At 36.1% G+C, this 72,089-nt stretch overlaps 1 protein-coding gene and 1 pseudogene across 1 annotated transcript; both read left to right on the forward strand.

Moving 5' to 3' along the window:
• Positions 1-19,869: 19,869 nt before the first annotated feature.
• On the forward strand, positions 19,870-51,889 carry C1H1orf185 (chromosome 1 C1orf185 homolog). Its single transcript, XM_032612542.1, has 5 exons — positions 19,870-19,885; positions 28,935-29,040; positions 39,703-39,838; positions 50,167-50,203; positions 51,414-51,889. Exons 1-5 carry the CDS (start codon positions 19,870-19,872, stop codon positions 51,806-51,808), a joined length of 690 nt encoding a protein of 229 aa, XP_032468433.1. The 3' UTR covers positions 51,809-51,889.
• Positions 51,890-67,962: 16,073 nt separating this feature from the next.
• Positions 67,963-68,530, forward strand: LOC116756810 (annotated as a pseudogene).
• Positions 68,531-72,089: the final 3,559 nt, after the last annotated feature.

The following is a 72,089-nucleotide window of genomic DNA, read 5'->3' on the forward strand; positions in this document are numbered from 1 at the left end:
CCTCCGAAAGCCATGAGGTAGTTTGGGTCTTTACAAAAAACAAACAAAAACTCTTACCAAAGTGGGTATAAGGGAACATATCTCAACACATTAAAAGCCATTTATGACAAACCCACAGGCAACATAATACTCAACAGCAAAAAGCTGAAAGCCTTTACTTTAAAATCAGGAACAAGACAAGGATGCCCACTCTTATGAATTCTATTCAACATAGTATTGGAAGTCCTAGCCACAGCAATCAGACAAGAAAAAGAAATAAAAGGTATCCAAATTCGAAGGGAAGAGGTAAAACTGTCACTCTTTGCAGATGACATGATACTCTATAGAGAGAACCCTAAATTCTCCCCACAAAAACTATTACAACTAATAAATTAATTGACCAAGGTAGCAGGCTACAATAATAATATACAGAAATCTGTGGCATTTCTTTACACTAACAATGAAATATCAGAAGGAGAAAGCAAAAAAACCAACCCCACTTGAAATTGCATCAAAGGGCTTCCCTGGTAGTGCAGTGGTTAACAGTCTGCCTGCTAATGCAGGGGACACAGGTTCGAGCCCTGGTCTGGGACGATCCCACATGCCGCGGAGCAACTAAGCCCGTGAGCCACAACTGCTGAGCCTGCCCTCTAGAGCCCGCAAGCCATAACTACTGAAACCTGTGTGCCACAACTACTGAAGCCTGCGCGCCTAGAGCCTATGCTCTGCAACAAGAGAAGCCACTGCAATAAGAAGCCCTCGCACCGCAACAAAGAGTAGTCCCTGCTCACTGCAACTAGAGAGATCCTGTGCACAGCAATGGAAGACCCAATGCAGCCAAAATAAAAAGCATCAATAAAATAAAATACCTAGGAAGAAAGTTAATCAAGGAGGTGAAAGATCTATATGCTGAAAACTATAAAAACATGATAAGGAAATTGAAGGTGATTGGAAAGATATCCCATGCTTATGGATTAGAAAATCAACGTTGTTAAAATGGCAAGACTTCCCAAAGCAATCTACAGATTTAACATGATCTCTATCAAAATACCTATGACATTTTTTCACAGAACTAGAACAAATAATCCTAAAATTAATATGGAACCACAAAAGACCCAGAATTGCCAAAGCAATCCTGGGGGAAAAAGAACAAAGCTGGAGGCATAACTCTTCCACACTTAATACTACAAAGTTGCATAATCAAAACAGCTTGTTATTGGCACAAAAACAGACGTACAGCTCAATGGAACAGAATAGAAAGCCCCAAAATAAACCCACACACCTAAGGTCAATCAGTCTATTACAAAGGAGGCAAAAATATACAATGGAGAAAAGACAGTCTCTTCAGCACTTGGGAAAAGTGGACAGCCACATGTAAATCAATGAAGTTAGAACACTCCCTCACACCATACACAAAAATAAGCTCAAAGTGGTTTAAAGACTTAAATATAAGACATGACACCATTAAACTTCTAGAAGAGAACATGGGCAAAACATTCTCTGACATAAACCATAGCAATATTTTCTTATATCAGCGTCCCAAGACAAAAGAAATAAAAACAAAAATAAACAAATGGGATCTAATGAAACTTAAAAGCCTTTGCACAGCAAAGGAAACTATCAACAGAACAGAGACAACCTATAGAATGGGAAAAAATCAATTGCAAATGATGTGACAGACAGGGGGTTAATATCCAAAATATACAAACAGCTCATTCAACTCAATAAACAAACTATCCAAGTAAAAAACAGGTAGAAGACCTAAATAGATATCTCTCCAAAGAAGACATACAGATGGCCAATGGCACATGAAAAAATGCTCAACATCACTAATTATTAGAGAGATGAAAATCAAAACCACAATGAGGTATCACCTCCCATCTGTCAGAATGGCTATCATCAAAAAGTCTACAAATGATGTAAGCTGGAGAGGGTATGGATAAAAGGGAACCCTCCTATACTGTTGATGGGAATGTAGATTGGTGCAACCACTGTGGAAAACAGTATGGAGTTTCCTTAAAAAACTAAAGTAGATCCAGCAATCTCACTCCTGGGCAGAGTGAAAAGATGAAAACTCTAGTTCGAAAAGCTACATGCATCCGAATGCTCATAGCAGCACTATATACGATAGCCAAGACATGGAAACAACCCAAGTGCCCATCAGCAGATGACTGGTTTAAGTAGAAATGGTATATATATATATATATATATATATATACACACACACACATAATGGAGTATTACTCAGATATAAAAAAGAATATTGCCACTTGCAACAACATGGATGGACCTAGAGAATATCATACTGAAGTGAAGTAAGTCTGAAAATATGTTTTTAATTTTATTAGCTGATTTAATCTTTCCAACCATTCCCCCAGCCCCACCCAAAGGAGACATCAAGAAGCAGAAGCAGAATTTAGCTCAGAATTTCTGCTTTGAAATCTGATACTTTTCCCCCTAGGGCTAGCCCATCTTCAAAAACAGATGAGTCCCAAGAGTATCTACAATTATGACTACACTTCCTTTATTTAAGTATCAAGAGGTTTTTATTTGTATTTTTTGTTTGCTTGTTGCTGTTGTTTTGTTATTGAACATGGAATAGATTGTTCTGGGCTGAACTCTTTTCTGAAAGAATTGTTGTTATAATTGGCATCAGTCATTAAAGACTTGCTTATAATTTCTGCCCATCTGATTTTTAATATTATGTCCAGATAAACCTTCAGGATGAGCTAGCTGTAAAACTTACCCACCCAATGCAAAAGTTACAGATCTAATGAATAAAGTTAGTTAGTATTATCCATTGGAAAGTGGAAAGCATTTTCCCTAAGTAGAAATATTGATTTTGGCATATTTGATATTAAACTGTTCTTCCTGGTTTGTGATGGTAAGGCATTAGCTTTAGCTTTAAGGCATTAGCATTAGCTTGAAGTCATGTACTGGCCTTTTTATTTCTCTTAATTTTTAAAATTTATTTATTTATTTTTGGCTGCACTGGGTCTTTGTTGCTGCTCGTGGGCCTTCTCTAGTTGTGGTGAGTGGGGGGCTACTCTTCATTGCTGTGTCAGGCTTCTCATTGCGGTGGCTTCTCTTGTTGCAGATCACAGGCCCTAGGCGCTCGGACTTCAGTTGTTGTAGCTCACGGGCTCTAGAACGCAGGCTCAGTAGTTGTGGCACACGGGTTTAGTTGTTCCACGGCATGTGAGATCTTCCTGGACCAGGGCTCGAACCAGTGTCCCCTGTGGTGACAGGTGGATTCTTAACCACTGTGCCACCAGGGAAGCCCAAAGTCATGTACTGGTCTTTTATGTCAAGAATGCAACACAACTTACCACAAGGTCTTATAGCAAGAACACATTCAATAACATAATAGAAATAAGGAGTAAAGATTCAGAATTGGCAAAATATTTTTTTGAAATAGAAAGTCTTCATATTAACTATATTTAATGTAAAATTTAACTCTGAGCTTCCTAGAAGGCAAACTGTAAAAGGAAATATGGTCAACTACATTATTCTCCTTGACAAAAAGAAAAATAATTTTTTTTAGGCACAGATTTTTTTCTTATGATGAGAACTTTTTAAGATTTACTCTCTTAGTAACTTTCAAATATACAAGACAGTATAATTAACTATAGTTACCATGCTATATATTACATCCCCAGGACTTATTTATTTTATAACTGGAAGTTTGTACCTTATGACCACCTTCATCCATTTCACCCACCCTCCACCCCACCCCACCCCCCCCCGGCAATCACCAATCTGTTCTCTGTGTCTATGAGTTCTGGTTTTTGCTTTTGTTTGTTTTGTTTAGATTTTACATGTAAGTGATATTATATGGTATTTGTCTTTGACTTATCTCACTTCACATAATACCCTCAACCCTCAAGTCCTGTCCATGTTGTCACAAATGGAAAGATTTCCTTCTTTTTATGGCTGAATAATATTCCACTGTGTGTGTGTGTGTGTGTGTGTGTGTGTATATATGCAGTATTTTCTTTATGCATTTATTCATTAATGGATACTTAGGTTACTTCCATGTCTTGGCTATTGTAAATAATGCTGCAATGAGCAGAGAGGTGCATATATGTTTTTGAGTTATTGTTTTTGTTTCCTTTGGATAATACCCAGAAGTGGAATAGCTGGATCATATGACAGTTCTATTTTTAATTTTTTGAGGAAACTCCATACTGCTTTTCATACTGGCTGCACCAATTTACACTCCCCAAAACTGTGCACAAGTGTTCCCTTTTCTCCACATCCTCACCAACACTTGTTATTTCCTGTCTTTTTGATAATAGCCATTCTGTCAGGTGTGAGGTGATATCCCCATTGTGGTTTTGATTTGCATTTCCTTGATGATTAGTGATGTTGAACACTTTTCCACGTGGCCATCATTCAGATCATCTGCCCATTATTTGATCAAATTGTGGTTTTTTGCTGTTGAATTGTATGAGTTCTTTATATATTTTGGATATTAACCCCTTATCGTATTTGCAAATATTTTCTCCCAATTTTTACAAGCCTTTTCATTCTGTTGATGGTTTCCTTTGCTGTGCAGAAGCTTTTTGGTTTGATGTAGTCCCACTTGTTTATTTTTGCTTTTGTTGCCTTTGAAAACCCTATTTCTCACATAGGGTTTTTATTAAGAGTCTATTTGGTGATATGGCAAAATGCATCTCCAATAAAAATTTTATAACAAATACAATAATGTTTCTTGTCAATTCATGTAAAAACTGAATCAAGTTATTTAAAAGTAAATTTAAGAAGGAAAGTTGGAATATCATATTGTTTTATATAAGGAAGGAGTTTTATGCAATTCCTGTAACTATAAGGTTTATAACTTTTTATGTTTAAAAAAAGATTTTCTCTTTTTTTTTTACATCTTTATTGGAGTATAATTGCTTTACAATGGTGTGTTAGTTTCTGCTTTATAACAAAGTGAATCAGTTATATATATACATATGTTCCCATACCTCTTCCCTCTTGCGTCTCCCTCCCTCCCACCCTCCCTATCCCACCACTCTAGGTGGTCACAAACCACCGAGCTGATCTCCCTGTGCTATGCGGCTGCTTCCCACTAGCTATATATTTTACGTTTGGTAGTGTATATATGTCCATGCCACTCTCTCACTTTGTCACAGCTTACCCTTCCCCCTCCCCATATCCTCAAGTCCATTCTCTAGTAGGTCTGTGTCTTTATTCCCATCTTACCCCTAGGTTCTTCATGACCTTTTTTTTCCCTTAAATTCCATGTATATGTGTAAGCATATAGTATTTGTCTTTCTCTTTCTGACTTACTTCACTCTGTATGACAGACTCTAGGTCCATCCACCTCATTACAAATAGCTCAATTTCATTTCTTTTTATGGCTGAGTAATACTCCATTGTATATGTGTGCCACATCTTCTTTATCCATTCATCTGATGATGGACATTTAGGTTGTTTCCATCTCCTGGCTATTGTAAATAGAGCTGCAATGAACATTTTGGTATATGACTCTTTTTGAATTTTGGTTTTCTCAGGGTATATGCCCAGTAGTGGGATTGCTGGGTCATATGGTAGTTCTATTTGTACTTTTTAAAGGAACCTCCATACTGTTCTCCATAGTGCCTGTACTAATTCACATTCCCACTAGCAGTGCAAGAGTGTTCCCTTTTCTCCACACCCTCTCCAGCATTTATTATTTGTAGATTTTTTGATGATGGCCATTCTGACTGGTGTGAGATGATATCTCATTGTAGTTTTGATTTGCATTTCTCTAATGATTAATGATGTTGAGCATTCTTTCATGTGTTTGTTGGCAGTCTGTATATCTTCTTTGGAGAAATGTCTATTTAGGTCTTCTGCCCATTTTTGGATTGGGTTGTTTGTTTTTTTGTTATTGAGCTGCATGAGCTGCTTGTAAATGTTGGAGATTAATCCTTTGTCAGTTGCTTCATTTGCAAATATTTTCTCCCATTCTGAGGGTTGTCTTTTGGTCTTGTTTATGGTTTCCTTTGCTGTGCAAAAGCTTTGCAGTTTCATTAGGTCCCATTTGTTTATTTTTGTTTTTATTTCCATTTCTCTAGGAGGTGGGTCAGAAAGGATCTTGCTGTGATTTATGTCATGACTCTACTACCCAAAGCAATCTACAGATTCAATGCAATCCCTATCAAACTACCACTGGCATTTTTCACAGAACTAGAACAAAAAATTTCACAATTTGTATGGAAACACAAAAGACCCCGAATAGCCAAAGCAATCTTGAGAACGAAAAACTGAGCTGGAGGAATCAGGCTCCCTGAATTCAGACTATACTACAAAGCTACAGTAATCAAGACAGTATGGTACTGGCACAAAAACAGAAATATAGATCAATGGAACAGGATAGAAAGCCCAGAGATAAACCCACACACATATGGTCACCTTATCTTTGATAAAGGAGGCAGGAATGTACAGTGGAGAAAGGACAGCCTCTTCAATAAGTGGTGCTGGGAAAACTGGACAAGTACATGTAAAAGTATGAGATTAGATCACTCCCTAACATCATACACAAAAATAAGCTCAAAATGTATTAAAGACCTAAATGTAACACCAGAAACTATCAAACTCTTAGAGGAAAACATAGGCAGGTTTATAATATTTTAAAATACTTTTAAGTAAGAAGAAATTCATGTTTTGAAGCATAAAATGGACAGAGGTCATCTGAAATTAAGGATAGTAGATAGGATTGAAAACTTGAGTGTAAAGGAGGAAAATTAGAGTATCTACAGTGGAGAATAAATGGAAAAAGCTATATAATTTATTGTATTTAATTTACTTAAATAAAAAATAGGCAAAGCAGAAGTTATCAGAGAAATAATTATTTCTAAAGCTTCTGACTACCCATATAAGCCTAGATTATAGAATCTAGATCTATAGTTCATTGAAAACAAAATTCTCCTTATTCATGGTAGTTAAGTTCTATAAAGTTGCTGTGAAAACTGAATTAGCAAATACTTAAACATTACTCCTAGGGGAAAATACAGGGTTAGGTTCATGCAAGCCTCTGATTACAACATTTTCATCAAACAATGAATGTATTATATTATTCTGTGTGTGCTTTTGTTTAAAGACACTTCATAAGGTATAGTGCTGATTCATTAACATTGAACTCACAGCCGACAGCCCCAATATAACTCATAGCTGAGCAAAATTTATATAGCAACACATTTTCTCTTTAAGGCATATCACAGCCATCTTGCACTTAGGAACACTAGACAGTGTTCTGCATTATGCTTGGGGACCATTTTAAACAGCGAACTCACCAACAAAAATTGCAAAAATGCAAAAACCATGACACTAAATAAATCACAAAAAGAACTATTGTTTATAGTATGAGAGCTGCAGCAAAAAGGCAGAATGTTGCCTTGTTTGAGCTCAGTTAAAAACATGCACTTCAACTCAAAATTTTCACCACTGCCCATACGCACATCTGTAAACAACCACAAAAGCACTGTGAGTGTTGATTTTTGTATTACAAATAAATGTTAGTGTGTAATGAATTCACAAATACAGAATCCACAAATAATGAATATCCACTATAATTACTTTAGCAAGGTTTCAGATCCGTCTTTCATTGTAGAATTTAAATGGCTCTAAAAACAAGCAAAAAGAAAGTTCCCAGAGACTCTTCTATTTATTTATTTTTTAACATGTAGCATTTAATTTCATTTTCATTGTGTTCAAATTTTCTTTCATCTCTCCTTTTAAAATATTATAATTTAATTTTTACTTTAAAAAACTGCTTCTTGAGGAATAATTGAAACACATTTTTGACACTTTTGACAAAGTTTTGACATATGTATAAATATACATCATCACAATCAAGATAATGAGCCTATTCATTACCCCAAAAGTATCTGTGTGCCCTTTTGTAATACCCCCTTCCCACCCTTCTCTGTCCCCCATCTCCAAGCAATCTCTCATCTGCTTTCTGTCACTGTACATTTGTTTGCATTTTTTAAAATTTTATGAAAATGGTATCATATAATATGTAGACTTTTTTTGGCTTTTTTCTCTCAGCAGAATTTTAAAATTTATTCCTGTTGCTTGTATCAATAGTTTATTTCTCTTTATTGATGAGAGTTTTACCTTGTATGAATATATTACAACTTGTTTATTCATTTATCTGTTGATTATCACTTGAGTTGTTTCTAGTTTGTAGTAGTTTTCTATTGCTGCACAACAAGTTACTACAATCTTAGCTGCTTAAAACAACACCCATTTATTGGTTTTTAGTTATGTAGGGCAAAAGTCCAGGCACACTGTAGCCAAATTTCTCTGCTTACAGTATTATAAGGCTGAAATCAAGGTGTCTGCCAGGCTGCATTTCTTTTTTGTGGCTCTGGGGGAAAAGCCACTTCCGAGCTCATTTATGTTGTTCACTAAATTTAGTTTCTTCTAGCTGTAGAACTGTGGTCCCCATTTTCTTGCTGGCTGTCAGTTAGGGGTCCCTCTCAGCTGCTAGATGCTGTCTTCATTCTTTGCCACATGGCTCCCTCCATCTTCAAACCAGCAGAGAGCTCAGGTGATTAGGTCAGGCCCCTCAGGTCATCTCCCTATCTTAAACTCAACTGATTTGGGACCTTAATAACATCTGCACAATCTTTTCAAAGTAGTACCTAGATTAGTACTTTTTTAATAACTGGGAGAAGGAAGGTGCATGTATACCAGGGGAATACATGCAGGAATCTTGGTACCAACTTAGAATTCTGCCTAACACACAGTTTTTGACTGTTACAAGTAAAGCTGCTATGAAAATTGTATGGATGTATATTTCTTTTTCTCTTGGATAAATATATAGGAATAGAATGGCTGAGTCACATGGTAGGCATATGTTTAACTTTTCATGAAACTGTCAAACTATTTTCCAAAGTGATTGTACCATTGTACATTCCCACCAGCAAGATATGAGAGTTCCAATTCCATGCCGATCTTTGGTATGGTCAATCCTTAATTTTAGCTGTCCCAATTATGTGGGGAATCTTCTCATACACTTATTTGTTGTATATTTATATCTTGTTTGGTAAAGGGTATGTTCATAGAATTTGCTTATTTTTATTGGGTTGTTCATTTTGTCACTGTTGAGTTTTTCTTTCTTTTTACTGTTGAGCTTTGAGATTTCTTTATATATTCTGGATGCAAATTCTTTTTTAAATTTAATTTGTATTGGTTTATACCTGGCATACAATGTTGTGTTAGTTTCTGCCGTACAGCAAGTGAATCAGTTATACATATACATGTATCCACTCTTTTTTGGATTCTTTTCCCATATAGGTTATTACAGAGTATTGAGTAGAGATCCCTGTGCTATACAGTAGGTTCTTATTAGCTATCTATTTGATATATAGTAGTGTGTATATGTTAATCCCAATCACCCAATTATGGATGCAACTTCTTAATCAGATATATGCTTTACTAAGATTATCTCCCAGTCTGTGGATTGTCTTTTCATTCTCTTAGTAATGTCTTTTGAAGAGCAGATGTTTTAAAATTTGATGTGTCCATCTGTTCTTTTTGACTTGTGCTTTTGGTGTCATATCTAAGAAATCTTTACCTAGCTCTATGTCACAAAGATATTTCCCCTATGTTTTCTACTAGAAATTTATAGTTTTAGGTATGTTTAGGTTTTGATTAATTTTGAGTTAAAAGTTATATGAGATTTTTGTGAGATATATTTCTATTTTTTGCAAATGGTTATCCAGTTGTTCCAGCACTACTGTATTGTCTTTGACACTTGGTCAAAACTCAGTTGTCTTCTTATATGTGGGTTTATTTCTGCAATCTCTATTTTGTACCATTGATCTATTTGTCGCTATCTTCATGCCAACACCATGCTGTTGTGTTGCTGTTGTCGTTTTGTTTTGTTTTTTAAATTGGAGTATAATTGCTTTACAATGTTGTGTTAGATTCTGCTGTACAACAAAGTCAATCAGCTGTATGTATTCAGATATACCCTCTCTCATTGACCATCCCACCCTTCTAGGTCATCACAGAGCACCGAGCTGAGCTCCCTGTGCTATACAGCAGGTGCCACTAGCTACCTGTTTTACACATGGTAGTGTATATATGTCAATCCCAATCTCTCATTTCATCCACGTTCCCCTTCCCTCCGTGTCCACCCGTCTCTTCTCTGTGTCTGCATCTCTATTCCTGCCCTAAAAATAGGTTCATCTATACTATTTTTCTAGATTCAACACACATGTGTTAATATATGATATTTCTTTTTTCTCTTTCTGACCCACTTCACACTGTATGACAGACTCTAGGTCCTTCCACACCTCTTCAAATGACTCACTTTCATTCCTTTTTATGGCTGAGTAATATTACATTGTATATATGTACCACATCTTCTTTATCCATTCATCTGTCAAGGGACATTTAGGTTGTTTCCATGTCCTGGCTATTGTAAATAGTGCTCCAATGAACACGGGGGTACATGTGTCCTTTTGAATTATGGTTTACTCAGGGTATGTCCCAGTAGTGGGATTGCTGGGTCATATGGTAGTTCTATTTTTAGTTTTTAAAGGAACCATCATACTGTTCTCCACAGTGGCTGTATCAATTTACATTCCCACCAGCAGTGCAAGAGGGTTCCCTTTTCTCCACGCCCTCTCCAACATTTATTGTTTGTAGATTTTTTGATGATGGCCATTCTGACCAGTGTGAGGTGATACCTCATTGTAGTTTTGATTTGCATTTCTCTAATAATTAGTGATGTTGAGCATCTTTTCATGTGCCTCTTGGCCATCTGTATGTCTTCTTTGGAGAGATGTCTATTTCGGTCTTCTGCCCATTTTTTGATTGAGTTGTTTGTGTTTTTGATATTGAGCTACATGAGCTGTTGTATGTTTTGGAGATTAATCCTTTGCCCGTTGATTCATTTGCAAATGTTTTCTCCCATTCTGAGTGTTGTCTTTTCATCTTGTTTATGGTTTCCTTTGCTATTAAGTTTAATTAGGTCCCATTTATTTATTTGTGTTTTTATTTTTATTACTCTAGGAGGTGGTTCAAAAACGATCTTGCTGTGATTTATGTCGAAGTGTGTTTCTCCTATATTTTCCTCTAAGAGTTTTATAGTGTCTAATCTTACATTTAGGTGTGTAATCCATTTTGAGTTTATTTTTGTGTATGGTGTTAGGGAGTGTTCTAATTTCATACTTTTACATGTACTTGTCCAGTTTTCCCAGCACCACTTATTGAAGTGACTGTCTTTTCTCCATTGTATATTCCTCTCTCCTTTGTCACAGATCAGGTGACCATAGGTGCGTGAGTTTATCTCTGGACTTTCTATCCTGTACCATTGATCTATATTTCTATTTTTGTGCCAGTACTATACTGTCTTGATTACTGTAGCTTTGTAGTATAGTCTGAATTCAGGGAGGCTGATTCCTCCAGCTCTGTTTTTCTTTCTCAAAATTGCTTTGGCTATTCAGGATCTTTTGTGTTTCCATACAAATTGTAATATTTTTTGTTCTAATTCTGTGAAGAATGCCCTTGGTAATTTTATAGGGATTGCATTGAATCTGTAGATTGCTTTGGGTAGTATAGTCATTTTCAAAATATTGATTCGTCCAATCCAAGAACATGGTATATTTCTCCACCTGCTTATGTCATCTTTGATTTCTTTCATCAGTGTTTTATAGTTTTCTGCATACAGGTCTTTTGACTCCTTAGGTAGGTTTATTCCTAGGTATTTTATTCTTTTTATTGAGATGATAAGTGGGATTGCTTCCTTAAATTCTCTTTGTGATCTTTTGTTAGTGTATAGGAATGCAAGAGATTTCTGTGCATTAATTTTGTATCCTGCAACCTTACCAAATTCATTGATTAGTTCTAGTAGTTTTCTGGTGACATCTTTAGGATTTTCTATGTGTAGTATCATTGTCATCTGCAAACAGTGACAGTCTTACTTCTTCTTTTCCAATTTGTAGTCCTTTTATTTCTTTTCTTCTCTAATTGCCATGGCTGACTTCCAAAACTATGTTCAATGAGAGCGGTGAGAGTGGACATCCTTGTCTTGTTCCTGATCTTTGAGGAAATGCTTTCAGTTCTTCACCATTGAGAATGATGTTTGCTGTGGGTTTGTCATATACAGCCTTTATAACATTGACATGGTTCCCTCTATGCCCACTTTCAGGAGAGTTTTTATTATAAATGGGTGTTGAATTTTGCCAAAGCTTTTTCTGCATCTATTGAGATGATCATATCATTTTTATTCGTTAATATGGTGTATCACATTGGTTGATTTGCATATATTGAAGAATCCTTGCATCCCTGGGATAAATCCCACTTGAGCATGGTATATGATCCTTTGAATGTTTTGTTGGATTCTGTTTGCTAATATTTTATTGAGGATTTTTAGGTCTATGTTCATCAGAGATATAGATCTATAATTTTATTTTTTTGTGATATCTTTGGTTTTGGTATCAGGGTGATGGTGGCCTTGTAGAATGAACTTGGGAGTGCTCCACCCTCTGCAATTTTTTGGAAGAATTTGAGGATAGGTGTTAGCTCTTCTCTAAATGTTTGATAGAATTCACCTGTGAAGCCATCTGGTCCTGCACTTTTGTTTGTTGGAAGATCTTTAGTTATGGTTTCAATTTCATTACTTGTGATTGCTCTGTTTATATTTTCTAATTCTTCCTGGTTCAGTCTTGCAAAGTTGTACCTTTCCAAGAATTTGTCCATTTCTTCCAGGGTGTCCATTTTATTGGCATATAGTTGCTTGTAGTAGTCTGTTATGATCCTTTGTATTTCAGTGCTGTCAGGTATAATTTCTCCTTTTTCATTTCTAATTTCATTGATATGGGTCCTCTCCCTTTTTTTCTTGATGAGTCTAGCTAAATATTTATCAGTTTTTTTATCTTCTCAAAGAACCAACTTTTAGTTTTAGTGTTCTTTGCTATTGTTTTCTTCATTTCTATTTCATTTATTTCTGCTCTAATCTTTATGATATCTTTCCTTCTACTGACTTTGGGTTTTATGTTTGTTCTTTTTTCTCTAGTTTCTTTAGGTGTAAGGTTATATTTTTTATTTGAGATTGTTCTTGTTTCTTGAGGAGAGATTGAATTACTATAAACTTAGTACTGCTCTTGCTGAGTCCCATAGGTTTGGGTCATCATGTTTTCGTTATCATTCATGTCTGTGTATTTTTTAAATTTCCTCTGATTTCTTCAGTGCTCTTTTTTAAATTTAGCACTGTTTAGCCTCCATTTGTTTGTGCTTTTACAGTTTTTTTTCCTGTAATCGATTTCTAATCTTATAGCACTCTGGTTGGAACAGATGCTTGATATGATTTCAATTTTCTTAAATTTTCCAAGGCTTGATTTGTGACCCAAGATGTGATCTATCCTGGAGAATGTTCCATGTGCACTTGAGAAGAAAGGTATTCTGCCATTTTCAGGTGGAATGTCCTATAAATATCAATTAAATCTATCTGGTCTATTGTGTCTTTTAAAGCTTGTGTTTCCTTATTTATTTTCTTTCTGGATGATCTGTCCACTGGTGTAAGTGGGGTGTTAAAGTTCCCCACTGTTGATTTCCCCTTTTATGGCTGTTCACATTTGCCTTATGTATTGAGGTGCTCCTATGTTGGGTGCATAAATATATATACTTGTCATATCTTCTTGGATTGATCCCTTGATAATTATGTAGCATCCTTCCTTGTCTCTTGTAGCAGTCTTTATTTTAAAGTCTATTTTATCTGATATAAGTATTGCTACTCTAGCTTTCTTGTGATTTCCATTTGCATTGAATATCTTTTCCATCCCCTCACTTTCAGTCTGTATATGTCCCTAGGGCTGAAGTGGATCTCTTATATGTTGCATAAATATGGGTCTTGTTTTTGTATCCATTCAGCCACTCTGTGCCTTTTGGTTGGAGCATTTAATCCATTTACATTTAAGGTAATTAGCAACATGTATGTTCCCATTACCATTTTCTTAATTGTTTTGGGTTTGTTTTTGAGGGTCTTTTACTTCTCTTGTGTTTCCTACCTAGAGAAATTCCTTTAGTGTTTGTTGTAAAGCTGGTTTGGTGGTGCTGTATTTTCTTAGCTTTTGCTTATCTGTAAAGCTTTTGATTTTTCTGTCAAATCTGAATGAGATCCTTGTTGGGTAGAGTAATCTTGGTTGTAGCTTTTTCCCTTTCATCACTTTAAATATATCCTGCCACTCCCTTCTGGCCTTCAGAGTTCCTACTGAAAAATCAGCTGATAACCTTATGGGGATTCCCTTCTATGTTATTTGTTGCTTTTCGCTTGCTGCTTTTAATATTTTTTCTTTTAATTTAATTTTTGTTAGTTTGATTAATATGCATCTTGGTTTGTCTCCTGTGATTTATCCTGTATGGGACTCTCTGTGTTTCCTGGACTTGGGCAGCTGTTTCCTTTCCCATGTTAGGGAAGTTTTCAACTATGATCTCTTCATATGTTTTCTCAGACCCTTTCTCTTTCTCTTCTTCTGGGACCCCTATAATTCGAACGTTGGTGCATTTTGTGTTGTCCCAGTGGTCTCTGAGATTGTCTTCAATTTTTTTCATTCTTTTTTCTTTATTCTGCTCCTTGGCAGTTATTTCCACCATTCTATCTTACAGCTCACTTTTCGTTCTTCTGCTTCAGTTATTCTGCTATTGATTCCTTCTAGTGTATTTTTCATTTCAGTTATTGTGTTGTTCATCACTGTTTGTTTGTTCTTTAGTTCTTCTAACTCCTTGTTAAACATCTCTTGTATTTTCTCGATCTGTGCCTCAATTCTGTTTCTGAGATTTTGGATTGTCTTTATTATCATTACTCTGAATTCTGTTTAAGGTAGGTTGCCTATTTCCTTTTCATTTATTTGATCTTGTAGGTTTTTACCTTGCTCCTTTGTCTGTAACATATTTTTTTGTTTTGATGGGTAGAGCTGTGTTCTTGTCTTGTTGGTTGTTTGGCCTGAGGTGTCCAGCACTGGAGTTTGCAGGCAGTGGGATAGATCTGCGTCTTGGTGCTGAGATGAGGACCTCCAGGAGACCTCATTCCAATTAATATTCCCTGGGGTCTGACTTTTTTTGTAGTCCACCAGTTTGGACTTCTTGCTCGCACCAGAGGAGCTCTGGCCTGTCCCCCAGCCTGGGAACCAAGACCCACAAGTCATGCAGCACTGCAAAAAAAAAAAGTAACAAGGAAAAAGGAGCAGAAAAATAACAGAATAAAAAATAAATTAAATTAGAGAAATAAAAAATATATTAGAAAAAATAAAAATGAATGAACAACAAAGCAAACAAGAACAAAGGAAAATAGAACCACAACAGAAAAAAAAAAAGCCAGTAAAAGCCTTGATGGGGGGAGTTGGTGGGGGCGGGCTTAGGCTCAGGAGTGCATGGCTGTAAAAGGCCTTGGGGGGCCATGCTTAGTCTCAGGACCTGCGTAGGTTGATGGGTCCCCAGAGGGCAGAGGTTCAGGCCCAGGACCTCAGCAGTCTGGCCAGGGCCTGAGCTGGCATGGGAAATGCTGGCCACATCCCCCTCCAATCCCCCAATCTCCCAAAGGTCTCTCTCTGTCCCAGCTGATTCCCTTGCTGTGAGTTGGAACCCCTTCTCTTCCCCAGCTGCCCCTCAGTGGCACCAGTCCCATCCTGCCTCCACTTTTCCTTCCCCCTCCTTCCCCCAACATCCCACCCAGTTGCATGGGGATCACTCCCATCACTTTAGGTCTCCAAGGTCCCCCACCAGTGCCTGGTAGGTGCCCTGGTTGTCAATACCATGCTGTTTTGATTACTATTTTAATTATAATAAGTCTTTAAATCATGTAGTTATCCCTCCAACTTTTTCTCCTTTTTTTAGAGGTGTTTTAACTATTCTTGGTCTTTTGCATTTCCATCTGAATTTTAGAATCACCTTATCAATTTTTATAAAAAAGCCTACTGGAATTTTGATTGGGATTGCATTGAAACTATAGATCAATTTAGGGAGAATTAATATCAGAACAGTAGTATGTGTCTCAACCCATGAGCAAGATATGTGTCTCTTTTTATTTAGGTCATCCCTAATTCCACTTAGCAATATTTTGTAGTTGCTTGTGTACAGGCTTTTCACATCTTTTATCAGATTTATCCCTAAGTATTTCATATTTTTATGCTGTTGCAAATGGTAATTTTTGAACATTTCAGTTTCCAATTGTTTTTTTGTTTTTTTCTTATCCTAAACAGAAGGAAGGCAAACATTATGGCACTTTTTTTTTTGAATTTTATTTTATTTATTTTTTATATAGCAGGTTCTTATTAGTCATCAATTTTATACACATCAGTGTATACATGTCAGTCTTAGTTGCCCAATTCATCACATCACCATCCCCACCCACCCGCGGCTTTCCCCCCTTGGCGTCCATACATTTGTTCTCTACCTCTGTGTCTCAACTTCTGCCCTTCCAATTGTTTTTGATAGTATATAGAAAGACTTTTCTTTTTGTTTTGTCTTTTTAAAAATTTTTATTTTATTGTGGTAAGAACACTTAAAAAATTATGAAATGTACCCTCATAAATTTTTAAGTGTGTAATACAGTACTGTTAACTATAGGCACAGTGTTGTACAGCAGATCTCTAGAACTTATCCATCTTGCATAGTTAAGATTTTATGCCCATTGATTAGCAACTCTTCATTTCCTTCCTTCCTCCAGCCCCTGGCAACCACCACTCTATGTTTCTATGAGTTTGATTGTACCTCATATAAATGGAATTACACAGTATTTGTCCTAATGTGACTGACTTATTTCACTTAGGATAATGTCCTTCAGGTTCATCCATGTTGTCATATTTTGCAGGATTTCATTCTTTTTTAAGGCTGTATGTATATACTACATTTTCTTTATCCATTTATACACTGGTGGATGTTTAGTTTTTTTACACATTTTAGCTATTGTGAATAGTGCTGTACTGAACATTGGAGTACTAATGCGTCTTTGAGATCTTGTTTTTATTTCTTTTGGATAAATACCCATAGTGGGGTTGCTGAATCATATGGTAGTTCTAATTTTAATTTTTTGAGGAATCTCAATACTGTTTTCCATAGGAGCTGCACCACTTTGCATTTCCACCAACAGTGTACAAGGGTTCCAGTTTCTCTGTATCCTCTTTTGTGTTGTTGTTGTTGTTGTTGAAAATAGTCATTCTAACTGGTGTGAGGTTATATCTCATTATGGTTTTGATTTACATTTCCCTAAGTGTTAGAGATGTTGAACATCTTTTCATATGCCTATTGGCCATTTATGTGTTTTCTTTGGAGAAATGTCTATTCAAGTCTTTAGCCCATTTTTAAGTTGGGTTATTAGTTTTTTTGCTATTGAGTTGTAGCTTTTATATTTTGGAAATTGACCTCTTATGGTTTGTAAATATTTTTTCCATTCTGTATGTTGCCTTATCACTCTGTCGATTGTTTCCTTTGCTGTGCAGAAAGTTTTTAGTTTGATATAGTCCCACTTGTCTATTTTTGCTTTTTTAATCTATGCTTTTGGTGTCATATTCATGAAATAATTTCAAAGACTAATGTCATGAAACAATTTTTCTGTTTTCTTCTAGGAGTTAACAGTACCAGAAGACAATTTTTTTTGTACATTGTTCTTGTATCCTGCAATCTTATTAAACTCACTTAATTTTTGTACTAGTTTATTTAAAATTCCACAGTATTTTCTACATAGATGATCATGTTCTCTGTGTGTCTTAGTCAATTCGAGCTGCTATAACATAATACCACAAACTGGATGTATTATAAACAACAGAAATTTATTTCTCACAGTTCTGGAAGCTTTAAATCTGATATATGGGGCCAAAATGATCAAGTTTTGTGTCTGGTAAGAGCCCTCTTCTTGCTTCTTGATGTGTTCTCAAGTGGTGGAAGGAGCTAGGGAGCTCTGTGGGATCTTTTTCATAAGAGCACTAATCCCTTTCACAAGGTCTCCACTCTCAAGACCTAACCACTTCTTGAAGGCCCCACCTCCTAAAACCATCACATTGGGCATTAGCATTTCAACATATGAATTTGGGGGGCACGGAAACATTCAGACCAAAGCACTGAGAATATAACTCTTATTTTTTCCATTTTACTCTAGATGTCTTTTATTTCTTTTTCATACCTGGTTGCACTGGCTAGACCCTTCAGTGCAGTGTTGAACAGAAGTTGTAAGAGTGGATATCCCTGTATTGTTACTGATTTTAGGAGGAAAGCATTCAATCTTTCACCATTAAGTCTGATGTTTTCAATAAATGACTTTTCTCAGGTTGGGGAATCTGATAACTAGGATAGAGATTCCCTTCTATCCTAGTTTCTGAGAGCTTTTTTTTTAAATCAGGAATGGATGTTACAAAATTTTTCGTCTATTGACACAGATCCATATTGATCACATGGATTTTCTTTTCTAACTTCTTAATATGGTGAATTGCATTGATTGTTTTTTTCATGGTAAACCAACCTTGTTTTCTTGTGATAAACCCCACTTGGTCATGATGTATTATCCTTTTAATATAATGTTGGACTTAATTTGCTAAAATATTGTTTAGAATTTTGCATCTGTGTCCATAGATGCATTTTGCATATCTGTTCAGTTTGTAATTTCCTCTCTTTCTCTCTCTCACGTCTCTCTCTCTCTCTCCCTCTTTTTTTCCCTGGCTTTGGTATCAGGGTAATGTCAGCCTCATAGGATAAATCAAAAAAGAATTCTCTTGTCTTCAAATTTTTGAAAGCATTTGTATAGAATTAATACTATTTTTTCCCTTAAAATATTTGGTAGAATTTACCAGTGAAGCACTTGGACATGGAGTTTCTTTTTAAGAATTTTAACTACAATTTCAATTTATTTAGTAGATGTGTGTCTATCTATGTTATCTATTTCTTCTTGAGTGAACTTTGAAAATTATGTATTTTAAGGAATTTTCCCTTTCATCTAAGTTAGATTTATTAACATAAAATTGTTCATAATATTGCCTTATTATTATTTTAATATCTGTAAAATCTGTAGTAATGTCACATCTTTCATTTCTTTTTAAAAATAAATTTATTTATTTATTTTTGGCTGCATTGAGTCTCTGTTGCTAGGCTCGGGCTTTCTTTAGTTGTGGCAAGCAGGGGCTACTGTTCGTTGTGGTGCATGGGCTTCTCATTGCAGTGGCTTCTCTTGCTGCAGAACACAGGCTCTAGGTGTGTGGGCTTCAGTGGTTGTGGCATGCAGGCTCAGTAGTTGTGGCTTGTGGGCTCTAGAGTGCAGGCTCAGTAGTTGTGGAGCGTGGACTTAGTTGCTCTACAGCATGTGGGATCTTCCTGGACCAGGGCTCAAACCCATGTCCTGTGCCTTGGCAGGCAGATTCTTAACCACTGCACCACCACAGAAGCCCTCTCATTTCTGGTATTGATAAGTTGTGCCTTTTTTCTTTTTATTGGTCAATCTAGCTAGAAGTTGATCAATTATATAGATATCAGAGAATCAGGTTTTTGTTTCATTGATTTTCTTTATTGTTTTTCTGTTTTCTATTTCATTGGTTTTCACTTGGTCTTTAGATTTTTTTCTTTTCTTTACTTTGGATTTAATTTGCTCTATTTATTTTAGTTTTTAAGGTTATTCACACATTTTTTCCCTAATACTGTAGTTTTTTGGTATTGATTTTCCCCTACATACTGCTTTGGTGGCATCCCACAAATCCTGATATGTTGTGTTTCATTTCATTTAGGTTGAGTGTTCTGTAAATGTCAATTACATCCATGATGATACATGGCTTCCAAAGTTCCCTGAGGTTCACCTCCAGCCCAGTCAAGCCTAAAGGGAGAAAGAACATGGAGAAAGGTGCTTAGGAGGTTTTTATGACATCATTTCCATTCAAATTCCATTGGTTAGAACTCAGTTGCATGGCTTCACCTAATGGTATGTGAAGCTGGGACATGTAGTCTATCTTTTTGCCTGGGAAGAAGAGGAAAATACATTTGGACAAACAGCCAGAAACCTCTTTCTATTCTCTGGAAGGGCTTGTATAAGATAAGAAATACTTGAATCATGGGTATACAGTAGAAATTGTAAAGTTATTGGGGCCTGCTGCTTTCTTTGGGGGAAATTTTGTAACTGTTGATTCAGTTTAATGGATACATGTTCATTTAAGTTTTCTATTCTTGAGTCACTTTTTGTAAGTCACTTTTTAGGTATATATAATTTAGTATAAGTTTTAGAATATACTAGCATAAATTTGTTGAAAGTATTTTCTTATTTTAATTTCTGCTGTAACTGTAATTATGTTCTTTCTTCATCTTTGAAATTGTTTACCTGTGCCTTCTTTTTTAAAATTTGGTTACTCTTACTAGAGATATGTTAATCTTGTTAGTGTTTACCTAAAATCTTAATATTTTTTCACTAATTTCTGTTCTTTTTTATTTTCTTCCTCCACATTATTTGGACTCAATTTGCTTGTCTTTTTCAACTTGCAATTTGAATGCTAAGCTCATTTTTTTTTCAGCTTCTTTTTCCCCCTTGAATTTGTCTTCAGCTTTGTTGCTGCAAGCATTTATACATAGTGCTTCTTTATTGATTAGTTTTATGTAATTTCCAAATTTCCATTGATTTCTTCTTTAATGCAAGAGTTATTTACAGTGTGATTAAAAATTTCCAAGTATGGAAGCTTTTCCTAGAGTATGTATTAGGTTACTAATTTAAAATTAATTGTATTATTGTCAGAGAATGTGGTATCTGTAATAATCCTAAAAAACTGTTGAGTCTTGCTTTATGGCCTGGTATATGCATGCTGTTTGAGATGTCGTCTTCTTTACTATGTTAGTAATTCCTTGCAACATTATCTTATTTATTCCTTATTCTAATTATATGAGACAGGTAATATGACTCCCATTTTTCAAATAATAACATTAAAATCCAACCAGCATAATAAGTATCTCTTCCAAGTACAAGTTCTTCCTAGTTAGCTTTGTATTCAATCAGAGCAGCCAACAACTAAAAAAAAAATCAGTGTGGTCAACTTTTTATACCAGTTGCATATGAGCCCTGCTTATATTTTATTATAGACTTTTAAACCTCAGGGTAAAGATTCATGCTTACTTCAATGGCCTTTTATCCCTCCCTTGGTGTCTCAAACAGTATCTCACACATATTTGGTGTTCAATAAGCATTTGTTGAACTGGAGTAAACCTGAGACAAAATCTGGCAAAACCCTAGGAGAGTATAATAAAAAGGTATTGAATACTCAAAAAATAAAACCGAACATTCAGTTCTGGAATCACTACAAAAGTTAATCTGAAACTACTCCTGACACAAATATATAGTAATTCTGGTTAAAGATATAGGCATAGATACAGATAAGTAACACCTATATCCATGTCTATATTTAACTATATCCTTTATATATCTATATATATCCATATGTAGATATGTTAAAGGATATGTATATATCCAGCTATAGATAGATAGGTTAAAGGATAGACAGACTGGGGAAGAGGAACCTATAAAGGCAATAACATTATAGACAGAGAAATGGGAAAAAACCAAGTGAATTTATTTTACTTATGCCAAGGTAAGAGAGAGAGAGAATGGTCAATAGTGACCTTTCAATTTTGTGTTAATGAAGTTATTAATGACCTTGGGAATAGAAGTTGTGAAGTAGAAATTCTCATTTAAAGAGTTTTGGCTGCAAATGGTAAGAAAAGGATCAACTGTAAGCTGGAGGTTACTGTGCATAGAGAGAAAGTTTTGTTTATCTTAAGGTGAAAGGGTCATACCTGGTTTAGGATTTAATATCTTTGGCTAGCTATCTCTTACTCATTCTGTAAGATTTAGCTCAGGTGTTCCCTAAGAAACTGTTCCTGCACTTAGTCAAAGTGCCTCTGTTGTCTTAGTGCTGTCAACAGGTCATTATCATAATAATTAGAATATTGTAATGAATATTCTGTTTAAATGTTGTACCCCCCAGATTTTAAACTCTATGACCATGTGTTACTTATCTTTTAGTCACCAATTCTTTTTTTTTTGTTCGTTTATTTATTTATTGGCTGTGTTGGGTCTTCATTGCTGCATGTGGGGTTTCTCTAGTTGTGACGAGCAGGGACTACTCTTTGTTACGGTGTGCGGGCTTCTCATTGCAGTGGCTTCTCTTGTTGCAAAGCACAGGCTCTAGGGCATGTGGGCTTCAGTAGTTGTGGTGCATGGGCTCAGTAGTTGTGGCTCATGGGCTCTAGAGTGCAGGCTCAGTAGTTGTGTCGCATGGGCTTAGTTGCTCTGCAGCATGTGGTATCCTCCCGGAACAGGGATTGAACCTGTGTCCCCTGCATTGGCAGGCGGACTCTTAAACACTGTGCCACCAAAGAAGTCCTCAGTCACCAATTCTTGGCAAGGGTTTGGCAATAGGAAGTTCTCAAACCATGTTTAACTATACTATGGAATTAAAAAAAATTTTTCTCCTATCTTTCTACAGATCTTCCTGTATCTGTATTTTGTATTTATTTCTTCCATTATAATGCCTATAATACCTTTTTAATTGCACTTATTCTTTTCCACATATATGAACTTCCTACTAAACCACATACCTAGGGACTTCCCTGGTGGTCCAGTGGTTAAGACTCCACATTTCTACAGCTGGGGGGTGCAGATTTGATCTCTGGTCGGGGAACTAAGATCCTGCATGCTGAGTGGCACAGCCAAGAAACGAACAAACAAACAAAAAAAACAAGAAAAACCCACACACCTTTATTATTCATTTTTCTAATACTAACATCTAGCACAGTGCCTATCGTTTATTCATTGAATAGTCAATCATTTTTGAGTAACCAGTCATTATTCTAAACTCTAAGAATACCAGGGTGAAAAAGATTTATCTTCTAGTAGAAGAAGACAGACAATAGACAGTAAACCAATAAGTAAAGAAGACTATTTATTATAGCAATTATTAAAGATGAAGAAACAGGATCATATAATAAAGTGACTGTTGAAAGTGAGGAGTCATTACTTTAGATAGCATACTTAAGGGCAGAGTCAAGAAAGTAAAACTCCTACCTCTGTATATAGTGTTTCTTTAACTTGTATATTGACTAAATCTTCAAAGTGGGAGGGGATCTTAATGATCATAGAGTCAAGCCTTTTCATTTTACAGATTGATTTATAGATAAAGTGTGATTTGTTGGAGGTATTAGAAAATATGTAATTTGTCTTTCTCTTGGTAAAATGGTTTGGGAACTTTCATATTCTCTAGAGCTCACTGGAATTCCCCTGAGATATAAATGGCCCATTTAAACCAGGGAGTAGAATGGTGTTTTACTAGTCACACCTATTTTCTTCCCTAGTGGAGAATTACAAAAAGGATAAAGAGGAGGGCAGAGATCTTAAGGAGGAGGAAGCTAAGTAGGCTGTAAACACAGTGATAACAATAGAGAAGTTGCTGCAGTGAGACATGTACTAAGTAAAGGAGTCAAGAATCACATATTAAGATTAAAAATTTTTGTTCCTGATTTTTCTAAGATTCTCATGCTAGAAAATCTGAATGTACAGAAAAGTCTGGAGTGGAAAATTATAACTAAGCCCTTACCCCAGGAGTAGCCAATATTGATTATTTTCCTTATAAAAGTATGTTTCTCCCTTTTTCTTTTCTTTCTTTTTTTTACAAAATTGAGATCCTATTGTTTTTATATTTTTTATACTTGAGAAAAGTAAAAAGAAAAGGACAAAGAATAACAAACATTCATGTAATCTTCTACTAAATAAATATTTTTTGGTCATATAAACTTCAGATTTTTAATTTTTTAAAGAAAACATTACAGGTAAAGTCTTAAGTTCATATTCAGTCCATAGTCCCATTCCCCTCATTTCCTCCCCAGACACAACTAATATGAGTATGGTGTATTTTAATACTTCTGTCACATGAGTGACATGAGTATGGTGAGTGAGTGAATATGAGTATGGTGTATTTTAATACTTCTGTCACATTGTTTTTTAAAAAGTATTATTTTGTGTTTTCTTTTAATGTGCATAAATGGAATCAGTATGTGATTAGAATAATGAATATAAATTTATGGAAATTGCTTTATTCACTGAACACTAGGTTTTTCAGTTCTATTTATGGTGATACATATAGATCTAGTTTATTCATAAGTCATAAGTGTTAAGCTTGAATTTTCACTGAACACATCTCTATAACCAGCACCCTGTTCAAGAAACAGTATGTTAATTACCAGCATCCCTGAACTCCCCCCTGATGTCTTTGTTTGCCTTCTTTTGCCCAACATTATTTATGAAATTTATCCACTTTGTTGTGCATAGTTGTACTCTATTCTTTCCCATTGTTATAGAACATTCTGCTTCCTTAAATCAATTAAACTTTTAAAATTTATCCGTTTAACTATCAGTGGGCCTTTGGGTAGTTTCCAGTTTGTGTCTCTATCAACATACACACGTAAAAGTGATGCTATCAACATTCTAGCATATATTTTTAAGAAAATATATATGTACTTCAGTTTGGTATATGTCTAAGAGTTGCTGGGTCATAGGGTATGTATATGTTCAGCTTTAATAATAGTGCCAAACAGTTTTCCAAAGTATTATAGAAAATTACATTCCCACCAACAGTGAGTGAGAATTCATGTTACTCTGCCACCTTGACAGCACTTGATATTTTCCATCTTTTTCATTTTAGGCATTGTACAGGGTTGTCATATTGACTCGTTGTGGTTTAATTTGCATTTCTGTGATTATTAATGAAGTTTTCATATATTTATTGGCCATTTAGATATCCTCTTTTATGATACCCTTAAATATTTAGCATTTATACTTAGCTGTTTTTCTAACAAAATCTAAAGATATTCATTGTCTATACTAGGTAAAGAAGGACTTTAGCAATTTTTTAATTACTATTGTTCTCTCATTTATTGGTTGTATGCCTTTGAGCAAGTTACTTAACCTCATTTTTGCCTCATCTGTTTCCTCATCTGTAAAGTGGGGAAATAATAATACTTAGCTTATAGAGTTGTGAGAATTAAATGAGTGAACATCTTTGAATTTAAATGAGTGAATCACTTTGAACGTGCCTGGCATATAGTATTTGCTGTATAAATATTAGATTATTATTATTGTTGTTATTGGTGAAAGAATAGACAATGTATACCAAGGGGACAGAATAGAGATTCCAGAAATAGACAGACACAAATATAGCTAATTGATTTTTGACAAGGGTGCAACAACAACTCTATGAAGAAAGGATGGTCTTTTCATCAAATAGTGTTGGAACTACTAAATACACATATCCCAAAACAAAAAAACCCAAAAAACTTGACCCCTACCTCTCACCTTATGCAAAAATTAATTCAAAATGAATCATGAATTAAATGTAAAACATAAAACTAGAAATATTTTATAGGAAAACATAGAAGAAAATCTTTGTGACCTGCAAAGAGTTCTTAGATACAGCCCATAGCACAAACCATAAAAGAAAAAAGTTGATAAATTGGATATCACTAAAATTAAAAAGTTTTGCTCTGTGAAAGACACTATTAAGAGAATTGAAAAGACAAGCCACAGATGGGAGAAAATATTTCCAAATCATGTATCTGACCACGGATTTGTATCCAGAATATATAAAGAATTCTAAAAAAATCAGCAAAGATTTGAACAAATACTTCACTGAGTAAGATATATGGATGGCAAATAAGCATGTGGAAAGACACTCAACATACTTATTCACTAAGGAAATGTAAATTAAAACAGGGGTCCCAAAAAAGAGAGAAGTAGCAGAGAAGCAATATTAAAAGATGCAGCTTAAAAGGGTTTTTTCTTTTCCTTTTTTTTAAGGAAGATACCACTGTATCTCCACAGTAAGATACCACTGTGCATCTATTAGGATGGCCGAAATGAAACTGACAATATCAAGTGGTAGCCATGATACAGAGCAACTGAAACTGTTGTATTTGCTGGTGAGAAAGCAAGACAGAACAGCCACTTTGGAAAGCAGTTTGGTAGTTTCTTATAAATTTGAATATATACTTGTTATATGAGCCTACTGAAGTAAAAATTTATGTTCAAATAAGCAACTGTATGCAAATGTATAGTATGCCTTATTCCTAACAACCCCAAACTGGAAACAACCAAACATCTCTTAGCTGGGGAATAAACTGTGGTCCATCTATAAAGTGGAATGTTACTCAGCAATAAAAAGAAACAAACTACTGATACATGCAACAACATGGCTGAATCTCAAATGCATTATGCTAAGTTAAAAAAGCCAGACTCAAAAAAAAAAAAAAAAAAAAAAAAAAAAAAAAAAAAAAAAAAAAAAAAAAAAAAAGCCAGACTCAAAAGACAACATGCTGTATTCTATTTATACGAAATTCTGGAAAAGGCAAAAACATAAGGATAGAGAATAGGGATGGAAAATAATCAGTGGTTGCCAGCAGTTAGTACTTGACTACTACTACTACTACTACTACTTGACTACTAAGAGGCTGTACAAGGAAATGTTTTGGGGTGATGGAAGTTTTCTGTAACTTGGTTGTCGTGGTGATTAAATACTTTTTATATTTGTCAAAACTTACAGAACTGCACACACACACACACACACACACACACACAAGTGAATTTTAGTATGTGTAAATTGAAAAAAAGTTTTTTAAAGAAAAAACCTTCTGGGCTTCCCTGGTGGTGCAGTGGTTAAGAATCCACCTGTTAATGCAGGGGACATGGGTTCAATCTCTGGTCCGGAAAGATCCCACATGCTGCAGAGCAACTAAGCCCGTGTGCCACAACTACTGAGCCTGTGCCCTAGAGCCCGCGAGCCACAACTACTGAGCCTGCGTGCTACAGCTACTGAAGCCCGCATGCCTAGAACCTGTGTTTCGCAACAAGAGAAGCCACTGCAGTAAGCCCATGCACCGCAACAAAGAGTAGCCCCCACTCACCGCAACTAGAGAAAGCCCGCATGCAGCAATGAAGACCCAACGCAGCCAAAAATAAATTAATTTTAAAAAAGGAAAAGAAAAAACCTTTTTAGGCTGTATCTCTTAATATTGCTTCTCTGCTACTTCTCTGTCCTCTCTTTTGGGACCCCTATTAGTTTTATGCTATATGCTCTTAATCTTTTCCAAGTCTCATAATTTATCACATTTTTCACTTTTTTATGTAATTGGGTGAATCTCTCAGTATTATCTTTCATTTCATTAATTCTTTGTATTTAAAGAAGCATGTACTCCATCTTGAAATTTTTTAATTTATAATTTCCAAGATTCCTCCTTGGTCCTCTTTTGAGCTGGTCATTCACCAGGCCAGAGGATGGCTTGGTCTGGGAATTCTCTCACTGATATTCTCTGCTTCTAGTTAATTCCTGCTTCCAGATCTCGGTGCCTAGCATGCTTGTGGTTTTAGCTCCTACTTATTTCTGTGTGTTGCTTTTCTACTTTCGTCCATAGAAATATATATCTTATATTTGAGCACAACTATATCTTTAAATTTTTAAAAAATATGTGTTTTATCTATCTTGCTTTTATCTTTTAATCCTATCTGATATTTCCTTATACCACTATGCCTGTGATCCTCAACTGAGGGCAGTTCTGTCCATCAGAATGCATTTGGTAATGCCTGGAGATACCTTTGGCACAATGCACAGGACAGCCCCTCACAACAAATTAACTGGTCCAAAATATCTATATTTTTTCATATATAAAAATGAAAATTGGAGGTGTTTTTTCGTATTGTTTCACTTTGATAAATAGCCTTATGTAACTTTTTTGTACCATTAATTAATTTCCAAATGTAGATATTTCTGAACCCAAAGAAAACTAAAATTTGAGAAGCACTGTCTAGAAAGTTGGAAATTACCTAGAAAACAACAGAAGTATGGGAACAACAAAGTCTTTATCACCTCATACCCTTACTGGAACTTACAATATGTTCACACATAAAGATCTTCTATTAGATTTATACTTTTAAACCACTTTTCCCCAAAATAATATACTCCTAAGTTGTCTTAAGGCCCTTCAAATTCTATACAGCCTTCTGTGAAAGCTTTCTACAGCTTGCTTTATGCTTAGGTAGCAGATTTCATAATCTTAATGAATACTTGACAAACCTAACTATAAATATCTCATGCTTTCTTTATTCTTAATTCTTTTTAATACATACCAGTATTAAGATGTTTGGTAGCAGGGATACGATAATAGAAAAAAAACAGAGGACTGCCCTTAATTTGCTGCATGACCTTACTTCACTTACTGCTTTCACCTGGGCCTCAGTTTTATCATCTGGAAAATGAAGGAGTTATACCATATAATTCCTGTAGGCTTTTCCAGTTATAAAAATGTGATATATCATTATTTACATTGTTTTTATTTAGCTTTTGGCTATGATCTTTTACTGTTCCTGAGAAAAAGTAGAGATAAAATGTTTAAAGATTTCTAAGGTCTTTAAAAATTCCTCATATTTGTTCTTTACAACCCTCACCTACCTCCTTGTAGTGATTGATAATAAAAATCTTAAAATGGAAATCCTCTTATGTTGAAGGACTACAAAGAATGATACTGGAAAAGTAGCATAAAAATTCACAGCTGGTCTGGAAAGGGAGACAACTAGATAAGAAGAAAGGAGGTGACAGCTGTATAAAAACAAGCAAAACCTAGGTCTCAAATTTTGGTAGGGTCAAAGAAATGTGCCCTGGGCCCTAATGAGAATGAGGCCCCGAGTAATTCTCAAACTCAGGGTCTTGAAATTTATTAGAATTGCAAAGGACCAGAATTCAGGTCTCCCAACCTCCTCATTAATGTCTTAAACACTACATTATGTGTTATTAATGCACATTATGTGTGTTTTTATGGGTGTTACTGTGTATTAACACACATTATGTGTTATTAACACTACATTATGTGTCAAGCTATTATGTCATTTAATTTTACATAGAGAATGAAGGTATATGCCTGAAATAATCTTTTATAATTTATTTGTATAGGTTTTTTTAACCACTTAACCTATTTTCTGGCTGCTGGTGCTGTTACTTTGGGAATTGGTTTCTTTGCTTTGGCATCAGCTTTGTGGTTCCTGATTTGCAAACGAAGGTAAGATTTATTAGAATATTTGACTTTTTTTCTTTTAAAAATTCAGTGAAAGATTTTCTCAAATGGTATTAAATTTAAATAACTATAATGATATTGATTCTGTAATTTGATTGGGGAGAGAAAACTTTACATGTTTAGAGTAGCCTGAAAAGAGAAGTCCTAGTAGTATAATAGTCTGAGCAGTATAATAGCAATCTTCATGCATTAAAATTTTAAGGAATAACGAGATCTATTTTATTCTGTAGAAGACATGGGTTTGTTATAATAGAAGGCTAGAAAACTTTAAAAATTTTGACTACTAACTTAGAGGTTAAAAACATTACTGAGAGAAAAAGACTTTCTTTAGGAGATATTTAAGAAGAGAGCTGACAGAATCTCTGGTATGGTCTAAATGTAGTCTTTTGCCAGAGATGGAAAAAAGATACTTGATACCTCAGTTCCTTTCAACCCTAAAATTTGGTGTTTTTTTATTATTTAATTGGTTCAGTATTTGCTTTGGCTCATGTTAAAAAATTTAAATTGTAATACGATCTTCCCACACACTCTTCCGGTATTCCCTATTTCAGCAAATGAATACATACTATCTATCCACTTGCACAAGTCAGAAAACCAGAAATTATTCACTAATTCATTCTTTCACAGACTTGCAGTGCCACTGGGAGGAGACAGATAATTAACAAATAAAGTGGTCAGGGAATGTCTCTTCAAGTGGGTAGTATTTAATCTGAGACTTAGATTAAAAAAAGAAGCCAGACATGTGACGACCCTGTGGAAGAGCTTTTTTCTAAGCTAATGTGATAGCAAGTACAGAAACTCCAAGTAGGAATGATCATGGTATTGTTCAGTAAACAGAAAGTCAGTGTGAGTAGACTGAAGTGAGAGGGAAATAATGATGAGATTAAAGAGGGAGATAAGGGTCAAATCACACAGGAATTTGTAGGCTAAAACATGGAATTTAGATTTTATTATTTCTGCCATCAGAAGGTTTTAAGCAAGGGAATGATATTATCATCATAATAATAGCTAAAATCAAGGGTTTACTGCATATTGTTCTAAGTGCTTTATATGTAGTTATCTCATTTAGACCTCATAACTGCCCCATGAAGTTGCAGTAATATTATTCCCATTTTGAAGACTAAAATGCCACCTATAGATGATTTACCTTTTAATAACACTTAAAAAATTGAGATATAGATTTTAAATATATGATGTTGAATTTCAACAAATATATTCCCATGTAATCGCAACCCCAGTCAAGATATAGACATTTTCCATCATCCTGTAAGGATCCCTCATCCTGCTTTCCAGGAATTTCTCCCCACCTCCTACCCAGAGTCAGTCATTATTCTGATTTTTATCACCATAGATTAATTTGGCCTATTCTTGAACTTCATATAAATGGACTTTTTATGTCTGCTTTTTTCACTTAATGTAATATTTTTGAGATTCATTTATGCTGTTGCATTTATCTGTTCATTCTTTTGATTAATGAGTAGTATTACATTGTATGAATTTACCTCAGTTTGTTTATCCATTTTTCTGTTAATGGACATTTAGGTCATTTCCAACATTTAGCCCTTAGGAAATAAGGCTGCTGTGAACATTCTAATCTTTTTGTACATGTGCTTTCACTCCCCTTGGGTAAGAGTAGAATTGGTGGATAGTATGATTAGCTTTAAAAGAAACTGCTAAACAGTTTTCCAAGATGGATGTACATTCCCGTCAGCAACGTATGAGAGTTCTGATTCATATTTTTAAAAGATTTTTCTTATGTCTCTATGAATCCTGTATGTTAATGGAAAAAGAGTAAAAGCGGAGAGGCAAGTTAGGATGCTATTGCACAGTCCATGTTAAGGATGATTGTGTCTTAGACTAATATGGAAGTAGAGGAGATGAAGAGAAGGGGCTGGACTTGGGGTAGTTTTGCAGGTAAAGTTAGCAGGTCTTATTGATGGATTGGATGAGGTAAGGAAAGATAAGTGAAATGGCAGAGTTAATGCTAATACCTACGTTTTTATCATGAGCAACTGAGTAGTTAATCATGCCATTTACTGAGATGAGGAGGTGATTGGGAGGGAAACAAGTTGAGGGAGTGGTGGTAAACTAGGAGTTGTATTTTGGATGTAAGTTTGAAAGCCTATGAAACATCCAAGTAAAAATGTTAGACAGTCAGATATACGTGTGTGAATTTCAGGGGAGAAATCAGGGCTGAAGATTTAGGTTATCAATGTATAGAGGGTATATAAAATCATACAACTGGGGGGCATGGAGTCAAGATGGTGGAGTAGGAGGACATGGAATTTGCATCTCCTCACAACTAGGGCAGCTACCAGATGCTGGTGGGTGGCCTTGACACCCAAGGGGATGGGAGGAACCCCCAAGTGACTAGGTAGGACGTTTGGGGGAGCAAGGGAGGAAGAGAAGTGGAGGTGAGATGGTACTGGCACCCCTGAGGGGTGACTGGGAGAGGGAAGGGGTTCCCATGCCTGGAGAGACCCATTCACCACAAGGGGATTAACAGGGACAGGGAGAGACCCTCAGGGGTTTGGAGGATCAGAGGGGAATGCAGCCAGCATTTCCCCTGCCCACTTGGGCCCCGGGGAGCATGCTGGGGTCCCAGGTCTAGTCCTCCACCTTCTGAGGACCCTCCATCCACATGGGTCCTGGGGACGTGGGAACAAGAGAAGGGGGAAGAGTAGAGGTGAACAGGGAGGGACCCTAGGGGATCTGAAGATCGGGGTAATGGGTCTAGTGTTCCCCGCCCCCACTCGGGACCCTGCAAGCCTGCTGGGGTCCCGGGCATGATCCTCCACACTCTGAGGTCAGAGGCAATCTGAGCCCCCTCCAGCCATGCTGAGCCTAAGCCCTGCCCCCCATTCACACCAGAGCCTTTTCCAGCCATCTGCGTACTGAGCCCAGACACCACCCCCTGCCTAAACCCTGCCCCTGCTTAAGCCTCGCCCCACACAGCCAAGGCCTTTTCTGGCCCCTTTTTTTTTCCCTACTATTGTGGTTCTGTTTTACCTTTCAGTTGTTGTTTCATTTATATTTTTATTTTTTCTAATATATCTGTTAGTGTTCTAAATTTTTATTCCTTCTTATTGTTCTCTTTTTTTTTTTTTTTGCCATGCCATGTGGCTTCCAGGATCTTGGTTCATGGGCTGGGGGGGGTTGGGTCTGAGCTCCTGTGGTGGGAGCACCAAGTCTGAACCACTGGACTAACAGAGAACCTCAGACCCCAGGGAATATTAATCAGAGTGAGGTCTCCCAGGGGTCCTCATCTCACCGCCAAGACCCAGCTCTACCCAACTGTCTGCAAACTCCAATGTTGGAAGCGTCAGACCAAACAACCAGTAAGACAGGAGCACAGTCCCACACATCAAAAAAAAATGATAAGACAAAAAATATATATTACATATGGAGGAGCAAGGTAAAAACCTAAAAGGCCAAACAAATGAAGAGGAAATAGGCACCTACCTGAAAAAGAATTCAGAGTAATGATAATAAAGATGATCCAAAATCTTGGAAATAGAATGGAGGCAAAGATCAAGAAAATACAAGAAATGTTTAACAAAAACCTAGAAGAACTAAAGAACAAACAAACAGTGATGAACAACACAATAACTAAAATGAAAAATACACTAGTAGGAACCAATAGCAGAATAACCGAGGCAGAAGAACGAATAAGTGAGCTGGAAAATAGAATGGTGGAAATAACTGCCAAGGAGTGAATAAAGAAAAAAGAATGAAAAGAATTGAAGACAATCTTAGAGACCACTGGGACAACACTAAATGCACCAACATTCGAATTATAGGGGTCCCAGAAGAAGAATAGAAAGAGAAAGGGTCTGAGAAAACATTTGAAGAGATTATACTTGAAAACTTCCCTAACATGGAAAAGGAATTAGCCACTCAAGCCCAGGAAGTGCAGAGAGTCCCAGGCAGGATAAACCCAAGGAGAAACATGCCAAGACACATAGTAATCAAATTGACAAATATTAAAGACAAAGAAAAATTATTAAAAGCAACAAGGGATAAATGACAAATAACATACAAGGGAACTCCCATAAGGTTAACAGCTGATTTCTCAGCAGAAACTCTACAAGCCAGAAGGGAGTGGCACGATATATTTAAAGTGATGAAAGGGAATAAGCTACAACCAAGATTACTCTACCCGACAAGGATCTCATTCAGATTCGATGGAGAAATTAAAACCTTTACAGACAAGCAAAAGCTAAGAGAGCTCAGCACCACCAAACCAGCTTTATAACAAATGCTAAAGGAACTTCTCTAAGTGGGAAACACAAGAGAAGAAAAGGACCTACAAAAACAAACCCAAAACAATTAAGAAAATGGTCATAGGAACATACATATCAATAATTACCTTAAATGTGAATGGATTAAATGCTACAACCAAAAGACACAGACTGGCTGCATGGATACAAAAACAAGACCCATATATATGCTGTCTACAAGAGACTCACTTCACACCTAGGGACACATACAGACTGAAAGTGACGGGATGGATAAAGATATTCCATGCAAAAGGAAATCACAAGAAAGCTGGAGTAGCAATATTCATATAAGATAAAATAGACTTTAAAATAAAGACTGTTACAAGCAATAAGGAAGGACACTACATAATGATAAAGGGATCAATCCAAGAAGAAGATATAACAATTATAAATATTTATGCACCCAACATAGGAGCACCTCAATACATAAGGCAAATGCTAACAGCCATAAAAGGGGAAATTGACAGTAACACAACAATAGTGTGGGACTTTAACACCCCACTTAAACCAAAAGACAGATCATCCAGACATAAAATAAGGAAATACAAGTTTTAAATGACACAATAGACCAGATAGATTTAATTGAAATTTATAGGACATTCCACACAAAAGTGGCAGAATACACTTTCGTCTCAAGTACACATGGAACATTCTCCAGATAGATCACATTTTCCAAGGTCACAAATCAAGCCTCAGTAAATTTAAGAAAATTGAAATCATATCAAGCATCTTTTCTGACCACAATGCTATGAGATTAGAAATCAGTTACAGGGGAAAATACTGTAAAAACACAAATACATGGAGGCTGATCAGTGAGCTGCTAAATAAGCAAAGGATCACTGAAGAAATCAAAGAGGAAATTTAAAAATACATAGAAACAGATGACAATGACAAAAAGCAGTTCTAAGAGGAAGTCTATAGCAATTCAATCTCACCTCAAGAAACAAGAAAAATCTCAAATAAAAAATCTAAACCTTACACCTAGAGCAACTAGAGAAAAAAGAACAAACAAACAAACAGACAAACAAAACCAAAGTCAGTAGAAGGAAAGAAATCATAAAGATCAGAGCAGAAATAAATGACATACAAAGAAAACAGTAGCAAAGATCAACAAAACTAAAAGCTGGTTCTTTGAGAAGATAAACAAAATTGATAAATCTTTAGCCAGACTCATCAAAAAAAAAAGGGAGAGGACTGAATAAAATTACAAATGAAAAAGGAGAAATTACAACTGACACCACAGAAATACAAAGGATCATAAGAGACTACTACAAGCAACTGTATGCCAATAAAATGGACAACCTGAAAGAAATGGACAAATTCTTGGAAAGGTACAACTTTCCAAGACTGAACCAGGAAGAATTAGAAAATATAAACAGACCAATCACAAGTAATGAAATTGAAACTGTAATTAAAGATCTTCCAACAAACAAAGTGCAGGACCAGATGGCTTCACAGGTGAATTCTATCAAACATTTAGAGAAGAACTAACACCTATCCTTCTCAAACTCTTCCAAAAAATTGCAGAATGAGGAGCACTCCCAAGCTCATTCTATGAGGCCACCATCACCCTGATACCAAAACTATAAAAATCACAAAGAAAGAAAATTACAGGCCAATATCACTGATGAATATAGATGCAAAATTCCTCAACAAAATATTAGCAAACAGAATCCAACAACACATTCAAAGGATCATACACCATGCTCAAGTGGGATTTATCCCAGGGATGCAAGGATTCTTCAATATATGCAAATCAACCAATATGATACACCATATTAACAAATTAAAGAATAAAAACCATATGATCATCTCAATAGATATAGAAAAAGCTTTTGACAAAATTCAACACCCGTTTATGATAAAAACTCTCCAGAAAGTTGACATAGAGGGAACCTATCTGAAAGTAATAAAGGCTGTATACGACAAACCCACAGCAAACATCATTCTCAATGGTGAAAAACTGAAAGCATTTCCTTGAAGATCAGGAACAAGACAAGGATGTCCACTCTCACCACTCTTATTCAACATAGTTTTGGAAGTCTTAGCCATGGCAATCAGAAAAGAAATAAAAGGACTACAAATTGGAAAAAAAGAAGTTAAACTGTCATTGTTTGCAAATGACATGATACCATACATAGAATATCCTAAAGATGACACCAGAAAGCTGCTAGAGCTAATCAATGAATTTGGTAAAGTTGCAGGATACAAAATTAATGCACAGGAATCTCTTCCATTCCTCTACACTAACAACAAAATATCACAAAGAGAATTTAAGGAAACAATCCCATTTACCATCACAATAAAAACAATAAAATACCTAGGAATAAACCTACCTAAGGAGGCAAAAGACCTGTACACAGAAAACTATAAAACACTGATAAAAGAAATCAAAGATGACACAAACAGGTGGAGAAATATACCATGTTCTTGGATTGGAAGAATCAATATTTTGAAAATGACTATACTACCCAAAGGAATCTACTGATTCAATGCAATCCCTTTCAAATTACCAATGGCATTCTTCACAGAATTAGAACAAAAAAATTACAGTTTGTATGGAAACACAAAAGACCCCAAATAGGCAAAGAAATCTTGAGAAAGAAAAGTGGAGCTGGAGGAATCAGGCTACCTGACTTCAAATTATACTACAAAGCTACAGTAATCAAAACAGTATGGTACTGGCACAAAAACAGAAAGAGATCTGGATAGAAAGCCCAGAGAATAACCCATGCACCTGTGGTCACCTAATCTATGACAAAAGAGACAAGAGTATGCAATGGAGAAAAGACAGTCTCTTCAATAAGTGGTGCTGGGAAAACTGGACAGCCACATGTAAAAGAATGAAATTATAACACTCCCTAACACCATACATAAAAATAAACTCAAAACTGATTAAACACCTAAATGTAAGATTGGACACTTTAAAACTGTTAGAGGGAAACATAAGAAAAACACTCTTTGACAAAAATCACAGCAAGATCTTTTTTGACCCACCTCCTAGAGTAAAGAAAATAAAAACAAAAATAAACAAATGTGACTTAATTAAACTTAAAAGCAAAGGAAACCATAAACGAGATGAAAAGACAACCCTCAGAGTGGGAGAAAATATTTGTAAATGAAGCAATGGGCAAAGGATTAATCTCCAAAATATACAAACAGCTCATGCAGCTCAATATCAAAAAAACAAACAACCCAATCAAAAAATGGGCTGAAGACCTAAATAGACATCTCTCCAAAGAAGACATACAGATGGCCAAGAGGCACATGAAAAGATGCTCAGCATCATTAATTATTAGAGAAATGCAAATCAAAACTACAACGAGGTATCACCTCACACTGGTCAGAATGACCATCATCAAAAAATCTACAAACAATATATGCTGGAGAGGGTGTGGAGAAAAAGGAACCCTCTTGCCCTCTTGGTGGGAATGTAAATTGATACAGCCACTGTGGAGAACAGTATGATGGTTCCTTTAAAAACCTAAAATAGAACTACCATATGACCCAGCAATCCCACTACTGGGATATACCCTGAGTAAACCATAATTCAAAAGGACACATGTTCATTGGAGCACTATTTACAATAGCCAGGAGATGGAAACAACCTAAATGTCCATCGACAGATGAATGGATAAAGAAGACGTGGTACATATATACAGTGTAATATTACTCAGTCATACATAAAAAGGAATGAAATTGGGTCATTTGTAGAGGTGTGGATGGACCTAGAGTCTGGCACAGAGTGAAGTGGGTCAGAAAGAGAAAAACAAACATTGTATATTAACTAATATATGTAGAATCTAGAAAAATGGTACAGATGAACCTATTTGTGGTCAAGAATAGAGATGCAGACACAAGAACCGATGGGTGAACATGGGGGAAAGGGGAGTGTGGGATGAACTGGCAGATTAGGATTGACATATATACACTACCATGTGTAAAATAGCTAATGGGAACCTGCTGTAAAGCACAGGAAGCTCAACTCGGTGCTCTGTGATGACCTAGATGGGTAGGATGGTGGTGGGAAGGAGGGAGGTCCAAGAGGGAAGGGATATATGTATACATATAGCTGATTCACTTCATTGTACAGCAGAAACTAACACAACATTGTAAGGCAGTTATACTCCAATTAAAAAAAGTCATACAACTGGATGAGACTAACCAGGGAGTGATTGTTTAAAGAGAAGAACATAGGACTGGTCTTCAGCTCACCAATATTAGACATATAGAAAAAGAGTAGGAGGAATCAACAACATCTGAAAAGGAAAAGCAGAAAGATGTGTGGTGTCAAGCAAGTCAAAATTAGAAAATGTTTGGGCTTCCCTGGTGGCGCAGTAGTTGAGAGTCTGCCTGCCGATGCAGGGGACACAGGTTCGTGCCCCGGTCCGGGAAGATCCCACGTGCTGCGGAGCGGCTGGACCCGTGAGCCATGGCCGCTGAGCCCGTGCGTCCGGAGCCTGTGCTCCGCAATGGGAGAGGCCACAAAGGTGAGAGGCTCGCGTAACTCAAAAAAAAAAAAAAAAAAAGGTTGAGAAAGATGAGGATAGAGAATTAAGTTTTGGAATAGCAACATGGAAGTTATTGGTAGCCTTGAACAGTTTTGGTGGAGTGATGTGTTCAGAAGCTGACTTTTGTGTAAAGTACAAGAGAAAATTCAGACAAGTATATACATCCTTTAAAGAAGCTTTTTTCTTTTTTTGATGTTGGGGAGTTGCTGAAAGGGGCAGAGACTGGAAGAAAATGTGAGGTCAAGGAAGGATTGTTTTGTTTTGTTTTTTTCCTTGAAAGATGGTAGACATGCTTGATATCTCCCTCTCTCTTTCCCACCCCTACTAAATTCGAACAATCACCAAGTCTATTTATTTTACTTCATTAATTGCTCAAATCTATCCATTTCTCTCCATTATCATTGGCACTACCTTATCCAGCTTATCATTATCCCCCACATAGTCCTACAGAGTTATAACTGACCCTTTACCTTCACTATACTCCTCATTTAATCTCTTCTTCGCACTTCAGCCAGATATTTTCCAAATGAAAATCTGATCAAGTCACCCCACCCTTCCACCCCATTCCCACTACATTATAAAGGACTTGCTATTGCTTTTAGGATGAAGACAAAGTCACATGACTTTTAAGGCCCTACATGTCTGCCCATGCATACTCTCCAGTTTCATCTCCACCTTTCCCTCTTGCTTTCTGTGCTTCTGCTACACTGTCCTAATCTGGCCACTAGGTTTTTGCACTTGATATTCTCTCTGACTAGAATATTCTTACTCCTACAACTCCCCTCCTCCACTACACTCTATCTAATAACTACTCCCATTTCTTCAGATGCCTAAATCAATCATCTCATCCTCAGAAAAGCCTTCCCTGACCTCTCTAACCAAGTTAATTCCCTTTCTTATATACTCACAGAGTGGCAGGTAGCTTTCCTTGGTAACACTTTCCACAGTTGTAATTTTTCATTTTCTTGTGATTGTTTTATTAATACCTGTCTTCCTTGCTAGTGTTTAAGCTCCATGAGAGCAATGACAGTTCCATGAGTATAGTGGCTGTGCTTTTTTTCCCCTGCCACTGTATATACAACATCCAGTATAATGCATGGTGCATAGTAAGTACTCGGTAAATATTTGTTAAGTCAATTGAATTCAATAAATGAATGAATTTTAATTGTTAATACTGCAATAAGTAACATAATATGATCTCTTGAATTAATTTGGAAAATTTCTAGTACCTCGGAAAGAAGAAAAGGCAATCAGCATTATTTTTTAAATTGTTAAGTTTAGAATTACTATTAGAAACTACATTCCTTTATACTTAACTATCTTTGATCCGCTTTGATCAGTTTACTTGCTGCTTCATTATTTCTAACCTTCTCTCAAAATTACTTGTGGCTGCATGCATAAAGATCACAGGTACTCTTCCCTTGTAAGTCTTTAGTTTCAATTCAGTTTCCTTCTACTTACTTTTGCCAGAGACATTATTAAATATAAAATTGGCCACTGAGTTCCATTTCATTTAATTTCCTTTGCCATTAAAGGCAAATCTATGAAAAGACTAATTGACATTAAATCGATTAATTTTCTCACAACCAGAGTGAAGGTTATCAAAAACTGATGGTTAATCTTCAAACTGGAAATATTAACTCTGCGAAGAAGTAGCTTAATTTATGTTCTATGGACAAAATAGGTGTAATGAAATCAGTAACATATGAAAAGGGAATATATAAGTTGATTTGTGCTTTTAAAAATAAATATATAATATATTCTGATTTTAAAACGTTTATGTAGAACTGTTGGAAACAGAATAATTTTGTTTTATAATTCATGTTTAATAATATTCTCTATAAAATATTTTTCAGAGAAATATTTCAAGATTCCAAATTTAAAACAATTGATGAGAGATGCAGACAAAGACCATCAAAGGCAAAGATTAAATCTCATTCTCAGTGTGTTTTTATTTCTCAAAATTTTCATACTGGAAATTTCCAATTACAGGTAGTGTGTAATATTTTATAGCAATGTTTTCAAATAATTTCTTTTGACACCATGTCATTAGCGTTGTTGTCTTTAAATTATTTAAATTATCCACTATTATTTTTAAATTTGAGGTACAATAACAAGGAGCTAAATTTAAATTACCCAAACTAGTTAGAGTTTATATTACAGGAAACTGAAAGACTAAATGAAAATGTCTCCTTCTACAGCTGCTTCTCTGTATCTCTAGCCTGAGAACCTGTATTCCCCATATTGGAATTGTTACAGGGATGAAGATAAATGGCATAAAAAACAAAGCAAAAATTGCCAAGCCTATCAGAAGAAAGAGATTTGGAGATAAGAGGATACTCAGATAACCAAATAACCTAACCAAACCAACTAATTGAAATTAAATACAAAATGCTAATTGAAATTAATAAGGGTTTATTAAGGCTTCATTACATTCTGAGCTCTGGGCCCTACCTATTGAAGATAGTAAGATACAAACCCTACTTTAAAAGTGCTAGTGTAGTACAAGTGGGAAAGGCAGACACATAATTAACTTTCTGTTATATGGCATCAAAATAGTTGTATGGACAATGTGAAACAAGGGAGACACCAGTAGAAATTTAAAACTATGATATAGCTAATCAATGCATTATTAAATTTTATATGTTTTGGACTCCACGTCTAATATAGTCTCCCCTTTTTCTATTACATTTCTGAGACTCATCCAGGTTAGTGCATATACCCATCATCCGTCATTTTTTATTGTTATATCATATTCCATTGTATTAATGTATCAAATTTTATGTTATGGACATTTGAGTTGTTTTCAGTTGGTTTTTTTAAAGGAAGTTTCCACAGGGAATGTACCTAACAGTAGAATCACTGACTCATGGGATTTGTGCATGTTTAATATTATTAGGTAACTTCAAATTATTTTCCAAAGTAGTTTTGTCAATATACATTCCCCTCAGGCATGCATAATTGCTAGGATTGCTCCATATCAACAAATACTGATGTTTTTAAGCTCCTAAATTTTTAACAATCTGATGGATGTGTAATAGTATCTCACTGTAGTTTTTTCTTAATAGACTTAATTTTTTCAAGAAGTTTTAGGTTCACAACAAAATTGAGAAAAAAATAGAATTCTCATATGCTCCTTGCCCCCATACAAGTGCAGCCTCCTCCACTATCAACATCGTTCACCAGAGTGGTACATTTGTTACAACTAATGAACCTACACTGACACATCATCACCTAAAGTCCATTGTTTACATTAGTATTCACTCTTGAATCCAACATTCTATGGGTTTTGACATATCTATATATATAGAGAGAGAGAGAGACAGACAGGCACACACACACATGCACACAGAGATAAACAGGAACAAAGAGACAGAAAGACAGAGAGACAGAGATGTATGTACCATCATAGTATCAGACACAATAGTTTTACTACCCTAAAAATCTTCTTGTTCCATCCCTGTTCATCCTTCCCTCCAACCAGTCATTGTTTAGCTGTTTCCATAGTTTTGCCTTTTCCAGAATGTCATATAGTTGGAATCATACAGTATATAGCCTTTTGGGGCTTCTTTCTCTTATTAATATGCATTTAAAGTTCTCTCTGTCTTTTTAAGGCTTGATAGCACATTTCTTTTTGGTGCTGAATAATATTCCATTGTATGGATCTACTTCAATTTATTTACCCACTCAGTTACTGAAGGACATCTTGGTTGCTTTCAAGTTTTGGCAATTATGAATAAAGCTGCTATAAACATTCATGTGCAGGTTTTTGTGTGGACATGTATTTTCAACTCATTTGCGTAACTACTAAGAACATGATTGCTGGATCAAATGGTAAGAGGTGTTTAATTCTGTTGCCAAACTGTCAAAGTTTTTTTTGGCTGCATTGGGCCTTGTTGCTGTGCACGGGCTTTCTCTAGTTGTAGCAAGCGGGGACTATGCTTCATTGCACTGCATGGGCTTCTCTTGTTGTGGAGCACGAGCTCTAGGCGTGTGGGCTTCAGTAGTTGCAGCATGCGGGCTCAGTAGTTGTGGCATGCGGCCTCTAGAGCACACAGGCTTCAGCAGTTGTGGCACGTGGACTCGGTAGTTGCAGCTCGCAGGCTGTAGAGCGCAGGCTCAGTAGTTGTGGCACACAGGCTTAGTTGCTCCACAGCATGTGGGATCTTCCCGGACAAGGGATCAAACCCATGTCCCCTGCATTGGCAGGCAGATTCTTAACCACTGTGCCACCAGGAAAGTCCCACTCTACTTTTATTGACTTCTTTAATTTAAATTTATTAATTTAATTTGTTGAGGTGTTCTTTTATTTTAGTTCGTGGTTTTCAGTATAGAAGTCCTTCACATTTGTTTTAGTTTTATTTATGGTTATTTTTATGCTATGGTAAATAGTATTAATTAAAATTTTTTATTTCCCAACTGTTTGTTGTTAGTAAATACAAATACAATAGATTTATCTTATCTTATTCTGAATTACAGACCAAAAAGTTGCAGAAAAATTACAAAGATGTCCTGTATACCCATCACCCACTTCCCCCAATGACATCTTATATAAGTATACTTTATGAAAAGTATACTTTATTATAAGTATACATTGTCAGAACCAGGAAATTTAGGCTACAGACCTAACTCAAAGATTACCAGTTTATGCATGTACTCATTTTTTGTTGTTTTTATATATAATTCTATGACATTTTATCATATGTATAGGTTTGTATAACCACCATGACAATCAACATACAGAAGAATTGTTCCATCACCATAAAGGAACTCCCTCATACTACCCTTTATAGTCACTCCCCCACTCCCTTTCCCTAACCTCTGGCAACCACTGATCTTTTCTCCATCGCTATAATTTCTTCATTTCTAGAATGTTATATAAATGGAATCTTATAGCATATGGCCTTTTGAGCTTGGCTTTTTTTCACTTAGCATAATGCCCTTAAGATCCCTCCATATCATTGCATGTATCAATAGATTTTTCCTTTTTTATTGCTGAGTAGTGTAACATTGTGTGGAGATATCACAGTTTGTTTAACCATTTATCCATTGAGGAGTATTTGGGTTGTTTCCATTTAGGAGCTATTACAAAATAAGGATGCCATGATCATTTGTGTATAGGCTTTTTAGAAAACATTAGTTTTAGTTTCTCTAAAATAAATGCCCAGAAATGCAGTTCCTGGATCATGTGGTAAATATGTTTAATTTTTAAATAAATTTCCAGATTGATTTCCAGATTGTACCATATTACATATCCACCAGTAACATATAAGAGAATCATGTTTTTGCATCCTCTTTATCATTTGGTACTTAGCAGCATTTTAAAGTTTAGCCATTTAAATGTGTTTAGTGATTTTAATTTGCATTTCTTTAACGGGTAGTGATGTTGAACAGCTTTTCATATTTTTAATTTTCTGCCATCTATATATCTTCTTTGGTGAAGAGTCTCTTCAAGTCTCTTGTGCATTTTCTAATTGATTATCTTTCTATTTAATTTAGAGAGTATATTCTGGATACAAGTCTTTTTGTCAGATATGTGATTTACTAATATTTTCTCCCATTTGATGACGTGTTTTCATCCTCTCAAAATGAAAAATAGTGTAAGTTTTAATTTTGGTAAAGTCCAATTTATCCATTTTACCTTTTTGTTTTGTTTTGTTTTTATTGAAGATGGTTGAGTTACAATGTTGTATTAATCTGCTGTACAGCAAAGTGATTCATTTATACATATATAGACATTTTTTTATATTCTTTTCCGTTAGTTTACCATAGCTATTGAATATAGTTCTCTGTGCTGTACAGTAGGACCTTGTTGTTAATCCATTCTACATATGAAAGCTTACATCTGCTAACCTCAACCTCTCACCCCACCCCTCCCCCAACCCCCTCCCCCTTGGTAACCACTAGTCTGTTCTCTGTCTGTGATTCTGTTTCTGTTTCGTAGATAGGTTCATTTGTGTCATATTTTAGATTCCACATATAAGTGATATCATATGGTATTTGTCTTTCTCTTTCTGACTACTTCACTTAGTATGATAATCTATAGTTGCATCCATGTTGCTGTAAATGGCTTTATATTTTGTTCTTTTTTATGGCTGAGTAGTATTCCATTATATATATATATATATCACATTTTCTTTATCTATTCATCTGTCAATGGACATTTAGGTTGTTTCCATGTCTTGGCTATTGTGAATAGTACTGCTATGAACATAGGGGTGCATGTATATGTATTTTTTTGAATCATAGTTTTGCCCAGATACATGCCCAGGAGTGGGATTGCTGGATCATATGGTAATTCTATTTTTAGTTTTCTGAGGAACCTCCATACTGTTCTCCATAGTGGCTGTACCGACTTACATTCCCACCAATAGTGTAGGAAGGTTCCCTTTTCTCCATACACTCTCCAGCATTTGTTATTTGTAGATTTTTAAATGATGGCCATTCTGACTGGTGAGAGGTGGTACCTCATTGTAATTGATTTGCATTTCTCTAATATTAGCACTGTCGAACATCTTTCATGTTCCTATTAGCCATCTATATTTCTTCTTTGGAGAAATGTCTGTTTAGGCCTTCTGCCCATTTTTCATTGGGTTGTTTGCTTCCTTGTTGTTGAGTTGTATATTTTTCCTTTTTGAATCATACTTTAAGTGTCATGTCCAATAACTCTTAGTCTAACCCTAGGTCACAAGGATTTGTTTCTAAGTTCTCTTCTAAAAGTTTCTTAGTTTTAGGTTGCTTTGTTTTATATTTAATAGCTTTATTGAGGTATAGTTCACATACCATACAATTTGCCTTTTTAAAGTATCTAATTCAGTAGTTTTTAGATAGATATTCACAGAGTTATAGAACCATCTTCACAATCAGTTTAGGACACCTTTATCACCTCAAAAATAAACCCTGTACCTTTAGCAATCACTGCCCCTCCATTTTCCTCCAATCCTCCTAGGCCTAGACAACCACTAATCTATACTTTCTGTACCTATAGATTTGCCTATTCTGGAATTTCTTATAAATAGATACATACAATATAAGGTCTCTTGTATCTGCCTTTTCATTTAGCATAATGTTTTCAAGGTCCATCTGTGTTATTGCATATATCAATATTTTATTCTTTTTCATGGCTGAATAATATTCTATTGTGTGTGGATATATCACATTTTGTTTATCCATTTATCAGTTGAAGGACATTTGAGTTGTTTCCACTTCTTGACTATTATGAATAATGTCACTATGTATATTCGTATACAAGTTTTTGTGCAGGTATATGTTTTCATTTCTCTTGGGTATATACCAAGGAATGGAAATGCTGTGTCATATGGTAACTCTATGTTTAATTTTTGAAGAATTGCCAGACTTTTTTCCAAAGTGACTGCACCGTTTTATATCCCCACAGGCAGTATATGAAGATTATATTTTGTGGCACCCTTGTTAACCCTTGTTTTTAACCTGTCTTTTTTTTTATAGTTATCCTAGTGGGCATCAAGTGGTATCTTGTCATGGTTTTGATATGCATTTCCTTAAAGCCTAATGACGTTGAAAATACTTTCATGTGCTTATTGGATATTTGTATATCTTCTTTAGAGAAATATCTATTCAAAGCTTTGTCCATTTTTAAAATTTGGGCTATTTGTCTTTTTGTTGTTGAGTTTTAAGTATTCTTTATGTATTCTAGATACATATCCTATATCAAATATATGATTTGTAAAAATTTTCTCCCATTTCGTGGGTTGTCTTTTCTTCTTATGGTGTTGTTTGAAGAACCAATGTTTTTAATTTTCTTGAGTCCAGTTTACCTAATTTTTTCTTTTGTTGCTGTGTCTTTGGTGTCATATCTATAATCATTCCTTAATTGAGGTCATAAAGATTTATACCTCTGTTTTCTTCTAAGAATTTAATAGTTTTAGCTATTATATTTAAGTGTTTGATCCATTTTGAGTTAGTTTTTTGTATATAGTATGAGGTATGGGTCCAACTTCACTTATTTGCATGTATAAACCTAGTTGTCCCAACACCACTTGTTGAAAAGAGTATTATTTTCCTATGAAATTGTCTTAGCACTCGTGTCAAAAATCAACTGATTGTAAATATGAGCATTTATTTCTGGAATCTCAGTTCTATTCCATTGATCTATATATCTATCCTTATACCAATACCACACTGTCTTCATTGCTATAGCTTTGTAGTAAGTTTTGATATCAGTAAGTTCTCCAGCTTTGTTCTTCTTTTTCAAGATTGTTTTGGCTATTACCATTATTACCATTTTACATTTTATATTTCTATCTCTGATCCATGTTTAGTTAATTTTTGTATAAAGTGTGAGGTTTAAATCAAAGTTCATTTTGGGGGGCTATTGATGTCATATTATTCCAGCACTATTTTTTGAAAAGGCTATCCTCTTCCATTGAATTGTTTTTGCAAATTTTGTGAAAAATCTGTTGGGCATATATGTGTTAGTCTGTTTCTGCATTCTCTATCTGGTTTATTGACCTGTGTGTCTATCTCTACCAATATCACACACTAGCTGTATAGTAAATTATAAAATTGAGCAGTACGATTTCTCCAATTTCATTCTTCTTTTTCAACATTGTTTTAGGTTTTCTTATTCTTTTGCATGTCCATGTACATTTTAAGGTGAACTTTAGCTGGAAAAAAGTCTTGTTGAGATCATGATGAAAATTACCTTTTTTTTTTTCTTTCTTGGCTGCACCACGCAGCATACCCCACACCACATGGGGGTCTTAGTTTCCTGACCAAGGATCGAACCCATGGTCCCTGCACTGGAAGCGTGGAGTCTTACCTACTGGAACGCCCGGGAAGTCCCAAGAGTTACATTTAGTTTATACATTAGTTTGTAATGAATTGCCATCTTTACTACAGTTGACCTGTGTTCTATGACCTTTATAAATAAATTTACTTATTACTTCTAGTAGTTTTTTTGAGGACCACAAAAGGCTTTCTTCATGTACAAGCATGAGATCTGTGAAAAACATTAGTTTTATTTCTTTTCCAATGTTTATGCTTTTATTTTATTTTCTCATCTTATTGCATTGGATAGGACCTCCAGTATAATGATGAACAGAAGTACTGAGAACATATATCCTTTTTATATTCTGATCTTAGAATACATTCAGCTTTTCATCATTAAATAGGAAATTAGCTATAGAATTTTTGTAGATGCATATAGTCAGATTGAGGAAATTCCCTTCTATTCCTAGTTTCCTGAGAGGTTTGTCTGTTTGTTTTGCCATGAAGGGTTGCTGATATTGCCAAATGGTTTTCCTGCATCTTTTAAAATTGTTCACATGAGTTTTCTCTTTTATTTTGTTAATGTGAATTACATTGAATTTCAAATGTTAAATCAACCCTGTATTCCTGGAATAAACCCCACTGGATTTAATTTACTAATATATTTTAAATAATTTTTGCATCTATGTTAACGAGGGATATTATTTTATAATTTTCTTATCTTGTAGTATCTGGTTAGATTTCAGAATCACAGTTTTATTCTCGTCACAAAACAATAGGGAAATGGTTCCTGCTCCTCTACTTTCTGAAAAATTTTTGTATAAAATTGGCTATATTGCTTTTTCAAACTTTTTTCTAGAATTCACCAATGAAGTCATCAAGGTCTGGATTTTTCTTCAAGAGAAAATTTTTTTTTTTTTTTTGTGGTACATGGGCCTCTCACTGTTGTGGCTTCTCCCGTTGCGGAGCACAGGCTCCGGATGCGCAGGCTCAGTGGCCATGGCTCACAGGCCCAGCCACTCCGTGGCATGTGGGATCTTCCCGGACCGGGGCACGAACCCATGTCCCCTGCATCGGCAGGCGGACTCTCAACCACTGCGCCACCAGGGAAGCCTGAGAAAAGTTTTGGCTATGAATTTAGCTCCTTTAACAGATATGGAACATACAAAATATTTCTATTTTGTATGTTTTAGAAATTTTTTTCAGTAAATTTGTCCATTGTACCTAAGTTGTTAAGTTTATTGGCAGAAAGTTTTTAGTAGTTTCTTCTTATTATGCTTCTAAAATCTATTGAATCTTTAGTGATGGTACTCTTTTTATTCCTGATTATATTTCTCTTTTCCTAAATCAATCTTGCCTGGAGTTTTATGCTTTATTATTCTTAGACTTTTGTTCTTTTATAATATAAACATTTAATATTTAAATTTTCCTCTAAGGCCTTCTTTTGTTGCATCCCACAAATTTTATGTTTTGTTTTCATAATTATTTAGTTCAAAATATTTTTAAATTTCCATTCTTTGTCTTTCAATGATATTGACATTTTTGAAGAATACAAGCCAGTTATTTTATAGATCATAGACTGTTCCTCAGTGTGACTTTTCCTTGCAGTTTATCACATCTGAAGGCGTAGAGTGTACATCTGCTCTTCACTGGTGATTTTAGTTGATCACATAATCAAGATGATGTCTGTTCTTTCCTCACTGAATTATTTCTGTTTTTACCCTTACAGTTAATAAACAAGCTGTGTGGTGACACTTTGAAAACATGTAAATATCCTCCTCTTCATCAAACTCTACTTACTAGCCATATAAATTATTACTTGAGCTAATCTTTACAAAACTGTAACAATATGATGATTTTCTAATTCTGCCACTCCTATCCATATTTGTCATTTGGCTTTCTACTGTGAGAAAGAAGCCCTACCCTCTTCCTTATTTTATTTATTATTAATATAGACTCATAGGCTTCTATTTTATTCAGCAGATTATAATCCATTACTATCATTATTTTGATGCTCAAATTTTCCTAAATTTAACCAGTGAGCCACTTGTTTAAGATGATTCCTCTGTCTTTTTTATACGTCCCCAGCATTTTTTTGAGTCTTTACTTACTTCTGATACTATAGTATCATTTTGTATTAATATCCACATATCTTAACATAGTTAAAGATTTCCTTACTTTTAAAATTTTAAATTGTAGGTTTTAAAAATGCTAAACAGTGTTGTGAGGAACATTCTGGTAACTGAATATTTATACAAATGCAAAATTATTTACCCGGCATAATAAATTTCTAGAAATGGATATGTTAAATTGCCCTCCAGAAAAATTATACCTATTTATATATAGCAATATATAAGAATGCCCATTTTGTCATTCCCTTAGTTTGGGTAGAATTTTAATCAGTCTAGGACCTTACTCTGTGGTTCCCAGACCAACAATATCAACATTACCTGGGAGCCTGTTAGAAATGCAAAATCTCAGACCCCACCCCAAACCTACTGAGTTAGAATATGCATTTTAACAAGCTCTCCCAGGTGATACATAGGCACGTGAAAGTGTGAGAAGCAATGTTCTAATATAATTTGTACAGGAGTCACAAATTGAATTGGTCCTAAATCCAGGCAAGGTAAGTCAGGAGCCTATACTGGCATTTATATTAATAAAAGTTGAAAATGACCAAAAAGTAAAGTAAGTTGTAAAAAAAAAAAGTACTTATGTGTTATCCTATATATATGTATATCCCATATATATGTATACCCTATATATATGTATATCCTAAGCAAGCCTTTTTCGGTGAACAAGACAATGAAAATCAGCATAGAATACCCACACTGTTCCCCTATAACACAAGAGACAATGTTATCTCTCTGTCTTCACCCACTGCATACCAAACACCCTATGCACTAGCTCATTGTTTATCTAGTGGTCTAAGGAAAAACTGAATCAGAACTGCTTGAGGAGTGTGTTACACTGCATACTCCTAAACCCTACTGCCAGAAAATCTGTTTTAGTAGGGTCTGATATTATGTCCAAGAATCAGCATTTTAATAAACACACCAGGTAATTCTGATGCCCTGTTTGAGAACTACTACAGCACCACACTTCCCAGAACACATCTGGAATGTATTGTTTGATCAAATGTTTTACTTGCTTCAAAAGAATAGTCGCATTTTTATAAAAGGCTTCTGCCAGAATTCACTTTTTTGTTGTTATTAGTTAATAGAATGAGCAAGTCTAGGAATTGTAATTACTTTTTTAGCCCTCTCTAGTTTTAACCAAGTGACTCTAAGTTAGTGAGAATGGAGAGAAATAATCCTGTTGAACTCTATTTCACCCTTCATTCCCTATCCTGGAGACTGCCTTCTTGAACCAATTCACATTCTTTTCAGATGATACCTCAACACTTTTTCTTGCCTGTCAATATAGTTTGGTAAAATAAATTCATATTGTGGAAAATATGATTCTATCAAAAATTTATTATGATGTTAAAATATATTATTCTTATATAAATATATATCAAATTGTTTAAAAACTATTAATTTTTAAAACACAAATAATGTTTTTTTATGTAGGAGGAGCAAAGAAAAATGGAAACAGCACATAAAAAAGGTACTTTCTCTCAACAATTTATTAGAATAAATTGTAATCAACTTCCAGCAATTCACATTTTAAAGAATCAAGAGGCTATCCTAAATATATCCTAAGTATCTAAATATTTTTTAAAATCATAAAAATTCAAGGGAAACATTTATTAGTATATGAATGGGCATATATTTTTTAGAAAACAAAATTTATAATGTCTTGTCTTAAATTAAAATGTGAAATTTAAATTTTTGTCCCTTCTTTAAATCCAAAGGTATCACAGTCAATGCCATATAGTAATGATGGAGAGTTAAAAGACATGAGTGTTTTGTAACCCTTTAGATATTGACTTAGTACCTCAAATCATTACCCTCCTACATAATTTTAGAAATGCTGAATATAAAATGTAATAAGGTATTTAAAACAGCATTAACAATTAATGTTATATATTCATATCAAAAATTAACATGTAAAATATTATAAAAGATATTTTAGGATATGGTGTAAATGTGATCTTTTCTAAAACTTAACATTTTTTATTTACAACTGTGCAGCATAAATAATGTTGTGGGAGAAGCATGGGACTTAGAGTAACACAAATCTAGATTGAAGTCCATTTTGTATCTGATTTTGGTGAAATTCCTTTAAGTCTCAGTCTCAGTCATACCTTTTGTGAAATGAGGCTAATAACTACCTTGAAGAATAACTGAGAGGATAAATGAGATCTGGAAGTATATCGAACTGCTTTGTAAATTGTAAGGCACTATATGAATGTTAGTTGTTACTTTAATTGGTATAAAGCCAACTCATAGGCCCTTCCCACTGTGGATCAAACATTTTGTAATCTACCTGCTTAAGGAGGCATTTTAAAATTTATTTTTTAAATAAGACAATATTTAGCTATAAATAGTTAAGAAACTGTCTGCCATCTCTAATTGTAAGGGACATTCCAGAACTGAGCTTTCTAACCTGTTTAGAATCTTCTCCTGTTAAAACAGGTTGATTTTATTTAGAATAGATTTTTGTACTCTTGATTATCATGAAAATATTGCTGATTCCCCATTACATACTTAACATTGTATGGATGATGATAGCAACTTAGCATTTTCACTGTTGCATCATCCTGTTCATTAAAACCCTAAGAAGAGTTTGAATTTTAGAAAGTAACATTATCCTTATAATTAAGATTTGACTCATAAATATGTAATATTCATAGTAAATCTAATTTTTTTTACAGCAATTAAAGATTATTCTAAAGACGAATTCTGCCTTGCAACAAGAAAGGTCATTTGTGACCCCTCAGAGACTAGCTCGGCAACAAATCCCGGCAGTGTTACCTTAAGCTTATCAACGTTACCATCTGATTCTTATTACAGCCAAAGTATAGAAGTAGCTGATGACTGGTTTTCTGATGATTCCCTAGTGAAAAAGAGCCCTCCAATGCCTTTTCTCAGGGAGCCTGTAATGGAGAAAGTATTTTCATACTTGTCAACCATTCCATTAGAAGAATGTACTGGAAATGTACTAAATATGACACTTTATGATGATCAAAAAGATGACAACATTAAGGGAATATTTACACAAAGAAATACAGAGGTTGAAATACAAAACCTTCAACATAATATTGAATGACTTTTTTCTTTTGAAACTTTGTGTACACTGAAATCATGTAAAGTTAAAACTGAATTACCAGCTTCTGAGTCTCTTAACGTGTCCATGCTAATATTGCTTTTCTTGATCTTTACCATAGAGTGGTCTACTTCCCTTGCCAATTATTTCTAGAAACAAAATTACAGGAAGAACTAGAGCAATATCATAAACATTAAGTTTAACTCCTTGTATCTCATCAAAGGACATAATAAATAATAGGAATGTATTTCAACACATAGGAGAAATACTTTAAGAAATCTTCAGCACAAATACATTTTTAATAAAACATTTGCAGCATTTCTTTATACTTTGACATTTTCAGTTTTATTTCAATGTGGGTAAGGCTGGGAAGAATACTTCCGTCAGCTATTCTGAATTTTAAATACATAAATCACCTACCATTTAAATCTTATTATGCCATGACTTTCGTAAGCAATATAACTTTGTTCCTCTAGGGGAGCCTGGAACACTGTGAAGAATACAGAAAATAATTTTCTTTGCCATTTCCTATGTCTGTTTCTCAGAATAGCCCTCCAGCCCTTACCCCACTATGATGAAGATGTGAGCAGCTATGTTCATAGACATGTGACTCAAGCTAGATGAACCAGAATTCCTCTCTAATTTGAGAGACCCTTGGTCAAATTTCTATTTATGGTGCTGAGGGATTTCTGACACCCACCCTGTAATTAATCTCTTTTAATCTCTTTCTCACAAATACCCTTCATGTAATTAGTCTCTGTTTCTCTTTCTCTTGGGAAAAACAATTAACAAAATATAATATTACCTTTTGTGCTTAAAATACTCATGCCAGGACCTGTGCATATCTTCCCAAGAGATAAAGCATGCCTATTACAATAAATGAAAAGAAACTTTTCTCAAATATGGTAGTAGCATTATCCAGGCTGATCACTTCCCTCCTAGGGGGAATATTAAAAAGTATTAGAACACCTCTCTCTGTTGAAGCACCTGGTCATTTCTACTGGTTATAGTTGTGAGAACATCTCATGGGTTGTGAGAACATCTCTCTATATCCATTCCTAAATCAAAATAAGCTATTTCAGCTCAAGGTTTGTAAGGAGTGGTAAAAAGTATTTTGAATTGGTCTCTGTCTCTTGGTGTTCTACCAACTTCTATCTTACTATCTCAGAGAAGAAAGTCATCTCTAAATCTGGTAAGATTCTAAAGCTTCCCTAGGAATTTGGGGTTGAAGACAAGAGATTCTAGCCTTAGTCTGACTAATCTCTGGAATAGAGAAAACATAAATTAGGTAGCTATGAGTTGCCATGTCCCACCCTGTGGTTTAGAAAGAAAAAAAACAGGAAATCTGCAGTGAGAGAGCAGTGAAATATTTGCAAAGTGAAGAATAGAGATGAGAGATGAGGAGAATGTGATTCCTGGCTTTCTAATGGTGCTCCATTCCCTTGTTCCAGCCCTTCATGTTTCCCACCCTTGGGTTAGTAAGGCAACCTTGTATCCTAATTATAAATTCCCCTTTTTGCTTAAGCTAACAAGATTTGATTTCTGTTACTAGCCACCATCCCTGAGCCCTGTTTTTAACTGTTTTTCTTAGCTTTGGTAAGGTACCCTTGTAATTTTTAAATAAATTACCTTTTTTGCATAAAGTAGAATTTTGTTTCTGTTACTATAACCAAAGCATCCTAACCAAATTCTTGTCATTACAAATGAGAAATAAAGAGATCTATGCACTTAAAGTAATTGTCACACTGTAGTGATAGAATAAACTGAGTTTATTTCTTCAAAACCTAATACATTTACTTGTTTATTAAAATGTTACTTTGTATCATAGGTATATACATTGTTCTATTCGAAAAGCCCAATGAGCAGTTCATATGAAATTACACCAGTCTAAAATAATCTTATTTTCAGGAACTGTGAAGGATCTGAGATTTCACCATCCATACCAGCTGACAAGTTAACCTGCAACAGTTTCATGTCTCTTAGGTCAGCGACCAAGGACAGTCATAGTAATAGCAATATCAATAGCCAAAGTAACATCATTTTTGCCTCATTTCCTGAGCCCCAGTTCCCACGGGCAGTAGGAAGAAGCCCAAATAATACCTGCACGGTGGATTGCATAACGGGAAAGGAACACTGAGTGAGGGAAACAGATATTTTATAATGGGCAGTAAGCACATGTGCCCTTTGTACCATAGGAAGCCACAATATATTCCAAGACTCTTTGCCACATAAACATCCTTGAAAAGAGTTTGGCAGTCTGTGTCTCTGCTCACAGGCATGAAGAAATACAAGAGATCCATAATTAACATTGCCATAGGGTGTTGGTTACAGTTTGTTTTTTTTAATCACAAATACCTGGAAACCAACGCAAATTAGCTTAGGAAAAATTTTTTATTTTGTAAATAGAATCAAATAATGGTTAAGCAACTAAATACAGGAAACACAAGGTTGTAACTGGGCCTCAGGAACAGACAGAACAGGCTCAAAGTCCATCAGGAATTTCTCTATTCATACCAGTCGAGTTTTGATTGGGGAAAATGAACCACTATCATGTATGAGAAAAGGAATTTATTACAGGAATTATATCTTACATGTTGTAGGAGAAGCTGGGGAAGTGAAGTAAGTTTAGGAGAGAAGTCAGAGAATCAGAGAAGTCACCAGTCAGATAATCTGAGAAGCCACCTTGTCCAACTGCCACAGTGAGACTGTGGAGTGGGAGGAGAGGGGTGGGGGAAAGGCTTGTGAGAATATCTACAGGAAGATGTGCCTCTGAGTAGCTACTGCCTTGACAGTATTTTTCCAACTCTCTGGTGGTGACCCTGGGGCTATTGTTTGTCAATAGGGTCAGCAGTTAGGAGGAAAAGCTGGACATTGGGAAGAAGAACTGGAAACACGACAGAGGAGAGTGAGGGCAATTTGGAACCCACTGTCCTCTCTGCTGTTGCCACATCTAAGCATGATGACCTTCCCAGAGAAATGGCTTCTGCTTAAATTCTGCCTTCCATATGTTGCACATATTCCTCTCTTGGCCAACTCTAGCCCGGAATCATACAGGGGAAATGATACTGGGAAACATAATTCAAGCTTAATGAGTTAACAGAGTACAAATCACCTCAGTCCACTCATCAGTTTGGCATTCATTTACACTTTAAAACTTCTGTATAACAAAGTAGCAATCATGTTCTTACATTCCATGATGCAAGATCCCTCCTATAATAAACAATACACCAACACTCTCCCCAGTGGAGGATACAAAGTCCCTAAGTTTAGCCACTATTCACATGTGCTAGTAGGGGAATGAGATAGGGGAAGAAAAGAAAAAGAACTGGTATATATTCATTTCAAAGTAGGAAGTGAAATGCCTGTAACTACTACCATCATTTTTGTAACTTGTCACATGGTCACAGCTGAGACAGAAAGTAAAGCATTCACTACTGGATTACCAGGAGTAATAGAAGAGTCACTCTCATTTTCACCCTTTCTTGGACCTGAGAATCCTAGCCAAGAGACAAACAGCACCATATCTTAGTACCTGAACATATACCACATCCTGGAGGATATTATCTGTCTGGGCCATGAAAATTATTGCCACTAAAACTGGGTCTTCAAAAAGTGCCCCCCACCAACCTCCACACCATTCTATCGGTTCTTGCTTTGGGTAATGGGGAAAATGGTAAGAAGAGATAATTCCATGAGCATGACCCTACTGACATACCTCATTTCATGTTAAGTAAAATTATTTTCTGGTCAGAAACAGTCTTTTCAGATACCATGATGGTGAATGTGGTACCCTGAAATCCAGGGATGGTGGTAATGGGAGAAGCACGGTGTCTAGAAAGGCAAATCCATCTCCAAAGTGAGTGTATATTCCAGTGAGAACACAGGTGATGTCTTTCTCTTGGTAGAAGTGGTCTGGTGTAATCCACCTGTTACCAAGTGGCTGACTCATACTCCCCCCAGGGAATGGGAAATCAGTGTTAGTCTCTGCTGTTGGCAGATGGGGCTCTCAGAAGTGGCTATAGTCACGTCAGCCTTAGTGAGTGGAAGTCCATGTTCCTAAGCCCATGAGTAACTTTCATCCCTTCCAACATGGCAAGTTTGTTCATGAGTTCATTGGGCAAGGACAAGGGTAGCTGTTGGAAGAGGCTGACTAACATCCATGGAACAGATCATCTTGTCCACTTGATTATTAATGTCTTTTTCTGATATTGCCCTTTGGGGAGCATTTACAAGGGACTCAAATTTATCTTCACATTCTGTGCCCATTCAGAGTAATTTACCTACATATATCTTCCTTAGACTCCTTGTACTCCTTACAAGTCTGCAACCATCCAACCAAATCCTTAGCCACTGCCAATGAATCAGTGAAAATCTATACAGTCTGAACATTTGTTCTTCCAGGCTCTACAGATAGGTCACTGCTCAGAGTTATGCCTACTGAGACTATCTTTCACTACTGCCCATCAGAGCCAGGGCTGTGGTACTCCAGCTGTGAATTTTTAGCTGATGCTGGCATACCATGCAGAACTATCTGTGAACCAGGATCAAGGATTTTCTTCCTCAGTCAATTGGTGACAAGTCATAGATATATGTTGAAAGAGAGAAGACCATGCAGCAGCAGTAAGAGCCACAAGTATATTAACCATTTCCTCATACAATTCCTTTGTGCCTTCAGAATCCACTCAAATTCAATTTTATATGTTTTAATGCCATTTTTGATCTAGTGTAGATCTGTATACCTAACTTTACGTATTAGTGAATCAGAGAACATCCAGTTCATGGTGAGCAGCTCAACTCAAAGGTAACTTGGTGACCATGGTCACATGGTAAGTCTCTACTAGTCTAATGGCAAGCTAGGTGGTGTTTCCAAAAGGAGGATAATTATTGGCAGGTGATAACATAACTTTGTTTGGAATCCTATAAACTCTGATCAACCTATATTTGCCTGCTAAAGTCTTCATACAGTATCCCTATCTGCCAGAAACTTCAAATAATATGGATCTGCTGGACCATATGGCCCAAGGGACAGAAAAACTAACTTGGTAACCTGTACCTGCTGCAGAGCCTTCTATTCTTCTGGGCAATACTCAGAATTGGAACTCTTCCAAGTTATTCAGTGAGTCAAAGTAGCACCCTCAAATGAGGTTTATGTTGCCTCCAATATCCATTGTGCCTCTTTCTTAGTGGTTGGAGGAGTCAGATGCAGCAACTAGTTTTTCATCTTGGAGCATCTGGACATGCTCCAGACCACTGGATGCCTAGAATTTACTGAGGCAACAGGCCATTGAATTTTGTGGAACTTATTTCCACCCTCTGACATGCATATATCTTATCAAACTATCTAGGATAGTTACTAATTCTCACTCACTATGTCAAGTCAGCATGGTACCACAAATATTCTGTGTTGTCCATTCTTGTGTAATGAAGAAGATCAAGACCCATTTGGACTAGATTATGACAGGGGGTTAGAAAAATAATATAACCCTGGGGTGGAACAGTGAAGGTGTAGTGCTGATCCTTCCAGATGAAACAAAACTGCATCGTGTGGTCAACTGCATGTTGTGGTCAAAGTGTTGATTTTTTGCAGCAATGAAACAACACCCAAACAGTACCTGTAATTAGAGGGACTACATGAATAAGTCATTTGGAACAATCCACTTTCATTTTCTAGGATCTATCTGTCTTCTGCACAGGCCAAATAGGCAAGCTGAAAGAAGATGTGGCAAGAATCACCATCCCTGCATCCTTCAAGCAACATTAATCTCTCCAATGTCTCTATGTGCTATTGCTTTTGGTTTATTATTTTGGTATGGGGAAGCAATTCTAGTGCCTTCCACTTGGCTTTTGCTACCATAATAGCTCTCATTCCATGGGTTAGAGAACCTATATGGAGATTTTATTAAGTATGTCTATTCCAATTATGCTTTCTGGAACTGGAGAGAGAACCATGGATTTGGTTTGGAATTTACTGGAGCCATTGAGATGGACCCAAACCACCACTACATTAGTGACCTGAGCTCCATAAACCCTTATTTGACTAGTGGACTACCGTGACATTTTAGAACTCCAGTAATTAGTTTCAGTTCACAAAAATTATCTAGTAATCCTTTTTGAAAATCTGGTTATTTCCCTTAGCCTAATGCACCAGCACACTGGCAAATGGTTGCAAATATCTGGGGGGGAAGCCTAGGAAGAAGATTTACAGTGTCAATTTTTAGGAGAGCAGCAGGGTCCTTCATCAAAGACCATCTTTTATCCAAAGGGCTCTGAGTCTGAGAACAAGCTTAAATCTGGGATGTGATTGAGGAGCCACCACTCAATTATATTGTAGTGATTCAAATTAGACCTATTTATTGAGCTAGAGCTTTTCCTCTTATTCAGATCAAGTTAGTCTTTATAGGTTAAATCTGTCTCCAGTGTGGTAGACAACAGCTGAAGTGTCTGTCTGGCTCTTTCAGCTCTTGTTTTGCCCCTGGATAACTTGGATTTTCACCTATGTAACAGTTCAAGAGTGAGCCGTGGCAGAGGACCAGAACAAATATTTTCCCAAAGAAGACATACAAATGGCCAACAGACACATGGATAGTTCCTCAGTATAACTGATCATCAGAGAAACTGAAATCAAAACCACAATGAGATGTTACCTCACACCTTTTAGAATGGTTGTCATCAAAAAAACAAGAGATAACAGGTGTTAGCAAGGATGTGGAGAAAATGGAACACTTGTGCACTGTTGGAGGGAATGTAAATAGGTGCAGCCATTATGGAAAACAGTATGGAGATTCCTCAAAAAATTAAAAGTAGAACTACCATGTGGTCCAGCAATTCTTCTGGGTACATATCCAAAGGAAATGAAAACACTATCTCAAAGAGGCATTTGCATCCTTATATTCATTGTAGCATTATTTACAATAGCTAAGACACTGAAACAAGTGTCCATCAACACATGAATGGAGAAGGAAAATTTGGTATATATACACAGTGGAATAGTGTATAGAACTATATAGTGGACATCTTGCCGTTTGTGACAACATAGATGGACCACAAGAGCATCACGCTAAGAGAAATAAGTCAGAGAAAGGCAAATACTGTATGATCTTACTTATATGTGGAATTTCAAAAAGCAAAACTCATAGAAACAAAGGACAGATTAGTGGTTGCCAGAGGCTAGGGATGAGGGGTGGAGGAAATGGGTGAAGTTGGTCAAGAGGTACAAACTTCCACTTATGAGATAATTTCTGGGATATAGTGTACAACATGGTGACTTTAGTTAACAGCACTGTATTATATATTTGAATGTTGCTAAGAGAGTAGACCTTAAAAGTTCCTATCACAAGAAAAAAAAAACTGCAAAACTGTGTGCTGATGGATGTTACTTATTGTGACAACCGTCTTGCAATACATACATGTATGAAATCATTATGCTGTACACCTTAAACTAATATGTCAATTACATCTCAATAAAACTGGAAAAAATTTTAAATAAATAAAAATAAATTTTAAAAAATATTGTGCCCTGGATTGCAGGGGTATTTATATGCAGATTTGGGGCTCCACATCAATTTAAGCAATCACCCACAGATGAAGGTACTTTGTGGGAGTCCATGAATCCAGTGGAGAAGTTCCAAAACACCATAGAAGAAAAAAAAAATCTGAAAATAAATATATTGAAGAGGGTTAGAGAAAGAGTTTCACTTTGCCCATGTCACCTCTACCTCAAGGTGGCAAGACTTGGTGCCAGGAAGACCCCCACAGCCTGTAATTTTTCCCGCAGGAGAAAGGGAGAGCATGTGAGTGAGTGCCTCTCCCAGCTGTGCTGGATGCTGCCCAAGAGGTCCACTTCCTTCTTGCCTAACTCAGGTTACTGAGGTGATCTGCGAGGCTGTGCAATTGGGAGAGGTGGGGAGCACAGAGACACAGTTGTGTCCCTTTGATGTACTTGGAATATATCAAAGGGACACAGCTAACAGCTTCACGCTTCTTCCTACCAACTGATCTGTGGATTCTATCTAAAAGGCCAACCATGAGATACTGGGAATGCCTTATCTTAACTGGCTCATGAGAACCCTCAACTCTCTGTGCATCTCCCCTATATTCACAACCTCCCCATGGCTGGTTCCCAGCATGAGCTCCTATGGACAGTGAGAGCTAGCCCTTGCAGATGTCTAGCAAACAAGCACAGAAAGTGATCCCAACTCTGTGGGACTGGGAGAGTGCTCATAAACTTGAGTATTTCAGGGTACTGCCCAAGGGGGGAAAAGAGGAGGCCCTCAGCACCCAGCCTATCTTCGCAGGATTGAGAAAAGGCATGCAATCTTAAGAATTCTCCCCTAAGAGAGAGCAAGAAGTGTAGACTGGGCACATGCATAGAAAAGATCTGTAAAAGCCTCAGAATTCCTTGCTGGACTAACAAATGAAGGTATCTCTCTCCTGAAGCCAGTCAGTAAATATTGGAGGAGCTGACTTCTTCAAATGTGATGAAAACAATGCAAGACTTCAAGAAATATGAAAAAATCAAAGAAATAGTATACCACCAAAGGAACACAATAATTTTCTAGTAACCAGCCCCAAAGAAATGGAGATCAACAACTTGCCTGGCAAAGAATTCAAAATAATTTGTTTATTTTTGTTTTTTGGCCAAGCTGCATGGCATGTAGAATCTTAATTCCCTGACCAAGGATCAAACCTGTGCCCCCTGAAGTGGAAGAATGGAGTCTTAACCACTGGACCTCCAGGGAAGTTCCTCAAAATAATTGTTTTAAGGAAACTCAGCTACAAGAGATCATACAACTCAATGAAATCAGGAAAACAGTGTGTGAACAAAATAAGAGGTTTAGCAAAGAAAAAGAAAGTATTTTTTAAATTCTGCAGCTGAAGAATAGAATGAATAAAATAAAAAATGTGATAGAGAGCATCAACAATAGACTTAATCAAGCTGAAAAAAATCTGTGAATTCAAAGACGTCATTTGAAATTATCCATCCATCATCAGAGGAATACATATTTTAGTTTATTTAGCTAATTTTACACCTCAAGGAACTAGAAAAAGAACAAACTAAGGCCAAAGATAGCAGAAGAAAGAAAATAACAAAGATCAGAGCAGAAAAAGTATCAATATATGGACCAGAAAAATAGTAGGAAAAAAAATCAATGAAACTGAGCTGTTTTAAAGAAAAACAAACAATACTGACAAATTTTCATCTTGACTAAGAAAAAAGAGAAGATTCAAATCAATAAAATCAAAAATGAAAGAGAAGACATTACGACTGATACTGCAGAAACACAAAGGAGCATAAAAGACCATTATGAACAATTATATGACAACAAATTGGACAACCTAACAGAAACAGATAAATTCCTAGAAATATAATCTGCCAATATCAAATAGATAAAAATTTTGAATCACTATGTTGTACACCTGAAACTAATATAATAATATTATAAATCAACTATACCTCAATAAAATTTTTAAATAAAATAAATTTTTATTTAATTTTTGAAAAGACTGAATCATGAAGAACTAGAAAGTATGAATAGACCTATAACTAGTAAGAAGATTAAATTAGTAATCAAAAATCTCCCAAAAAAGGAAAAGTCCAGGACAAGTTGGTATACCTGGTAAATTGTACCAAACATTTACAGAGAAATTAATGCCAATCCTTCTCAAACTCTTCCAAAAAATTTAAAGTAGATGGAACACTTCCATACTCAACTTGCAAGGCCAGCATCACCCGGTTAACAAAGCCAGACAAGGATATTGCAAGAAAAGAAAATTACAGACCAACATCCCTGATGCACATAGATGCAAAAATCCTCAGCAAAATATTAGCCAACCAAATTCAACAATACATTGAAATAATCATAAACCATAATCAAGTGGAATTTATTCTGGGGATGCAAAGATGATTCAATATCCACAAATCAGTAAACGTGATACATCACATTAACAAAATTAAAGATAAAAATCATATGATCATCTCAATTGATGCATCTCAAAGAAGCATCTGATAAAATTCAACATCCATTCATGATAAAAACTGTCACCAAAGTGAGTATTGAGGGAATGTACCTCAACATAATAAAGACCATACACTACAAGCTCACAGCTAACATCATACTCAATGGTGAAAAGCTGAAAGCTTTTACTGTAAGATCAGGAATAACACAATGATGCCCACTCTCACCACTTTTATTCAGCATAGGTCTAGAAGTCCTGGCCAGAGAAATGAGACAAGAAAAAGAAATAAAGTTATCCAAATGGGAAAGGAAGAGTGAAATTGTCTCTATTTGTAGATGACATGATATTATATATAGAAAACCCTAAAGACTACCAAAAAAACTGTTAGAACTAAAAAAAGATTCAGTAAAGTTGCAGGATATAAAATCAACATACAAAAATCACTTGCATTTTGATATGCTAACGATAAACTATCTGAAAGAGACATTAAGAAAGCAGTTCCATTTACAGTCACATTAAAGACAATAAAATACTTAGGAATAAACGTGACCAAGGAGGTGAAAGTCTTGTACACTGAAAACTGTAAGACGCTGATGAAAAAAACTGAACAAGACACAAATGGATTGGAAGAATTAATATCAATAAAACACCCATGCTCCCCAAAGTGATCTACAGATTCAATGTAATCTTTATTAAAATTCCAATGGCATTTTTCACAGACACAGAAAAAAAACCCTAAAATTTATATGGAACCACAAAAGACTCTAAATAGCCAAATCAATCTTAAGAAAGAAAAACAAAGGTGGAGGTATCACACTTCCTGATGTCAAATTATATTACAAAGCTATAGTAATCAAGACACTATAGTACTGGCATAAAAACAGACACTTAGAACAATGGAATGAAATAGAGAAGCCACAAATGAGCCCACCAACTAATCATTGACAAAGGCACAAAGAACATAAAATGGGGAAAGGATAGTCCCTTTAATGAATACTGTTGGGAAAACTGGATATTCACATGCTAAAGAATGAAACCAGACCTCTATCTTACACCACTCACACAGATTAAAGACTTAGTGTAAGACTGGAAACTGTCAAAACTCCTAGAAGAAAACACAGGGAAAAAATTCTTTAATGTTGGTCTTGGCAATGGTATTTTGTATTTGACACCAAAAGCACAGGCAACAAAAGCAAAAGCAAACAAGTGACGCTACATCAAATGAAAAGGATTTTGCACAGCAAAAGAAACCAATAACAAAATGAAAAGACAACCTGTGGAATGGGAGAAAATATTTGCAAACCATATAGCTAATAAGAGATAAATATCTAAATATATATAAGGAACTAATATAACTCAATAGCAAAAAACAATCAGAATTTAAAAATTAGCAAAGGACCTGAATAGGCATTTTTCCAAAGAAGACACACAAATGGCCAATGGTACATGAAAAGATGCTCAGCATCACTAATCATCAGGAAAATGCAAGTCAAAACCACAGTGAGATATCACCTTACTCCTATTAGAAGGGCTATTATCAAAAAAACAACACAGGGCTTCCCTGGTGGCGCAGTGGTTGAGAGTCTGCCTGCCGATGCAGGGGACACGGGTTCGTGCCCCGGTCCGGGAAGATCCCACATGCCGCGGAGCGGCTGGGCCCGTGAGCCATGGCCGCTGAGCCTGCGCGTCCGGAGCCTGTGCTCTGCAACAGGAGAGGCCACAACAGTGAGAGGCCCGCATACCACAAAAAAAAAAAAAAAAAAAAACAACACAAAACAAATGTTGGTGAAGATATGGAGAATAGAGAACTCATGTGCTATTGGTGGAGTAATAATAATGTAAATTATTACAGCCATTATGGAAAACAGCATGTAGTTTCCTCAAAAAATTAAAAGTAGAACTACCACATGATCCAACAATCCCAATTCTGGATAAATATCCAAAAATAAATGTCTTGAAGAGCTATCTGTGCCTCCATGTTCACTGCAGCATTATTTACAATAGCCAAGATATGGAAACAACCTAAGTACTCATTAATGAATGAATGGACAAAGAAAATATGGTGTATATATACATATATATATATACACACACACACGATAATGGAATATTATTCAGTTACAAAAAATAATAAAATCTTGCCATTTGCCACAACATGGATGAACCTGGAGGCCATTATGCTAAGTGAAATAGGCCAGGTAGAGAAATCCAATTACTGTGTGGTATCACTTATACTTGGACTCTAAAGAAAAAAAGTCACATTTATAGAAAGAGAGAGTAGAATGGCAGTTGCCAAGGATTGGGGAAATGGTGAGATGTTGGTCAAAAGGTACAAACTTTCAGTTATAAGGTGAATAAGCTCTAAAAATCTAATGTACAGCATGGTGACTGTAGTTAATAATACTGCATTGTATACTTGAAATTTGCTAAGAGAGAAGATCTTAAGCTTTCCACCATACATACTCAAAAAAGGGTAAATATTAAGGTGATGGACACGTTGATTAAATTAATTGTGGTAAATATTTCACAATGTATCAATATTCATATGTCAAATCTACCATATACACTTTAAATATATACAGTTTTCAATAGATCTTTATTGGAGTATAATTGCTTCACAATACTGTGTTAGTTTCCACAATGAAGTGAATCAACCATATGCATACATATATCACCATATCCCCTCCCTCTTGAGCCTCCCTCTCTCCCTCCCTATCCCACCCCTCTAGGCGGTCACAAAGCACCAAGCTGATCTCCCTGTGCTATGCTGCTGCTTCCCACTAGCTATTTTACATTTGGTAGTGTATATATGTCAATGCTACTCTCACTTTACCCCAGCTTCCCCCTCCCCACCCTGTGTCCTCAAGTCCATTGTCTATGTCTACGTCTTTATTCCTGCCCTGCCACTAGGTTCATCAGTACCATTTTTTTTTTAGATACCATATATATGTGTTAGCATATGGTATTTGTTTTTCTCTTTCTGACTTACTTCACTCTGTATGACAGACTCTAGGTCCATCCATCTCCCTGCAAATAACTCAGTTTCGTTTCTTTTTATGGCTGAGTAATATTCCATTGTATATATGTGCCACATCTACTTTATCCATTCATCTGTCGATGGACATTTAGGTTGCTTCCATGTCCTGGCTATTGTAATAGTGCTGCAATGAACATTGTGGTACATGTCTCTCTTTTAGAATTATGGTTTTCTCAGGGTATATGCACAGTAGTGGGATTGCTGGTTCATATGGTAGTTCTATTTAAAAATTTTTAAGGAACCTCCATACTGTTCTCCATAGTGGTTGTATCAATTTACATTCCCACCAACAGTGCAGGAGGGTTCCCTTTTCACCACACCCTTTCCAGCATTTATTGTTTCTAGATTTTTTGATAATGACCATTCTGACCAGTGTTAGGTGATACCTCATTGTAGTTTTGATTTTCATTTCTCTAATAATTGGTGATATTGAGCATCTTTTCATGTGTTTGTTGGCCATCTGTATGTCTTCTTTGGTGAAATGTCTATTTAGGTCTTCCGCCCATTTTTTAGTTGGGAGTGCTTGTTTTTTTGATATTGAGCTCCATAAGCTGTTTGTTAAATACATACAATTTTATTATATTAAAATTGTTTTCAATAATTATATTCAATAATTATTAAATTATAATATATTCTATTATATTTGAATATGATATATAATATATATTACATGTATATGATATATATATATATTATATAATATATTCAATTCAATAAAGCTGGAAACAAAACAAAACATCTCCCAAAGCTGTTCCATTAAATTCTATGGCTTCAAGAAACTGTTAGATGCTCATTGAATATCATGATAATATCTTCATCAGCAACCTATAGATTTAAAAAAATAAAAAAGATAACAAACTTGTGCTCTTTGGGAAAAACAATCTCATCTGGTTTGCTTGTTTTTGTGTTTTAAAATACAGAATAGTACCATAAAAATTATAATAAAAAGTCATATGTGAATTCCCAAAGTAAACAAATATTGATATTTTCTCAAAAAAAGAAAAAAAGATTTGTTAGGTTGCATCCAGATGAGCCTTTACTCTAGTCCTAATAAAGCTCCACAACTAAGACATTCCTCTTCTGAGAACTCTATCTAATGCCTTGTGTTTTATGATGCCCCCCCACTCCAGCTTTGCACACAAAATATTCCCAGCCCTAGGTGAATGTGGGAATTTGTTGGCCTACTGCTTTCTAACAGACTTTCCCCAGCATCAAATAGTGTCCTCATTTGCGTTCACAAAGTAATGCTCATCAAAAGACTCAGGGGGAACGCTCTGCAGATCTCCAAAGCTCTTTCTTTGTGCAGTTCCCTCCTCTCTGGCACTCTGCTTGGCTAGTAATAGCTGCCTTCCCCTCCAAAAGCTCCAGTATCTATCTCCTCAACCCAGCAAGACCACCAGACTCTGAATTTCCCTTGCCTCCACTACAGTGTAGAAACTTCCTCCAGGGAATAAGTTGAGGAAATCAAGGGGTTTGCTTCATTAATTTCCCATTTCTCAGGGTTCACAGTCTTGCAAGGCCTGTTGCCCAATGTCTGAAACATTGTTTCACATATTTTGTCTGATTTTCTAGTTAAGTGGAAAGGTAAATCTAGTCCCTGTTACTACCTCATGGCTGAAAGTGTTAAGTCCCTCCTAACTCTGGTTTTGCATTCCTCAAATCTATCTTCTTCCTTATAAAGCCAGAGTGATATTTCATAAATGCAAATATAACATTATCTCTCCTCACTTAAAACCCCTCGATTGCTTCCATCTGACACTAATCCCATTCTTAAACTCTAGGTTCCTGTCATGCTAAGCAGTCCTGGAATTCATCAGGCTGTTTCATGCACCTATGCTTATTTTACTCCCCACTCCTTTAGCCTTTAAAAGATAGCTCTTGGGCTTCCCTGGTGGCGCAGTGGTTGAGAGTCCGCCTGCTGATGCAGGGGACACGGATTCGTGCCCCGGTGCAGGAAGATTCCCACATGCCACGGAGCTGCTAGGCCCGTGAGCCATGGCCGCTGAACCTGCACATCTGGAGCCTGTGCTCGGCAACGGGAGAGGCCACAACAGTGAGAGGCCCGCGTACAGCAAAAAAAAAAAAAAAAAAAAAGATAGCTCTCTGTGGTCAGAGGGTAAAAACTTCCAGTTAAAAGAAGAATAAGTTTGGGGGATCTAATGTACAGCATGGTGATTATAGTTAATAATTTGTATTACATACTTGAAAGTTGCTAAGAGAGATTGTCAACATTCTCACCATAAAAAAGAAATGGTAGGGACTCCCCTGGTGGCTCAGTGGTTAAGAATCCGCCTGCCAATGCAGAGGACACGGGTTTGATCCCTGGTCCAGGAAGATCCCACATGCCACGGAGCAACTAAGCCTGTGCACCACAACTACTAAGCCTGCACTCTAGAGCCTGCGAGCCACAACTACTGAAGTCCAAGTGCCACAACTACTGAGACCTGCACGCCTAGAGCCCAAGCTCCACAACAGGAAAAGCCATGGCAATGAGAAGCCCGCGCACCACAACAAAGAGCAGTCCCCGCTCCCCACAAAGAGAGAAAACCCATGTGCAGCAACGAAGACCCAATGCAGCCAAAAATAAACAAATTTAACAAAAAAAGAAATGGTAGTATGTGAGATGACAGAGGTATTAGCTATTGCCATGATGGTAATCATTTTGCAATATAGAAGTGTATCAAGTCAACATGTTGTACACCTTAATATTATGCAATGTAATATGTCAATTATATCTCAATGGGAAAAAGAAAGGCACAGCTCTCTGTATCCTTTATGAATACTTCAATAACCACTCACTGAATCTGGCACAGTCAATTCCTTCTACCTTTGTACTGACATTTTATCTAGTACTGAATTCAGTTGTTATTATTGTTAACCCTATTATTATCTGTTCATCACACATATATTGAAATTAGTTGTGGGTAGGTGCTACAGAGAGGTGTAGAGGAGCAAGACCCTGGCCTCTGACGCTCCTGGCCCCTGAGGTCACCCCACTTCTCCACCCCTTGGGCCTGACCGGCCAGCCCCAGGAGTGCTGCGAAGCCACCAGGCCCTGGACGCCTGCGGGCCCCACATGTACCCAGAGCTAGACCTAGGTCAGGTGGCAGCTCAGTGGCCAGGCTGGACTCTGAGCATCCTGGTGGTGGTGGTGCACTGACCTAACGGCTCTGGCCAGAAGTACCAGTTGGTGGTGGATGGTGGGGTAGCTTGGGCAAGTTGGCGCTCCCCATCCGACTCATACAGTCCTCTTTTGTAACAGACTGTGAGCCAACCATCTGCTTTGTGTGTGTGTGATAGATGACAGAGCAGCCCAGTTAGATGTTCTGGATACAATAGGACAAGAAGTTTGGAGCTATAAGAGAACAGTTCCTGAGAACTGATGAGGGTTTCCTATTGCTCTTTTCAGACATACATAGAGGCAGTTTTGAAGAAATCTGTGAGTTTCAAAGACAGACTCTCAGAGTAAAGGATCATGATGAGTTCCAATGATTTTAATTGGTAATAAAGCAGACCTGGATCATCATAGACAGGTAATGTAGGAAGAATAGCAGTTAACCCACAACTTAAGGTAACATACTGTGGGGGTGTCAGCAAAGATTAGGATGAACGTAGATCAAGGTTTCCATGAACTTGTCTGGGTTATAAGGAAATTTCAAGAGTGGGAATGTCTTTCTTCACCAACGAGGAAAGAAAAAGACAAGAAAAGCTGCCATTGTGTCATTTTCTAAGAATTATTTGAGTTTTAGCTACCCACTGCCAGGAAAAGCCTGCATCTTCTCCTTCTCTCCTTACAGTTTACATCATGTTGGTACCTTTCTAGCCTTAGACAAATGATCCTGGTAGCCTTAGACCAAGAAGCTGGTTAATCCTTTCCATGAAGCTAATCTTATGGTCATTTCAAGACAGATTTAAAGGAAACACTAAGGATGCTTCAAAAATTAGCGGATTCCATATATAAAGTGAACTCAAATGAATTGAAGACTTAAATGTAAGACCTGAAACCATAAAAGTCCTAGAAGAAAATATAGGTGGTACACTCTTTGACATCAGTCTTAGCAAAGTTTTTTTGGATATGTCTCCTTAGGCAAGGGAAACAAAAGCAAAAATAAACACGTGGGACTACATCAAACTAAAAAGCTTTTGCATATCAAAGGAAACCACCAACAAAGTGAAAAGGCAACCTAATGAATGGGAGAAGATATTTTCAAAAGATATGTTCCATAAGGGGTTGATATGCAAAGAGCTCATGCAACTCAATATCAAAAAAGCCCAAACAGTTTGATTAAAAAATGGGCAGAAGACCTGAATAGGAATTTTTCAAAGGAGACATACAGAAGGCCAACAAGCACCTGAAAAGGTGGTAAACATAACTAATCATCCAGGAAATGCAAATCAAAACCACAATGAGACACCACCTCACACCTATCAGAATGGCTGTTATCAAAAGGACAAGAGGGCTTCCCTGGTGGCGCAGTAGTTGGGAGTCCGCCTGCCAATGCAGGGGACACGGGTTTGTGTCCCGGTCCAGGAGGGTCCCACGTGCTGCGTAGCGGCTGGGCCCGTGGGCCATGGCCACTGGGCCTGCGGGTCCAGGGCCTGTGCTCTGCAGCGGGAGAGGCCGCGGCGGGAGAGGCCTGCGTACCGCGAAAAAAAAAAAAGGACAAGAAACAACAAGTGTTGGTGAGGATGTGGAGAAAAGGGCACCCTCATGCAAGGTTGGTAGGACTGTAAATTGGAGTAACCACTATGGAAAACAGAGTGGAGGATTCTCAAAAAACGAAGAAAAGAACGACCATATGATCCAGCAATTCCACTCCTGGATATATATCTGAAGAAAACAAAAACGCCAATTCAAAAAGATACGTGCACTGCAGTGATCATTGCAACATTATTTACAATAGCGAAGATATAGAAGCAACTTAAGTGCACATCAATAGATGAATAGGTAAAGAAGATATGGCATGCATATATATATATATATATATATATATATATATATATGTAATAGAATACTACTCAGCCATAAAAAAGAATGAAATCTTGCCATTTGTGACAATATGGATGGACATAGAGGGTATTATGTTTAGTGAAATAAGTCAGAGAAAGACAGATACTTTATGATTTCACTCATATGTGGAATCTAAAAAATGAAACAGATGAACAAACAAAACAAAATAGAAACAGACTCATAGATACAAAGGAAAAACTGGTGGTTGCCAGAGGGGAAGGGAGTGGAAGGATGGGTGAAATAGGTGAAGGAGATTAAGAGGTACAAAATTCCAGCTATAAAATAAATAAGTTACAGTATGTAATGTACACATAGGGAATATAGGTAATAATATTGTAACAACTTTGCATGGTGACAGATGGTAACTGGGCTTATTGTGGTGATTATTTCATAATGTATAAAAATATTGAAACACATATCTGAAACTAATATATTATTGCATGTCACATATAACTTGATTAAAATAAATAAATATATATATACAATATTTTAAAAGTTATCTGATTCCTTTTAAATATGTTTCTATGTACACAAACATATTCTTTTGTAAGGGCTTTTATTTTAGTAGAAATGGATCCATTTTGGAACCTAAGCTGTTTGCCAAGCTGAAGTCATAGGTTGTGAAATAATTTTTATCTTCTAAAATCATTGCCTACTGTTATTCTAAATAGACTCATAGGGAGTTTATTTAAAATGTGAATTTTTGTAAGTCAGAAAGAGAAAAACAAATATCATATATTAACGCATATATGTGGAATCTAGAAAAATGGTACAGGTGAACCGGTTTGCAAGGCAGAAATAGAGACACAGATGTAGAGAACAAACATATGGACACTAAGTGGGGAAAGTGGGGGGTGGGATGAATTGGGAGATTGGGATTGATATATATACACAAATACGTATAAAATAGATAACTAATGAGAACCTGCTGTATAGCACAGGGAACTCCACTTCTCTGTACAGTAGAAACTAACACAACATTGTAAAACAACCATACCCCAATAAAAAAATAAAATATGAATTTTTGCCTGTCTGAAAGCTTCTTTTTTTTTTTTTTTTTTTTGCTGTACGCGGGCCTCTCACTGTTGTGGCCTCTCCCGTTGCAAAGCACAGGCTCCGGACGCGCAGGCTCAGCGGCCATGGCTCACGGGCCCAGCCGCTCCGCAGCATGTGGAATCCTCCCAGACCGGGGCACGAACCCATGTCCCCTGCATTGGCAGGCAGAATCTCAACAACTGAGCCACCAGGGAAGCCCTGTCTGAAAGTTTTGATGTCAACTTTAGTTAACCTTAAATATACTGAATTGAATCCACAAAAGTGAGGCAACTCAAAACTTTGCTGATGCTACAGCCTTTGTTTGCCAGTGGCCAAAATACCAAAATGTCTACTGTATTTGCAGATGAAAAACTGCTTGTAAGGCCTTTATTATTACTCCTACTCCTAAAGATGATAATATTCTGTGTGGTCAAGTATTTGGACTCATTCTGGACTTGGGTGTTTCAATGTTCTTGTTTTTTTAAAATAAATTTATTTATTTTTGGCTGTGTTGGGTCTTAGTTGCTTCACACAGGCTTTCTCTAGTTGTGGCGAGCAGGGGCCACTTTTCATTGCGGTGTGCGGGCTTCTCGCTGCGGTGGCTTCTCTTGTTGCAGACCACGGGCTCTAGGCACATGGGCTTCAGCAGTTGTGGCACATGGACTTAGTTGCTCTGCAGCATGTGGGATCTTCCCAGACTAGGGATCAAACCTGTGTCCCCTGCATTAGCAGGCATATTCTTAACCACTGCGCCACCAGGGAAGTCCCGTTCTTGTTTTTTTAATTTAATCTTTTCAAAGCCATGTTGAGACTAAAAATAATTTTTTCTGCCTTTCTTTTCAATCATTTCTAGATAAGGAATTCAAAAAACCCCAAACTGGTTTTGTTTGTAATATTAAATATAGAATTGATCTTTCCAGGGTCAGAGATTATTAATATTTTTGCTATATACTTTTATAGATTATTTTCTTATCAAACTAGTTAATAAGTATTTTTATGTTTGTAAGCAAACATGTTTTCACAGCATACCTTGTGTATATGTAAATATAAATATTTAATTCCCACTGTTCATTTTTAACTGACAAAGACAAAAAAGTGAAAACTACAGAAACTGTGATAGAACTTTACTTGTTATTCTGGTCCTTGTTGTACCCACCTTTGGCCAGTCACCTACTACTCAAGAAACCTCCCCAATAGAGTACAACAGGATGAGAATCTGAAATCACTTTCAATATCCCCTTCTA

Source organism: Phocoena sinus, chromosome 1 (genome assembly GCF_008692025.1).
Source record: "Phocoena sinus isolate mPhoSin1 chromosome 1, mPhoSin1.pri, whole genome shotgun sequence".
Taxonomy (NCBI): domain Eukaryota; kingdom Metazoa; phylum Chordata; class Mammalia; order Artiodactyla; family Phocoenidae; genus Phocoena; species Phocoena sinus.

Bases quoted from the DNA above. Each gene is read 5' to 3' on its own strand.
- C1H1orf185 (XM_032612542.1), top strand. The intron at 29,041-39,702 runs GTAAGATTTATT...AATATTTTTCAG, and splicing joins TTCCTGATTTGCAAACGAAG to AGAAATATTTCAAGATTCCA. The intron at 39,839-50,166 runs GTAGTGTGTAAT...TTTTTTATGTAG, and splicing joins CTGGAAATTTCCAATTACAG to GAGGAGCAAAGAAAAATGGA.